The sequence below is a fragment of the Nicotiana sylvestris genome, chromosome 4 (assembly GCF_000393655.2).
Source record: "Nicotiana sylvestris chromosome 4, ASM39365v2, whole genome shotgun sequence".
Taxonomy (NCBI): Eukaryota; Viridiplantae; Streptophyta; class Magnoliopsida; order Solanales; family Solanaceae; genus Nicotiana; species Nicotiana sylvestris.
The window spans coordinates 31839895-31900991 of NC_091060.1; the positions used below are offsets into that span (position 1 = coordinate 31839895).

The 61097-nt window shown below is 36.8% G+C and overlaps 3 protein-coding genes across 3 annotated transcripts; 2 read left to right on the forward strand and 1 right to left on the reverse strand.

Moving 5' to 3' along the window:
* Nucleotides 1–7184: 7184 nt before the first annotated feature.
* Nucleotides 7185–22262, forward strand: LOC104243788 (protein VAC14 homolog). Its single transcript, XM_009799041.2, has 20 exons — nucleotides 7185–7464; nucleotides 7791–7904; nucleotides 8763–8828; nucleotides 13389–13478; nucleotides 13559–13678; nucleotides 14074–14102; nucleotides 14233–14375; nucleotides 14474–14568; nucleotides 14940–15026; nucleotides 15138–15245; nucleotides 15383–15474; nucleotides 16331–16412; nucleotides 17071–17136; nucleotides 17956–18071; nucleotides 18181–18301; nucleotides 18503–18664; nucleotides 18776–18904; nucleotides 20161–20229; nucleotides 20834–21118; nucleotides 21767–22262. The coding sequence occupies exons 1-20, from the start codon at nucleotides 7369–7371 to the stop codon at nucleotides 21773–21775; spliced, it is 2079 nt and encodes a 692-aa protein (XP_009797343.1). The 5' UTR covers nucleotides 7185–7368; the 3' UTR covers nucleotides 21776–22262.
* Nucleotides 22263–28490: 6228 nt separating this feature from the next.
* LOC104243789 (probable calcium-binding protein CML25) lies at nucleotides 28491–30352 on the forward strand. The gene is made up of 2 exons (XM_009799043.2): nucleotides 28491–28994; nucleotides 29928–30352. Exons 1-2 carry the CDS (start codon nucleotides 28665–28667, stop codon nucleotides 30165–30167), a joined length of 570 nt encoding a protein of 189 aa, XP_009797345.1. The 5' UTR covers nucleotides 28491–28664; the 3' UTR covers nucleotides 30168–30352.
* Nucleotides 30353–36398: 6046 nt separating this feature from the next.
* On the reverse strand, nucleotides 36399–36858 carry LOC104243790 (uncharacterized). Its single transcript, XM_009799044.2, has one exon. The coding sequence runs from the start codon at nucleotides 36745–36747 to the stop codon at nucleotides 36517–36519; it is 231 nt and encodes a 76-aa protein (XP_009797346.1). The 5' UTR covers nucleotides 36748–36858; the 3' UTR covers nucleotides 36399–36516.
* Between the last annotated feature and the right edge of the window lie 24239 nt (nucleotides 36859–61097).

The following is a 61097-nucleotide window of genomic DNA, read 5'->3' on the forward strand; positions in this document are numbered from 1 at the left end:
CTTTGGCATCGGCCAATTTCTTTTTCAAGTTTTGAAATATGGTCTTGTTCGTTAATTCTGCCTATCCGTTCCCACTAGGGTGGTAAGGTGTTGATAGTATCTTCTTAATCTTGTGATCTTCGAAGAACTTACTTACCTTACTGCCGATGAATGGTCTCCCATTATCGCAAATGACTTCGGTCGGTATCCCGAATTGACAAACTATTCCCAAATGAAAACAATGACTTCTTTTTTCCCGGATCTTTTCGAATGCTTGAGCTTTGACCCATTTGGAAAAATAATTGGTCATGAAAAGTATGAATTGATCCTTATCGGGTGCCCATGGTAGGGGCCAACGATATCCATCCCCTACTTTATAAATGGCCACGGGGACAAGACCGAGTGGAGTAGCTCTCCCGGTTGATGGATCATGGGTTGTCTCTGGTAGTTGTCGCATTTTCGTACGAAAGTCCTTTGTATCCTTTTCCATTTTGGTCCAGTAATAGTCGGCCCTAATTAATTTCCGAACCAAAGATACTGCACCCAAATGGTTCCCGCAAGTAAATTCGTGAACTTCTCTCAAGGTATATTCTGTATCCCCGACCCCCAAGCATACGACCAGCGGGCCGTCGAATGTTCTTCTGAATAAAGTCCCTTCAACCAAGCTAAATCTGGTAGCCTTTGTGCGCAGGGCCATCAATTCTTTGGGATCCGAAGGAAATTTCCCAGTCTTCAAGTAATCTATGTACTTGTTCCTCCAATCCCAAGTTAAACTCGTTGAGTTTACTTCGGCGTGGCCTTCTTCTATCACCAATTTCATGATCTGTATTACTGTTCCCGAGCTGAATTCATCGATGTCGACCGACAACTGTAAATTAGCTGGAGCATCGGCCTTACTGTTTTGATCTCAGGGTACGTGCTTCAGGGTCCATTCCCTGAATTGATGCAATATTACCTAGAATTTGTCTGAGTACCTTCACATCCGTCCTCTTTCACTTCGAACGTTCCATTAACTTGATTTACCATGAGGAAGGTGTCTCATTTGGCTTTAATTACCTCGGACCCAAGACTTTTAGCTAATTTGAGACTTGCAATCATGCCCTTGTACTAGGTCTCATTGTTAGTCAATTTCACAATTTTAATAGATTGCCTAATTACACTCCTCGTAGGTGGTTTCAACACAATTCCGAGTCCGAACCCCCTTGCGTTCGAGGCTCCATCCGTAAAAAGGGTCCAGATACCCGAGGTAGTCCCCGAGGCTAACAATAATTTCCTTTCAATTTCGGGTATTAAGGCCGGCGTAAAGTCAGCCACGAAGTCTGCCAAAATTTGAGACTTGATGGCGGTTCGGGGTCGATACTCAATATCGTACCCGCTGATTTCAATGGTCCATTTGGACAAACGGCCTGAGAGCTCGGATATATGCATGATGTTCCTTAATGGGGTAAGATGTTACGACACATATGAGGTGACATTGTAAGTACAGTTTTAACTTTCTAGAGGCGCTTAGCAAAACGAGCGCCAATTTTTTCAGGTGAGGATACCTTGTTTCGGTCTCGCCTAGTCTACTGACATAGTAAATCGGAAATTGCGTATATTCCTCTTCTCGGACTAAGAATCCACTTACCGCCACCTTGGAAATCGCCAAGTAAAGGTACAGTTGTTCATCTGCCTTCGGGGTGTGGAGTAAGGGCAGATTTGAAAGGTGCCATTTGAGTTCTTCCAAAGCTTGTTGACCTTACAGAGTCCAGGAGAAGTTATTCTTTTTCTTCAACAGTGAGAAAAACTGATGGCTTTTATCCGAGGATCTCGATATGAATTGGCCTAGAGAGGCTATGTGCCCGGTCAGCCTCTGAACGACCTTAACATTGTCCACCACGGTGATGTCTTCTATGGTTTTGATTTGTCGGGATTGATCTCGATTCCCCAATTGGATATCATGAACCCAAGGAATTTTCCCAATCTGACCCCCGAATGCGCACTTCTCTTGGTTTAGCTTCATATTGTATTTCTTTAATATGTTGAAGGTTTCCTACAAATGTTTCAAATGGTCCTCTGCTCACAGGGACTTGACTAACATATCGTCAATATAAACTTTAATTAACCTTCCTATATGTTCTTCGAACATTTAGTTTACTAGGAGTTGATAGGCGACACTAGCGTTCTTTAATCTAGCATTACATTATAACAATAGGTGCCAAATTTAGTGATAAAAGAAGTTTTTTCCTGATCGTCCAGGTCCATTTGAATTTGGTTGTACCCGGAATAGGAATTGAGAAAGCTTAGTATCTCGTGCCCGACCGTTGCATCTATCATGCGATCGATATTAAGCAAAGGAAAAGAGTCCTTAGGACATGCCTTGTTCAAGTCCTTGTAATCGACACATATTTTTAGCTTATTTCCTCTTTTTAGGAAGTACTACTACGTTATCTAACCAATCTGGGTACTTTATTTCCCGAATGGACCCTATTTTAAAGAGTTTAGATACCTCATCCTTGATGAATGCATACTTAACCTTGGACTGAGGTCTTCTCTTCTATTTAACCGGGTAAAACATCGGGTCCAAACTCCGCTTATGAGTTGTTACCTCCGGTGGGATCCCTGTCATGTCAAGATGGGACCAAGAGAAACAATCTATGTTAGATTTAAGAAAATTAATGAGTTTTCTCCTGAGCTCGGGGGCTAACCCCATGCCAACGTATACCTTTCGATCCAGCAGGTGCTCGATCAATGTGATTTTCTCCAACTTTTTGACCTTCGATTTGGTAGCGTCGATATCATCAGAAGCTATGAATGATCTTGGAACTCTGTAATCATCCTCCTTATCGCCTTCTCGTTCCCACGATTCGACCTAGACTGACATTGGTGATTGTTATTTGACTTCGGCTTTTCTAGTCGACTCTGTGCTCTTTAATGTCGAAACGGTGGGTACCAAGAGTACTTCATCGACTGCAAATTTCTCTTTTGCAGCCGGTTGTTCTCCGTATACCAATTTGATTCCTCCTGGTATAGGGAACTTCAACGCCTGGTGCAAGGTCGAAGGAACCGCCCTTATGTTGTGAACCCATTGTCTTCTGAATAGAGCGTTATATCTCATATCCCCTTCGATCACATAGAACCCTTTTTTCCTGGATGGTCTCGGCGTGTTCATCGGTAGGGTTATCTCCCCTTTAGTGGTTTCACATGCCATGTTAAATCCGTTCAACACCCAGACTACTGGCACTATTTGGTCTTGTAGTCTGAACTACTCTACCACCCTTGATCTGATAATGTTGGTCGGGCTACCTGTATCAATACGTACTCGAGATTTATTGATAAGTATGGATATTACCAATGCATCATTACGAGATTGTGCGATTCCATCGGCATCCTCGTCGCTGAATGAAATGCTTCCCTCCGAAACATAATCTCAAGTGCATTTTCCCCGTCGTGATAAACACTTTAATGCATTTTATCATCGGCCCTTGAGGGACATCGACCTCTCCGATGATCATGTTGATGATATGTTGAGGTTCCTCTTGTTCAGTCTGTTTGTTGGCGTCCCTGCTTCTGAGGTGGTTTTTGGCTCGATCACTTAGAAATTCTCGTAGGTGTCCGTTATTAAACAACCGGGCAACTTTTTCTCTCAATTGCCGACAATCTTCGGTCTTGTGCCCATGAGTGTCATGATACTTACACATCAAGTTAGGATCTCTCTAAGTAGGGTTAGACTGCAATAGCTGAGGCCACTTGGTGTCCTTGATGTGCCTGATGGATGACATGATGCTGGCAGCATCGACGTTGAAGTTATATTTCAACAATCTTGGTGTCTCCCTTGCCCCGAGCGGCCTGTCAAAACCATTTCTGCTCATCAGACCTCAACTATTAGGCCCTCGATCATTTCTCTTTTCGTTCCCCGTAGGGTGACACCCGAACTCGTTTCCCCTATGATCTCCGCTATATGGTTTATAGCGGTCTCGAATCGATCTTGATTCATGATTAGTGACTCTCTTTGATCTGTCTTCGGTTCTAACGATATAAACGGACCTAGAAAGGGCTCTGAGTTAGTCGTCCTCGACTCTGATTTTCGACTGGTACCTATTGTGGACGTCATCTCAGGTCAACGCCGGGTATTTAACTAAATTTTGTTTTAGTTGTTGCAAAGTCAAGGAACTTCAGGGTTGAGTCCTTGAGTGAATGCCTGACTGACCCAATCATCCGTGATTGGAGGCAGATCCATCCATTTCATTTAAAACCTTGACACAAACTCCCTGAGCGTATCTTTGTCTCTTTACTTCACCTTGAAAAGACCCAATTTCCTGGTCTCGACCTTGACGGGCCCCGAATGTGCCTTCATAGAAGCATCTGCAAGCATATCAAATGAATCAATATAATTTGGGGGTAAGTTGTGATACTATATCATTGCTCCCTTCGACAGGGTTTCCCCGAACTTGTTTAGCAAAACCGACTCGATTTCTTCATCTTTCAAGTCGTTTCCTTTGATGGCGCATGTGTATAATAGGTTACATGCTCATTGGATTTATGGTTCTATTGTACTTTGGAATATCGGGCATACGAAATCTCTTTGGGATCGGCTTCGGTGTAGCGCTCGGAGGGAAAAGCTTTTGGATCAACTTTTTAGAATCCGATCCTTTTAATATCGGGGGTGCTACCGAGATTTGATCAACCCCGTAGTGATATGTTTCCACCTTTTTGTCGTTGGCCTTAATTTTCTTCTCGTCTGATTCCACCCGCTTCATCAGTGCTTCAAGCATTTTTATTATCTCGGGGCCAGTCCCAGGCTCAGCTTCACCCGACCTCTCGGTGGTTTGCTCATTTCTTTGGTTGTTCTCCCGGGATCGTTCGGGCTCGACTCTACCAGGGGGTGGCCTTGATTCTGTAGTTGTGCTATTGCCGCCTGTTGAGTCTCCAACATCTCGAAGATTTGCCGTATGCTTATCTCATCATCTTCGCATTCGGGCATTTCTCGAACTATTGGTCGAGGGCCTCCATGAGAGCTATTTTCGGGGTCAGTAGGCAGGTGGGCGTCTATAGCAATATGTGAATTGGCGTCGATTAGATCGACAACTGGGACTCTATTGGGATCAGCAGGGGGCACCTCATTGCTAGACACCTGGTTGTTGTTTTCTCCATGATGGCCAGATTTAACCTCAATGTTCAAGTGAGCAGACTGCGAATTTGACATCTTTAAGCTGACCTGAAATTGAAACCTTAAAGAATAAGCGTAAACAGAGTGCGTTATGAAAATTTGTATCAAATTACCACTATTATCCTTAGCCTCAAGGTGAACGCCAAACTGTTTACCCTTAAATTGGATAACAATTGAATTTATACACGGTTTTAAAAATATGTGGATTGATTCAATACAAATAATCAAAAACGTTAAACAAATGAGTTAAAGGTACTATGAATAGTCAAAGTAGTCGTAACATTATGGCCCAGCTTGAACCTGAATTGGGCGATAGTTTCTGCCCTCGGTTGAGTCTTGGGTTCGAGGCCAATCAAGAATAACGAACAAGAATAAAGTAGAGACTTTACAATAGCTAGGAAGCAGAGAAATAATTTTGTATTACTTTGGTATGTGTGTTACAATGTAAATTGAATGAAAAAGTTTCCCCTTTATATAGTAGGAGAATGTCATTCCTAGTACAACTCTAAAAAGGCAAAAAAATCACTCTTTCTCGTCAATTACTGATATACTACTAACGTCAGGTGAGATTCACACCATGATATCCATTGGGTGCGGATATCACAACCTTCTGTTAGTCGTGTGCAACCATTTGTAGTGCTTTCCGACGTTTTGGAGTTCGTTCTGGGTTCAGGGAGTGTTGTCTTATCAGGCCCGGTGGCAAACACTTTGTTCGGGCCTTAGTACGAGAAGTCCCTGGCTTCGATTCTGATCCATACAGTCTTGTCTTCGCTTCGTTTGACCCACCAGGAAATAAAGGTATATGTTACTCCGGTTTCACCCATATACAATATTCATATTATATGATATTTTATATACTTTCTGATTAGTAAATGCAATAAGTTTCGTCCGACGACCACTTTTGTATTTTGCCCAAACTAGTTAGAGTCGCTTCTTTAGCTGCCCATGCATTAAATTCGCTCAATTGGACTAATTTCATTCCAAAACTCAATAATTTGAGATTCTCTAACAGTATACGCATGTTAGATATTTTTTATCTGCTTTGTGACATATAAACTATAAAGCAAAGAAATTAAGAAGACATAACAAACAGACACAATATAAACACCCCAAAATGGCAAAGCTTTAGGTTATTATCTATATGGGTTTTTGCTTATATTGTGTTCTACTAATTGTTAAGTTAACATGCAAATTTTTTCGATAGCTTCCCAAACGATTTTAGATCTACCACATCCTTCCTAATGCCATTAATCTTTTCGAGATCTATTCTTGGGAATTTTATAGAGATTAGTCGATACTTATTTTGTCCGAAATTTTACACTTAAAAATTTAATTTCAAAAAAATTTCGTACATTTTTATCTTGAAAAATTGAACTGAAAAACTGAATTTAGAACGCACCAGCTAATTCCTTAGCAATCCTTTTAATATGCTGAGACTTAGACCCAACATTTACTCGCATATATTGTTGTTTTACAATCATTCCATAAAATATACTTTTCACTTTGTAGATATCTTTATGTTGCATAACACTCTCGTAGCGACAATCTATATGTAATATCTTAGTTCAATTTTATATGTTGTATCTTCAAGTATTTACCATTTACCTAGAATATCGAGTCTAAATATCTTAGTCCTTTACGTTTAAGTAAAACGGTTCAGTTTGATCTCACCTCAACATAATTTATTTTTTGCTGAATAAGAAAAATAATAAATAGCAAAACATAAAACATACAACATTCATCATTGAGTTTAACATATTAACATTTGACAATATTTAATCTTAGAGATTTATAAATATTTATAAAATAGTTTAAAAGTTAATTTGATAAAAAAAACAAGCATCTAATTCAAATTAAGATATTATAATGAATCATTTTTAAAAAAATAGTCAAAGTCGTACAAATTTGAGGATAAACGTTGGTATTCATTTTTCTTGGTCAAAACTCAAAACTAACCATATTATATTTGTCAAAATTATTTATCTGTGGAGTATGAATAAGTTTAATTTAAAATAGAAAAAGAGAAAAAGGATATTCTAGTCTATTACAATTTTCAAAAGAAGACTTTTTTCCCTATAATCTTTCCCCGTAGATTTTCAAAAACCTTTCTTCAATCTTTCCCCTTGTCTCAATTTTGGATTTCATCAATCTTTCCCTCTTTTTTAAGATCTATTTTACTCACAACTTATCAGTCACCACAGTCATATACCTGTGTTTTTTTTTCCTCTTGAATTCTTGAAATGACTATCGCAGAAGCGTTATCTGTGATTCCAGCAGCTGTTTTGCGTAATCTGTCGGATAAGCTGTACGAGAAGCGCAAGAATGCTGCTTTAGAGGTATTTTTATCTGGGGTTTCTTGAATTTCTGCTTTCTTTTTTGTTTTTGTAATTTGGGTATTGTTCTATTCAATGTTTGGATTTTCCCCCCTTGATTTTTGGGATTTGGGTTTTTACTATTAAGAATTATTTACACAATCAGGTCACTTAAAAAGTAATAGCAGTTAACTGTATTAACACATTGATTTGTGACATAGAATAAATGATAACTAACCTTGTATTACAGTGATGTGTAAAAGTTCATTTCAATGTCATATAACTTAAATCCTTGTTTCCTTAGTTCAGGATTTTTCTGATATATTGATGTTTATTGGGTTTTTGTGTAGTTGGAAGGGATTATTAAGCAATTGACAGGTGCAGGTGATCATGACAAGATCACTTCTGTGATCAATTTGTTGACTCAGGAGTATACTTACTCACCTCAGGCTCATAACCGGAAAGTGCGTTTGAATTCTACTCTTACAGCTTGTTTTGTATCGTTTTGTACTGTATTCTATTGTAATAAATGTAGTGTGTTTGGTGTGACAGAAATTGTTATCCTTGATGAAATTTATTTTGTAAGTGTGGTTGCTTTTGTTTTTTGTGTAAAATGCTTTCTCCAAGAAAAATAATTTGCACCTAGAGGGAGGAGATGACTTCGTGTCCGCTGTAGCCTGTAGGAGTGGAAGCAGTGGTGGGAAACCAGAAATTTATATAAAGGGATTCAGAAAATATTAGAATATCATAATTGAGATTTTGAACTTGTGACTTTTAAACAACTATTTGAACCCCTTTACCACTACACTAAAATCTTTTCCTATGCGGGGATCCAACAATGTATAACCAAAACACGTCATTTTTATCCTATTTTCACATTATAATTTTTGACGACGGGGATCCAATTGAACCCCTTTCCCTCCTACTAGCTACACCTCTAGGCGGAAGTAATATTTCTTTACAAATATCACTATTTTTACTTATATCACTTGATCTAGTGACAGTTGTAAACATCCTCTTTACCTTCACAAGGTAGCAGTAAGGCTGCATACACACTACCCTCCCCAGATCCCACTTGTGGGATTACACCGGGTCTGTTATTGTCGTTGTTATTTAGTGACGGTTTTGTCAACCTTTAATAATACAAAACTTCACCAAACACTATTCACATACTCTATTTTCCATTATTTGATTATCATATGGTACCTACTTTATACCCAACCAAACACCGGGAAAAAAGTTTTCTTTGTAATATGAATTGACTATATTTTCTTTGTAATATGAATTGGTTATTTACTTTTTTTTGTTCAAATTATGTTCAGGGAGGATTGATAGGACTGGCTGCAGTAACTGTTGGTTTGACTTCAGAAGCAGCGCAGCACCTTGAGGTAGGGCGTTTACCTTGTGATCAACTTTGAAAGTTCCTATCAGTTTTCAGTTGTGGAAATGTGAGAATGTGCTCGAAACTTTTGGTATAGCAATGAGAAATGGTGAGGTTATTCCCCAAGGCTTTGGTCTAGTGAGAAGAGTGCAACGCGTGATGTGTGGATTAGACACACGTCGCGGATTCAAACCCTAAAGTAGACAAAAACCCGGTATTTAAGTGGAGAAGGTTAGATGGGCGGAGAGCTACCGAGTTCTGAACCGTGCGCCATTGTATCTCTGGAATTTCTCGACCCCACACAAAAAAAAAAAATTAAGAGAGGATGTACTGAGGTTATTGGTGCCTAAGTCTGAATTATAGGTTGGTATTTTTAGAGAAAGTCATCTGCTATAAAACTGAGTATGTTGATGTTATGTCGTATTAAGGTGAATTTAAGGTCATGTATTTTAGTCCAGCATCATCAAATGGTATTCCCTCGTCATCAACCACCCCCTCCCCGCAGCCAAAAAGAAAAAAGAGGATAATAGAGACAAATTAAAACGCAGAAGAAAGGAAAAAGAAAAGTATAAAGTTAGAAGATAAGATAAGGAAAAAGATGGCTGAAAGGATACCACTAATCATGACTGTGCTTTTTGACAAGATGAAGAATTGTTGATTTTGCATTTTCATTCAAATTAGGTGTAGGTGCTTTAACCGTCATTATTTTGTGCTCTAAAATGTCTGAAACTACTAGACCTGTAAAAGCTAGAATAACAGATGGTAAAAGAATGTTGCATCCGTTCATATAGTTTTTAGGAGAACATTGTCTCAAGAGTCCGTATCAGCCTTATATGATTGTCTTCATAAAAAAAAAGATTTACATGATTGTTTGTGAGCTCAAAAGCTTTGAGCTGAGTCAAAGCTCAAAGCTAATATATCAGCTACTATTATTGTTTAGTGCAACCCTCTTCTCAATTAACCCATGGGCGATGAGCCTTATTGCCATGTTGGCCTAATACTGAAATGTGACCTATTCCTACTTATGTTGCACCTAGTTTGAAATGTGACCTATTCCTACTTATGTTGCACCTAGTTTGAATGCTTAAGCTCGCTTCAACCGAGCCTTTAAAAATGCTGCTTAGATGCATAAATGTTATGAATTTGATGCCTTTGAGTTTGTCATCCATATCTTATTTATTATATGGAACTCTTATTGCCTTTTCTTATTTTCGATGGCCCTAGCTAATTCTTCCAAAGTTAATGTCAAAAGAGAGGAGAAAAAAATATAACAACATGCAAAAGGGCTCCTTATAAGAGTTTTTATACACGAAATAAAGAATGATATAACCATCAGGAATATATTTTTTATGATTCTCTTGGTTTTCAATGACGACATAATTATTAAGAATAACACAATCTTCTTTACACAATGTTCTTGCCACTAATGAGGTTTCTTGAAAAAACACCCAACACGGGTGTGTTAGTCATGAACTTGATTAAAGAACACGAGTTTAAAACACACCCGCTATGTGTGCATTGGACATTAGATCAAAGCACACATGATGATTAACTCACAAGAATACTACATAAGAATATCGTGTAAAATATTCTCGATGATTTTCTTGACTTTTTGTTATTTGCCTTGGTGACGGATGCTTTGACATACCATATTCAAGGGGAGGTGCCATGATGTATGTTATTTGCTGATGACATAGTTCTAATTGACGAGACGAGGGCCGATGTTAACGAGAGATTGGAAGTTTGGAGACAGACTCTCGAGTCTAAGGGTTTCAAATTGAGCAGGTCTAAGACAGAGTACCTGGAGTGCAAGTTTAGCGCTGAGTCGAGGGAAGTAGACGGGGACGTGAGGCTTGGGTCACAAGTCATCCCCAAGAGAGATAGCTTCAAGTACCTTGGGTCGATGATTCAGGGGGACGGAGAGATCGACGAGGACGTCACTCACCGCATAGGGGCGGGCTGGATGAAATGGAGGCTTGCATCTGGAGTCTTGTGTGACAAGAAAGTACCACCGATACTCAAAGGTAAGTTTTATAGAGTTGTGGTTAGACCGACCATGTTGTATGGGGCAGAGTGTTGGCCGGTTAAGAACTCCCATATCCAGAGGATGAAAGTAGCAGAGATGCGGATGTTGAGGTGGATGTGCGGGCACACTAGGACAGACAAGATTAGGAATGAAGATATTCGGAAGAAGGTGGGCGTCGCCCCTGTGGATGACAAGATGCGGGAAGCGAGACTCAGATGGTTCGGGCACGTGCAGAGGAGAAGCCTTGATGCACCGGTGAGGAGGTGTGAGCGGTTGGCCGTGGTGGGTACGAGAAGAGGTAGAGGGAGACCTAAGAAGTATTTGGGAGAGGTGATCAGGCAGGACATGGTACGACTGCAGATTTCCGAGGACATGACCCTTGATAGGAAGGCCTGGAGGTCAAGCATTAGGGTTGTAGAATAGGGGTAGTTGAGCTCTCCTTACTTCATATCGGGGGTGAAGCGGGGTTGGATTAGGGTTGATCTTAGATGGCTTGCAGTTTATGTTGAACACACTATTCTTGTTGTTTATCTTAGCCCCGGGCCTTAGACTCTGGTTACTGTTATTGCATGTCATTCATCTTTTGGTTTTTATGCTTCTGTTACTATTATTGTTTCTACTGGAGTTACTAATGAATTCTCTTTTCTTGTTTTTTATTTTCGTCTTTGTGAGCCGAGGGTCTATCGGAAACAGCCTCTCTGCCCTATCGGGGCAGGGCTAAGGGTCTGCGTACACATTACCCTTCCCAGACCCCACTATGTGGGATTTACTGGGTAGTTGTTGTTGTTGTTGATTTTCTTGACTTTTTGCTCGTAAAATACTTAAAATACCTGTTATGACTTATGAGAACATTAAAGGGTTAATTCTTAGCAGCTTGGAACTTTTCTGGATGTGCGATATGCACCGTCTTTCCAATTTATTGTGCATCAAAAAGTAGCTTCTGTGGCACCAATAGAAGTTTCTTCATTACGTTTTTTCTTGCTGCTTTTCTGATTTTGTAACTTCTACAAAAATTTGTCCTGCTTCTTTGAAATTCTTTTGTAAATTACTTCTGGATTAAAGTAAATTTACATACCAACTGTAATACAGCTGAATTAGGTTTCCCAAAATGTGCAGTCATTGGATGTCTATTAAAGGCAAGAATTGATGCAGGAATAAGATAACAAGACGTAGCTGCTTATGCCTATTGACAAGCCCTCTTTTACTCTTGTCGAAGTGTGTGACCCTCATCTAAAAGTTTAAGTTGTTAGAGAGAACACACTTTTACTTACTTATATATGTCTTCAACACGCCCCCTCTTGTGCGGGCTTGGTTCTTTTTGATGAGCCAAGCACGTGAAAATTCTTTTTGATACTGGGTGGCGGTGAGACTCGAACCCAGGACTTCTGCCTGCTTTGATACCATGATAAATGGACTTAGAACCAAACTCAACCCCAAAAGTTAGCTCGTGAGGATTGCCAATGACCATATAAGGAGCCCAGGAACTCCACATCCCACTGATGTGGAACTCAACAACTCTTGCATTCTTTTGAAGTGGAATCCTTTTTCCAAAAATGGAGAAGCTCCTTTACACTTACATTTTCCTTCATATGAAAGACAAATTAATGCCCTATACCAAACTTTAGGTGCTAAAGTTCAACTACCTTTTAATGTTTGGTGGAAAGTTGATTTTGGAAGATATTCAGCCTCTAGGGGGATAGGTAAAGTTCCTAGGATATACTTTGGTGAGAAGTAGTGTTTCTGTTTCAAGCATAGATTGTTGAAATTCTTGAAAGAAGAGCTTCCCTTGGTCTGTTACTATAGCTGAACACAGATAATCGTGGTCACAGTTATAAAACAAAGAAGTTTCACAGGTTCCGGCTTTTGAAGTTTAGCTTCAATCATTTTCCCTTGATCTAAGTCAAAGTTTTGAGTAGGCCGCAGTTGGGAGAAGGATTTAGATGTGAGCTAGTGTGTATTACTCAGTTTGTCAATATGGGTAAACGACTGAATATCAATGGTTGCATTATCGTAGACTTTCTCCTCGAAGAAAAAGTAATGTGCATAAAGATGTGGGTTTGTCCACTATCTTGTTATTCATGTCTTTCTTTCCACAGGAGTAATCCTGTTTATTTGTTTTGTTCCAGAACTCCTTATCTCTTTGCAATTGTGATGCGTCTATGCTGTGACTAGAAAACTAAAATTGCGTGCCTTCTATTGTTCTGTATGCGACTTCAGTGCCTGGAATTGGAAAGGCTTTCAGTTCAGGTCTTTTAAGGATAATAAAGTTCCAGCTGGGCTCCCGAAAAAATGATGAAGAGAATAGAAACTTGTAAACTGTATTCATTTTACTTTTTGTTTCTCATATCTTCTTCCTTAACATCATATGTAGCTTTTACCTTTCTACTTATTCAGAGAACAAGTTATTTTATATATGGTTGCCCTGAAAAGGTTACTGATGTTGTCTCTGGGGCTGATATTATTTCGGGATGTTGCATTGCGGATTGTGCTATTTCCTTCTTTTTTTGTGTAACTTACCTCTCCTCTGAATTTGATGTCCAGCAAATTGTCCCACCAGTCTTGCACTCTTTTTCGCACCAAGACAGCAGAGTTCGTTATTATGCATGTGAAGCTTTGTACAACATAGCGAAGGTGAGAAAGATAAAGGAACCTGTACTACGCATGTTCTTTTGGGTCTTGCTGTTTGGACTTCATTTTTGCTATTTTTACAGGTTGTAAGGGGAGATTTTATCATATTCTTCAACCAGATCTTTGATGCTTTGTGTAAGCTTTCGGCTGACTCAGATCCCAATGTGCAAAGTGCTGCTCATCTTCTAGATAGACTTGTGAAGGTAATGCATCACTTCATTTGAATATTGTTAGAGAGGGAGGAGTATGTAAACGTCTAGAAACAAATGTGATTTTTAGATGATAAGGAAATCCAGTTGTTCGATATATCACAACAAGGAGGAGGATAGAAGGTGTTGCAGAGGGAAGGAGAGTCTAAAGATGATGATTGAGCGTTTGTTAGTTTCATAGGGAAGTTTAAATGGTGTAAATTTACTAATTTATGGTAGAAAAGGTGGGTGTCCTTCTCTTTCATTTCCTTATTCCCGATTCTTTTTACTTCCAGTACTTTATGGGAGAGCGAACGAGTTGCTTTAATCAAAAGATATGCACAGTTTTTGTATTTTGACTTATCAATTTTGAGTGATAACATTGTGCTACAACTTTTGTGGGGATGCAGGATATTGTCACAGAGAGTGAGCAATTCAGGTGAGTTTGGGTTGTTGGAACAAGTATCTTCATACTGGAATCAAATTTTAATGGAATCAAATTTTAATTCTTTCTTGTTGCTGAGGTATTATTTGACAGCTTTGAATTGTGCATTTTATTTCTTATACAGCATTGAAGAATTTATTCCATTGTTGAGAGAACGAATGAATGTCCTCAATCCTCATGTCCGCCAATTTCTTGTTGGGTGGATCACAGTCTTAGACAGTGTTCCGGATATTGATATGCTCGGTTTTCTTCCTGATTTTCTTGATGGTAATTGCTTGTATTTCAATGTCAAACATTCTAGCTGTGCAACTCAATGTTATAAAATTGTAAACTCATGTGGTCTCTCTTGACTTGATGAAGTGCAGGATTATTTAATATGCTGAGTGATTCTAGCCATGAAATACGGCAACAGGCTGATTCTGCACTTTCAGAGTTTTTAGAAGAAATTAAGAATTCTCCAGTAAGATCTCTGTCATGTGTGTCATGTTAAACTTTATAATGACCTTGTGCTGAGCTCCCGTAGGAAAAAGTATTGTAAAACTTGTGCAACCCTTGCCTGCCTACTGGTATTGATGAGACGTCAGATAAAAGATATCTGAAAATATGTTTGTCTCTCAACTTGCTACTTGAATTTACCAATTTTTATTTAGTAACCGTGTTTAGCTTTCCATCTGTATAGAAGATGGTTGTCTTTAGCTCTGTTTTTGTATTTGCATCCTTTTGGAATAATAAGAATTCCTTATTGACAAAAATCTGGGAAAAAAAAATCTCAAAAGCTGATTTTGTTTGTCCTTTGTAAATTTTCTAACTCGAGGAATGCCACTCTTTAAGTCTGTAGATTATGGCCGCATGGCTGAAATACTAGTGCAAAGGGCAGGCTCGCAGGATGAATTTACTAGGCTGACTGCTATCACTTGGGTAAGTATGTTGATATGTATGTTGCTCGTGAACTATGTTATCCTGGTGTAAAGAATATGCTAGTATTTAACCTGTCAAATCTGTTTGAATAGACTATTTTGTGTTGTGCAGATAAATGAGTTTGTGAAACTTGGTGGAGATCAACTTGTCCCTTATTATGCTGACATTCTGGGAGCAATATTGCCTTGTATATCTGATAAAGAAGAAAAAATAAGAGTTGTAAGTGGAAATATTCCCATTTTTTTATTGTGCTCGTGTTTCTTTTCCTTGTTGTGCTGCCTTTTTCTTCACTGTTCTTACTTCTTTGTGTTCCTTCTTTGTCCATCGTTCTTACTTTTCTATTCTTCTGTGTTTAGGTTTCTCGTGAAACAAATGAAGAACTTCGTGGAAATGAGGCTGATCCAGCTGAAGGATTTGATGTAGGAGCAATCCTCTCCGTTGCTAGGAGGTATGATGTTACTTATTGAGGGATATTTTGCTGTTGAAGATTTTAAGAAGTTGCACTGTCTTGATACTACATTAAGGTCCCATCTCATTTGGATTCTGTAGCAACCGTAGACTTTTAGAAATGGTCATTAGGGTTTGGATGCTGGAGCCTCCAACTTCCAGCAATGCCTTGTAAAATGATTTATGGAACTAATGCTCCTTATGAGGGTGCTCATTTTTCTGGGTGTAGCTCATGATGCATGAATCTGCAAAAAGCAAATGCACTGCTTTAAAAAAAGAAGCAAATGCACTGCAGCAGATGTTTTTTGTTTGAATTTTTTTGCTTTGTACTGTAATTGGATAATTTGGGACCTGCTTTCAAATAAATTTGCGGTGTGACTGGTGATGCCAAAGACTATGAAAGAACTCTTGTGCTGCAGGATGAGTTACAATTGTAGAAACCCCGCTTGTGTGTGCTGGGTGATTCTGAAGGAGAGGAAGCTGAGATACTTGAGGGAATATACAGTTGTATATGTTTTGAAATATATATGCCTAACTCTATTAGCTCTGTGATGTAATTTTCACAATGAATATGAGGAAAATGGTATAATTCATTAGTTATATACAACAGTGAATGCTTCATAAATGGTTACTATCCTTCTTTACTGTCCAGACTATCTTGCTTATATTAATAAATTTTTTAATATATACAAATAAGCTTTTTCCCACTATAAAACTAATTTAATTAAAAATGAGATTGAATTATTTAAGAAAACCAAAACCTAACAGAGTTCGTGATAAGAATAATTATATTCAAGTTGCTATGTGTTACATGTAATTTGATTCTAGTTAACTTTGTGTCTCAATTTGTTTATCAGGCAGTTGTCTAGTGAATGGGAAGCAACACGTATTGAAGCATTACATTGGATGTGGACCCTGCTGAATAGACATCGGTCAGAGGTGAAGACCTAAAATTTAATGATGGCCACCTTCTTTATTCTTTTGCACAATGAGAATGCTCTCTCATTAGTTCATATGAGTAGATATCTAAAAACTACACTGGTTTACCAGTGGGGATAGGATACAGTAGTTTTATCTATTAATGTTGTGTGATGGAGCCAGAGTTGCTAAAAGTACTAGCTCATGTGTTGGTGGGATGCTTCCTCAATAACAAGGACATAAGGTATTGAAAAATGTTTTCTACAAGAGAGGTCACTAGTCATTTGAAACGTACAACTCTTTTATTTTTCACAATTTTGTATTTTTCACTTAGAAAGTAATTGAATCTGCATAGAATGAGTCATGAGCTTTACAATGAGAGAAGTATCGATTCCTTGCTCTTTGTGGTTGTCCCTTCACTCTCTCTCTCTCTCTCTCTCTCTGGGATGAGACAGAGGAGCTTTGCTTTATCAATTAAGTGTATACATTGCAAATTTGATTCAACTTCTAGAAGTAATTTTTTTATATTTGGTTTAGGAATAAGTTCATCGATAACACTCAGATTATGCAACATATCTTATTATCAGTCAATCAATATATGTTTTGTTGTTAACATTCTTATGGTTTCAGAACTATGATCTGATAAGTGAATGTTTATCTTTCTAATATTTTGAAACAGGTCTTGGTTTTTCTGAATGATGTCTTTGACACTCTCCTAAGGGCGCTGTCAGATTCCTCCGACGAGGTATCTCTTACTGTGTCACTTCTTTTTCATTGAGTTTGTCATGCTGGTTTGCTTTGATAGTTCTAGTAATTGTTCTAGCTTCTAGTCAACAAAGGTATATTCCAGAATATTTTATCTTGACGGAAAAATGTTGATGGGCAAGTGGTAATAGCCCATGTGTTTTTGTGGTAACATTGCGGTTGTGTTTTCCGGGCATTTGCTGACTTTCAAAGTTTCACTTAGATTTGTGTATGAGCTGCGGCCTTTGTGCGGTTCCCCCAGTGTTGTTTCTTGTCGAACTTTGGCTGTACTTCTTTCCTCTCCTGCCCTTTTCCCACCCTTTATGCCCTGCGATTTTCTTTCTCACCCTTTTCTGGAAACTTTCACAACTGTACATGACTCCCTCATTCTAATTTCTGGATCGTTCTTAACTTAAAGTTTAGTACTGTTGTAATGCTGGTAAATATTTGCTGCTTGCATGATACCTAAAAGTTGTCTAAACTGCATTTGTGCTATTTGGTGTTTGCTGATTCATTGCCACGAATATTCTCTTGTTTTGGAGGATGAGTGGTACGTGCAACTTATGCTTGACCCATAATAATCTGTCTTGAAATGGAAATGAACTTAAAGGTGGTATAAGATAATGGAGTAGAATTTTGATAGACACATTGTATCTCAGATTTCTTCTTGGCCCAAATTTTGTTTGAAATTGCTAAAATTATCTTTCTACCTTCAAGTTTAACTACTTGTCTCAACACATTCATTAATTGGGAAGGTGATCTTAGAGGGTGCTTCCTGTTATTTGTTTGTTCAGAGAGTCTTCTTTAAATTCTCTTCCAGGTAGTGCTCTTGGTGCTTGAGGTGCACGCATGCATAGCCGAAGATCCGCAACACTTCCGCCAGCTAGTTGTTTTCCTAGTTCACAGCTTTCAGCATGATCACTCACTTCTGGAGAAGTAAATGTTATGCTATATTCTTTTTTGGTTCTTGGGGGCAATTTATGGTGTCCTTTTGTTGTTTGATTTATTGAATAATTGGTATCTCAGTTTTCCAAATCCCTTTCAGACGTGGAGCTCTGATAATTCGACGGCTATGTGTCCTCCTAAATGCTGAAAGAGTTTACCGTGAACTGTCCACAATACTTGAAGGGGAATCAGATTTGGACTTTGCATCTGTGATGGTTCAGGTTGTACTTCTTGCCCATTTATCAGGAGAATATCCCTGTTTCCAATATATAGAATGAAAGTGGAACGACACAGAGCTCACACTTTGTTTTATTCGATTATATTGTATTGATATCACAGAACTGTCAACTGCGGCTCATGTTTAAAGTACGGTGCTTAATGTTGTCATTGCTGTAAGCTGAGTGTGCTGGTGTCTGTTTCAGGCCTTAAACTTGATTTTGCTTACTTCAACTGAGTTGTCCGACCTTCGGGATCATCTTAAAGGATCACTTATCAATGATGCCGGGAGAGACTTGTTTCTTTCTTTGTACGCATCGTGGTGCCATTCGCCAATGGCAATGATAAGTCTCTGCCTATTAGCTCAGGTAAGCTTGTATAGCCTGCAAGTTTTCCGGCATTTACTCATAGCTATATCAAGCATTTTGTTCCCTTTGTTTCACAGTGAATATGAATAATCAGCTCTTTCTCTGTTACAGGCATATCAGCATGCAAGTTCTGTTATTCAGTCTTTGGTTGAAGAAGACATCAATGTGAAGTTCTTAGTGCAGCTACACAAGTTGATCCACCTTCTGGAGACTCCAACCTTTGCTTACCTTAGGCTGCAGGTGTTTTGAATTTCTCCTTTGTTGAAGTTTCAAACCTAGAATTTTGAATTCCTTTATCATTTGTGGTTCTTTATGATCTAGATATAAATAATATGTATGTTTTAATTCCTTTTGGCCGGGGGTTGTCCTGGAAGATGAAATCTAGCACCAGAGGATATATGCTTATCTCTTAAGCTGCAGATTGAAGGAAAAGGAAATACATTTTCTTTTCTTTTCATAGTACATCGTTCTAACATTTTGGCTCGTATAAAGCTCTTCTTTTTGTGTAACCGACCCCAACTTATTTGGAATTGGGATTGAAGTGTAGTTGTTTATTTGTAAAAGTGCTCTTCTTTGCATTTAGCGTATTCTTTGGAGTGCGCAACAAAGTCTTGCGAAAAGGCCAATCTCCATCTCGCATACATCTTAAGAAGGGAAACCAGATTGGAATTGATAAGCATTGTGTTATTGCCAAACTACCTAGATTATTCTGCTCGCTGCATCAATAGGAATCCTGTACTATATTCTGACATTGGTTTTAACAGACTTCAAATTAATTACCTCTCAATGGAGGGAAATAAAAATTGGAACAGAGGACGTGGGGGTGGGTGGGTGGGTGGGGGGGTAGTGTTAGCTGAAACTTATATTTCATGATTTTATCCATACTTCCATAGTTGGACTTTTTCATTGTGCCTTTGTAAATTTCCAGCTTTTCCATGTCTTTTGGAGAGGCTGCAAACTTCTCATTGCTTGTTCTGAATACCCAATACTGATCTCTTTCAGTTAAAGTACGTTAAGTCCCTTTACTCTAGTGGTTTGTTGGTGCTCGAATCAAACCTTGTTATGAACTGCAAATACTAGGGTGCCATATTTGAAGGTTAACTCTTTCTCTAATATCTATTTCTGTTCTTGTGTTTCTACATGGAAGTAACCTTTGATTTCTTCAACTACTTGAAAAAAAAAGCAATTTATCGTCTTCCACTTTACCTTTTTTATGAAGTCCGTGGTATTTATATCCGTCCAAGACTGAATACGCCTATACGTTATAAGAGATTTAATGTAATTTAACTCCTAAAATTGGAATGTACTGCTAGCTATTTTACTTTCATTCAACAACTCCAAAATCTGAATATCTCCTAGGTGGCAGTATGAATCTTGTGTTGGTTTTCTAATAGTTCTTTTGTTCTCAATGTGATGTACAAGCAAGTTTATTGGGATTTTCTCTTTTTCACAAATAAGTTTCGTTAGGAGTATCTTAGTTGCTCTTCTTCTTGCAGCTTCTTGAACCTGGAAGATACATATGGTTGTTAAAAGCATTATATGGTCTACTGATGCTGTTACCGCAGGTATCTTATGAATTATTTTCTCCATTAATAAGCTGAGTTAAAGATTATTGCGACTGTTGTTATTGCGTCAACGGTCAACCACATCTCATTTGTGATGCATGCCTGGATAAGTTTGCAGTTGTTGGATTTGCTTCTGCAAGTTGAGTTTCTGTTGAATCATATGTTTAAGACTGTGGCAGAAGTCAATCACTGGGTCATGTTAGTAGTTCAATCCACTTATTAGTCTATTACTATATTCTGAAAGATAGTATGTCATGGCTATTTTCCAGCTTATACTTGAAATAATCACTCATGAGTTGTTTTTTAAATTTATCTTGAAAATAACGGTGGTGTTGGGGCACCTCGATTATTCCACCGGATATCTGCTAGCTCCTACCAACTTATGTACCACGTAACTCTTCCTTCCAAGATTTAGTGGAAGGGAAAATATCACCTAGTGTTTTTTGTGTTCTCTGGAATTTGTTCATAAGCTGGTTTTTATGTTAGTAATACAGTGAACTCTTTACAAAAGTTTATCCATTTGAGTTTTCCTGATTGTCACTCTTATATTAAGCTGCACATAAAGTTGTTTGCTAATATGGATATTCGTTATCAATTGATGTAGCAAAGTGCAGCCTTTAAGATTCTCCGTACTCGGTTGAAAACTGTTCCTTCGTACTCCTTCAAGGAAGAGCGACCTGTACGAACATCATCTGGGATTTCTTTTTTCAATGGGGGAGGTGGATCACAAATTTCAGAGGATGGCAACCCGAATGAGAATTCACATGATATGCATAATGGAATAAACTTTGGTTCGAGGCTGAAGCATTTTAAGCAAATTCAGCAGCAGCATCGTTTGCATTCAAAGTCAGAGACTCACTCACGTTTTAATTCTGCTTCCTCAATGAAGGTTCGTGTGCTACTTATTGTCTACTTATTTTTCTGATAATATTTTGGTTGCATATTAAACTCTGATGCTTGTTCAAAAGTTAACAAAAATACCTGAGGCTAGGCATGTCCTAGATGTAAAGGTATTTAGTTATTTTCGCCGCAATGCACTGCTTATCTGTCTATCTGGGTTGAGTATGGAGAAAAGAGTTCTTAGATATTTTGGGTACCAAATGCGGCAATGACGAAAGATGGGCATATTTGGCGTGGGTTGTGTAACTTGCGACAAACAAATGCTTTTAGTGGGGGTTGTATGTGCTTCATTTTTGTGAAGTTCCATATCTCAAATATATGTGTGTATATCTATTTTGATATTCGAGAAATGCCCGGCTAGCTTCTAGCCCAAGTCCAGTTGGCGCACAAGTTCAAAACTCTGGGGAGTATGGGTCAGCCCCTCTACCCTCCCTTCAACTTAAATTCCAGGCTGTCCATGGCAGGGTTCAAACCTGTGACATGCGTCTAACTCATACATCACATGCTCGTGATCCTCACCATTGAACCAAAGCCCTTGGATCCATATACCCTATTATATTGAATAGACCTTTATTTCTTTTCTAAAATCTGCTCTTTTTTCGCATTGGAATCTTAGCTTGAACCTATCTTAATTCAGGAGGTATAAAGACCAGAAGAATCAAAGCAATCTTGACGATCATCGCGTAGAGATGCAGAGCATGCGCAACTATGATTGTTTTCCCTGGCTCCTAAGAGAGGTTTCTTATACAGCAATCTTGATTTGCTTGCTTTTGATTTTTTGGAAGCACATCCAAGCTTTGTTAAGTTGTAAATTGTTATATACTTTTAGTTTGTTTTGTCAAAATTCACAAGGGTTGGGATGTACAAGGGGGGGGGGGTATATTTTTAGCTTGGATATTCCCGAGCTACTTTATATTTAAATCTTTTAGAGAATACTTAAAGGTAAAATTTGTCCATGTGGTTATGTTATTTTTGTTGAATACCATATGGGCAATGAGGTAGATATGTAGGATATAAAAAGGTTCATAATTCTTCTGTAACAAATAAAGATTCATTTTGTGTGTTATGCTTTACTCTATTGAGGGCTGTATTCCTTGGACATGAATAATTCTCAAAGCTTGAGATTTGTGATATTTCCCATGTTTTCGTTGAAGTAGTAATAAATTAGCGTGGATATGTTGATCCTAAAGAGTGTCTTATTTGTACCTCAAGAATTCTTTTCTTGCAAGGAAATAAATTCTGATATTATCTCCAAAAAGAAATTTAAAACAAGGGAAATTGGCTCGTGGAAAGCGTTTCCGACGAGCCAATTCCGATGGTACGTTCATCAGAAATTCAATGTAAGTATTTATATATATATATAAAGGAGGGAATGGAGGAGTGATGTGGCACCTCTCATCAGCTAGCAATGCTATTTATCTTTTTTGTCCTTTTTTTGCTTTTTTTTTTTCTTATTTAAAAAATCCAACAGTCTCTTAATAAACAATAAGATATGCATTGATTTTTTACAGCGGTTTCTAAACAGACACTAACCGTTCCTTTCTATTACAAGTCTAATTATTCAAATATTTTCCTCTTCTCCTATTTATTATTATACACCCTATTTAATTTAAAGTCTTTATTGTAAGTGATCCTGTAGAAGTTTTAATTTAATTTAGGGTCACAACCGGTTAAGCTATAAAATGGCAAAGTCCCTATCTGTATCCACAATAATCTATTCCAGAAGTCCCTAACGCAACACTTTGTTTTTCTTCTGCAAATTTTACTGTTCCTTTTTATCGGCAACACTCTTGGTTTAACAGGTTACAATATTTGCAGCCTGGTTCTTAGATACGCAATACGCATGCATAACTTGATTTACAACTCTTGAGAATTAAGAACATAACCAGATTGAGGAGTCAAATCTGATGCCAATATTGGTAAATCAACCTTCTTATAATTATGTTATTTCTATTGCTTTAATCTTACAAATGGGAGCCTCTGTAGACTCTTATATTTTTCTTAATTTATCATATATTATAGACAATTCATATTATGATAAAGCCACATATACTTTATATCATATTAATTATTTTATGCACTTTCTTGGCTAAATATGCCCATAGCAGTTGTCTTTAAACTGAAAAATACTACTTATCATAATTTGTGAAACTTTTAACATGAAAAAGAGTATCCAAAACTGCACTTATGTATCACAACAATTACAAAGAAATATATCGCTAAATTGACATTATTTGGTCATCGATCGGACACTGTGGGCTGTGGCAATTGACCTAAACCTGTTATGGATTTTTGTTGAACAAATATGAAGTTACTTCACATGTTTGCGATGTCATGAATGCAGGTATTACCTTTGGAAATTTTATTGTCAACTCCAATACTGAAATCAAGATTACAGGAGCTCTCAAATCGGTCATAGTATGCTCATTCAAGACTTTGGAGTATTATTTCGTTCAATTGAATTGTTAAATTGTGATAACATCATTTTGTTGGTATTATATAATAGCAAATAGCACATCAAGGGTACATTAATAATTTGTTCTTCTTTAGTTGTTCATTTATACTTCTTTTATCTTAATTGATTATCTAATTCAGACCTCATTTCGACTAATGAAGTTCTTGAGAACAAGTATACTGTAGTTGGAAGGTCTAAATTGTTCATCGACAGAAAAATAAAATAAAAGATGCTCAAATACCCAAAAAAACGGAAGTCAACCTTGAGAAGGTAATTATATTAGTGACCAATTGATAGCGTTATTACTAGAAGATAGATAGATAGAGTATTAATCAAACACTACTACTACTTCTGCTATAATTCATGCAAGGGCACATATTTTCTATATTCTATTTTATGCGACGTTCTGGTCATTTCAATTCTTTAGTGTTTGGATTATTAATATCTTAATTTATTTTGCAAAAAGCCTAATTTTTGTAGATGTTTAAATAAGTTTTGAGCTCTAAATTTGATAAGATCTTTAAGATCGGGCGAAGCGCGGATAAATTAACTAGTTAGTGTATATAATTTAAACTCGTGGTAAAATATTGTCTATGGCCAAACGGGCTCCCGAAAATGGATGTGAGAAAGTGAAGTGAACAAGCTAACATACCCTTTGAACATAGGATGATGGCATCAAATATGGAAGAACAGTAAGATATTCAATCATCTGCTTCCTAATTGAAAAATAGTCATCGTTTGCGAAGTTATTGAAAAATAGCCACTATTTTGCTAAAATACGGAAAGTTCCAGCATAATATACTGGATTGTGGAGCTTCTGCGTATAAATTTCTAGCATATTATGTTGGAACTTCAGCACACGGAAAGTTCCTCATGCGTATAAACGTCCGGAAAATACTTACCCACACCGGGTATTTACACCAAACTATATTAACTCATCATGGTTAGTTAATTTAATTAGATGAGAATGTATATAACTTACCATGGTTAAATAATTGAAGTCCATATACAAAACAAATGCCATGTATTTATTGGTTTGGTGTACACACCCGGTGCGGGTAAGTTTTTACCCGTCCGGCATATTATGTTGGAACTTCAACACATTATGAACTTCTAGCACATTATGCTGGAATCTCATATCTAAAAAAATTCGAACTCCGGCATATTCTGCTGGAATTTTTCCTAATTTTTAAGGGTGTTTTTGTTCAGATTTTATCTTTACATGAAAAAGTGACTAAATTTCGATTACTTTTGAAACTGTAAAATTTTTTAATTACCAATTATAAATCTGGTTATTTCTAATTTCTCCTTTTTTTTTAGTCAAAATACTACTGAAAGATAATTTTTTATTAATTCATCAAAGTTTTGTCATAGAGTAGAAAGGAAATTAGCAAGTCCATTAGCAGTAGCAAAGACTATAATTGCAATATACTTTGCTCTGATATTGTTATGAGTTATGACTTTGCTTGTGTATTTCTTGGATCTATTCCTGAAGAAAACATTAACGAAATTGTAAATCCCACGTATTATAGAACTCGCCATTTTTTCATAAAAATTATAGACTTTTAGGGGGTAAAGATTAACAATTATATTAATTTTCATAAATTTACTCCAATCTATCTGCGTGGGAACTTTTTCTTAAGTTAGAAAGTTTCCACTGATATCTCGCGTTTGGCTAGTTAGTAAAAGATAATTGAAGGGAGGTAACATGAATCTGGTTCCCAGGGAAGGTGTCTGATTTGTAGGGGGAACATGCTCGGAATCTGGGGGCGAATATCAATTTTGAGTTTGTCATCGTCAAAAAAGGGGATTGATAAGTTATGCGATAATGGTTTTGATGATTTGTCAAACTTTATTGAGGAACCAGATAGAAACTTGATACAATCGGTTCCTTTGCGCCTGCTGTGATATGCTTCCTTGTCTGGCCAAATGTCCTCGAGCAACCAGATAGGGAAATAGATAAGGGAACAGATAGGACCAGTTCCCCAACTGTCGTACAATCAACTCTACAGTTATAAAAGTTGTTTCACTGTACCAATTGACAGCAATGCAAAGGCCAAACCAAAAGGTGTAATGTCCCTATCTCTTCACACATTCTCATTTATAAACAACATATACAAAGGTTGGCCTAACACTAGATAATCTAAAATACCTATCATCTCAAGTGCCAACCACCACTATTTCCTCCTCCAGGTGCCCTCAAGAATAAAGATGCTACAAACCAAGGACCAGATTCCAACACTGAAGATGTCTTAAGTCCTCAAATTTGTTGTGTCTTTGTCTTTTGTTCTTTACTTGTATTTCTACACGGCTTTCTAGAAGTATTTTGTAGGACATCATTTAACCATTATTGTTTTGGTTGTTTGGCTAGAGTTAGTCAAGAGTGTTGCTTTGTAATAGAGTTATTACAAATGGCTTGCAATAGAATTATTGTAAATCACAGTCAAATTACTTACCAGATCCTTTTCAATGAGATATCTCAGAGTGGATATAGCTAAATTCTGTAGTGTTGGCTATTGTAAATGAAATTCAGATGCTTCAGTACTTGCAAGATTATGCAAGAAAAGAGTCACTCCGTCCCCTAACCACCACCCTCTATTTCATGGGAGGATAGTAACATCTTGTGGTGCAAAAAGAGTTGGTCATTCAGACATTCCTTTAAATTAACAAGAAAAATAAAATAAAATCCAAACACTTAAAGATATTCAACATGAATATTACAAAGCTAGAAGAAGCAGGCATAAGTTAAGTGGTGTGCATGCTTTGAAAGCATCTTATCAGATTAGTATTTTCCATCTCCTGAATTGCTATTTCAAATTCAAATATTTCATTACAGAGTTGACCGACCACATGACTTCAATTTTTAAAAAAAGGAAACTTCAATTTATTCACGATGCTGATAGTACACACAAACAAATACTTTTTGAAGTATGGAAGGTAGTTGAACATTTTTTGCTCCTCCATGGCATATCCAAGTAGTAGCACACTTCACTATGATCCAGTTGTGCCATATGCCCTCTTCTAATGTCAATAATCTCAACATCTGCACTCGTATAAGCCCAATACATTGGAGCCACTGTGCTATTGATAAAGCTGCCAAAAAAACGAACAAAAATTATAAATTAAAAACAATAAAAAATACAGCCAAAAATAGCAAGGAAAAAGTAAAACATCTTATGTTCAACCAAATTCCTCCGATGGTGACTAGACGTAAAAATTTAAGAATAAATAAAGCAATCAATAAAAAGTTGAAATTATGTATTCGATTCCATTCTCTAAATTGATATTCTTTAGTTTTGGTGTAGTCGCGCAACTTTACAGTACAGTTGCACTGACGCTAAAATTCTTTGTTATTTTGCAGCGCACAACTACATTAATATTTCAACAGAAATTAACTTACATCATGTTGTATTATACACACTCTTCAACAATTAGTTACTAACAAAGAGGTTAGGGAAGGAAAGGCTTAAGTGCCAAGAAATGATCAACATAGCATATTTAACCAAAACGCAATCACGCTAATCAACGAGTTGTACACAATGTATTCGCAATACTCCTAAGTTAAATATTTAGAATTTATTTATATTGCTACCATTATTTTAAGTTAACAAAATATTAGTTATGTGTTTGCAATAAATTAATTTGGATCTTGTAATTAAATTTTTTATTTATTAATAAAAAGATTTGAATAGTTTAATTCAAAGTCCTAAAATATTCGACAAAGTTCTACTAATAACCTAGGATACGAGTTTCACACATTACTTTATATTCTTTATCTTAACGAAAAATTAGTACTAGTAGTTATTTAATAATCATGTCAATAAGGATAAAATAAAAAGACTAAGATAAAATAATTTTCAAAAATGTGCTATCCGTCGTTTTGACATAAATCAAAAGAAAATGGCACAAAAAATGGAACAGCTGTGGATGCTATTTTTTTTGTGTATGAAGAAGAGATACTCAATTTATAGAAGTTTAAATTTTTTTCTCCAAAAAAGGATCTGCTAAATATGGAAGAAATTTATATTTTCCTTTTCGAAAAAGTAAAATTATGGTAAACTATTTTTTTTCTTCATAAAAGTAAAATTCAAATATGAAAAGAAAATCAAGATAAAATCTTAACAAATGCAACAAGTATGTCTCCTAACTTCTTCTACATGTATTTCGAATAGTAATAAAATCTACCACCCAGTGTTCCAAATTGGATAGGTGGGCTAGATATGATAAGTTTGGAGGCAAATTTAGAAATTATTTAATGATATTGATTTCTTTCATTTTTATAATTCTAAACTATGAAAACTTCCCCAATTGTCTTCAGGTTATTGGATATACAGATGTTTTTTTTCTAAAAAAATCATAAATGAAACCAAGGCATAAATGGTTAAGGATTTAAGGGTATGGTTCAGAAAGTAAAACTACAAAAAGGTTAATTTGTCAAAATATCGAAATAAGTGAAACAGATCTCATCCTTTCTCTTGTTTTTTTCTTTCTAGAAATAGATCTCATCCTCTAATCCGTATTTTAAGGAATCAGTTAAAATAATATTCATGTATCTTTACAGATAAATTTTTAACAAAACATTATCAATTTGATTTACCATAATGAATTTAAACGTTATAAAAGCTCAATCAAAATTACTTCTTTAAACAATATATTAAAGTCTAGACAAATAAATCGCTATAAAATCATTGGGTAACAAATAAGAAATAAAAAATTAATATTTCCTTTAAATAGTTGAAAAAAATGGGATTATGTTCCACTTGTAGCCTTTAAATTACAGTCAATCCATATTTTTTGTCCGCATTGTACGGACAACGTAGTCCTTGTCGTGCATGCACGTAACATTCCTAATATACCAAAAACATTCACCAAAATCTCAACTTCTAATTCTAAAAGGTCTCTAAAACAAACATAAATTTGAAATATTCTTTTAAGATCCCTAATTATCTCTCTCTCTCAATTCTCTATCTAATCTTCTTGAAAAAAAACATTCCCACAAACTCATTCTTCCTCATTCTCATCGTACCCTTTTCTTGTTTCATTCATTCAATTCATTGATTTGTTCAAATTCAATCTTGATATGGAATTGAAATCTCTGTTCAAAATCAAGAAAAAGCGCGTAGCGAAGGCGAATAACAACGATCCAACGCCAGTGATTTCTAGTTCATCGTCGATTAATGCACGTGCTAGAATCGAAGAGGAATTAGAACAGGTGTTCAAGAAATTCGACGTGAATGGCGACGGGAAAATCTGCTCGTCGGAGTTAGGGTCGATAATGGCCAGCCTCGGCAACGCCGCGACGGAGGAGGAGCTGCTCAACATGATCCGTGAAGTTGACGCCGACGGCGATGGATTCATCGATTTGCAGGAATTCATTGAGCTTAATACAAAGGATGTCGATTCCGATGAGGTACCCCGATTCATTGATTTGTTTGGCATTTTTTTGTACGTTACAAAAAAAAAAAAAAGACACATTTTTATAATTTGGAACTATTTGATCTTTATATATTTTTAATTTGTTCTTGTTACGATCTTCACCTGATAAACAGAGTACTGTATTTAATTTTACGTGGCATTCTTAACTTGTTAAGAAAATAAGATACATTCCGAAAACTTTTAACTTTAAAGTCTTATTTTATAATTAACGACATGTTCTTTTTGCCACATAAAACAAGTTTAAGACTAAAAAAATACTAAGAAGCTCTTAGTATAATGCAAAAATCTTTTTTTTTATATCTTGAATTCCGTGCATAATCGAACACCACCATATAAAATAAAATAGAGAATTCATATAATTTACTAGTCGCACAACCAGGTTCTATTCCACTCCTTCTAAGTAATGGCGATGTAAAAGGCTTATCATGTAAATAAAAAAAAAATCTTATGTATCTACACTAAGAGCGAGAACTCAAGGCTAGTGGCGGAGCTTTTAATGTATATATATTATTCGTTGATTCTCTTAATTTTCTTTGTGGCTTTATTTTATTATATATTTTGATCCCTTTAGTAAAAATTCTGTCTCCACCGTCGCTTAAGGAGGTTAAAAAGGTGTTATGTTATTTAACATATCTGTCAAAATGTCTTTAAATTTTAAGTACCGGGCATCAACATAACTTCACTAAGAGACAAACAAGAATCCTCTAATTGCAAATATACAACAAAAAAATTCAACTTAATCCCATAAGTGGAGTCTGAAAAGGATAATGTGTACGCAAATCTTACCCCTACTTTATGAAGATAGAGAGGTTGTTTCCGATAATTACAAATATACAAATATACGAAATAGAAAATTAGTCTAAATGAAAAAATATTGTAATAACTCTCACTGTTCTTTGTTTTTAAGGTACTGGAAAACCTTAAGGACGCATTCTCGGTGTTTGACATGGACAAGAACGGCTCCATCTCGGCCGAGGAGCTGCAAACCGTCCTCCGCAGCCTCGGGGAGGATTGCTCGTTGGCGGAATGCCGGAAAATGATTAGCGGCGTGGATTGCGACGGCGATGGAATGATTAACTTCGAGGAGTTTAAGGTTATGATGATTAAAGGTTCTCGCTTTGACGTAACGGATGCCAGGATTATGTAAATTTAGGTTCTTTTCTGAATGTTCTAATTTCATTTCTTTAATTCAAGAAATATGGTTTCAAACTCTATTTAGAACCCAAAAAAAAGGATGATTTTAGGTGTTTTTTTACCCTTTATTTTTAATATCTTTTGGATAAATCTTTTTATAATTTCAAGTAATGAATTATGATCAAATGGATCAGCGGATTTAGAGGATTCTTAGCATATTAATGAAATTCCATTTTATGAATATTATTGTGTTTGTTGAGAATTGGAAAGGTAATTATTTGTATTTGTATTGTTAGTTAATTCTTAGCATATTGGCATATATGTTAAGATTTCTTAGCATATTCGAATTGGATTTAGAGAATTCTTAGCGTATTGAATTGGAGTTAGAGAATTCCTAGCATATTTGAATTGGATTTAGAGAATTCTTAGCATATTGGAATTGGATTTAGAGAATTCTTAGCGTATCGAATTATTAGCAAATCAGTGAAATTCTTACATGCACTTTTTGTAACTTTTGGTATGTATTTCGACCGTGAGGTTTGCATATGATGATCATGAACAACAACAATCCAGTATAATTTTACGTGTGGGGTCTAGGGAGGGTAGTGTATACGCAGACCTTACCCCTACTCTGGAGGATAGAGAAGCTATTTCCGAAAGACCCTCGGCACAAGGAGAAGAAAAAGAGGCAATGAAACAGTAACAACAACATACGCCAGGAAGACAATGCCAACAACCTAAGAATCAAAAAATAAATGGAAAAGGCAATATGAATAATCAGAACAACGGAAAGGTATTAGGCAACCAGAGCACATAAAAAATACGAACACAATAAGTACCACTATCAAACTAAAGCAAAACACAAACAACTATCCTAACACCCTCAACGGGGAAGAAAAGCGCTCCACTACTTACTAACCTACGACCTTAATACTCGCCCTCCAAACCTTATGCTTCCCTGATCACCTCTCCCCAATATTTCTTATGCTTCCCTCTACCTCTTCTCATACCTGGCAAGACCAACCGCTCGGACCTCCTAGCCGGGGCGTCAAGGCTTCTCCTCCGCATATGCCCGAACCAACTAAGCCGCACTTCCCGCATTTTGTCATCCATGGGCGCCACCTCCACCTTTGCCCAAATATCTTCATTCCTAATCTTATCCAACCTACGTATGTCCGCACATCCACCTCAACATCATCATTTCTGCTACTTTCATCTTTAGGATATGAGAATTCTTGACTGGCCAACACTCTGCCAAATACAATATGGCCGGTCTAACCACCGCTCTATAAACTTATATTTAAGTTCCGGTGGTACCTTTTTGTCACACAAGACGCCAAATGCTAACCTCCATTTCATCCATCCCGCCCCTATATGGTGTGTGACATCCTCGTCGATCTCCCTGTTCCCTTGGATAATTGACACAAGATACTCAAAACTCCCTTTCTTGGAGATGACTCGTGAATCAAGCCTCACATCACTGTTTGCTTCCTCCGTCACGTTACTAAACTTGCATTCCAAATATTCTGTCTTAGTTCTGCTCAACTTGAAACTTTTAGACTCCAGGGTGTCTCCAAACCTCCAGCCTCTCTCGACACCCCTCGCGTCTCATCAATCAAGACTATATCATCAGCAAATAACATACATCATGACACCTCTCCTTGAATATGATGTGTTAGAGCATGCATCATCAAGGAAATAGGAAAAAGGTGAGCGCAGATCTTGGTGTTACCCCATAACTACCGAAAAATACTCTGAGTCACCTTTCATTATCCTAACCCGAGTCTTAGCTTCATCTATAATAGCCCCATATAAGGATCACAATTAAGAGTTCATTATAAATCTAAATGGTAATATTCGACGAACTGCAATACTTGGTTTTTGTGCCAAAAATAGTTTAAAGAACTAACCATGCTTCTTTATTAAAATTTCGGTTATTACAATTTGTTGTCATTTTCTCTTTGAAGTAAGAAATATAATTTGTTAATGTGCTACAATTTTTACCCTTAAGAAAACAACTGCGCATGTTTTAGTTTCCTTTCCTTATTTTGTTTTATGTTTTGGCTTTCTGCGCTTCAGAATATATTGCCATGTTTCATGAGTCGCGAACCATAGTTAGACTTAGGCATACTACAATTTTTAGTTATTGAGAGAGCCCAAGTATTTTCGGAATAACTCCCAGAAATCTTTTTTCCTTTGAGAAGATATAAGAGCGAAACAATCAACCTATTGATAAGATCCAACAGATTCTTCCAATGATCTTTTACCCAACAAGAAAATAATTGTGCTTCATTGAGCTTCTTCTTTTTTTCCAACGTGTTTGCCTTTAAAATCGGATAACAATTAAATTTGTAAGTGATTTTAAGGATACGCGAATTAATTTGATACAAATAATAAATTGAGCTAGATTAAATAAATACAGATATAGCAAATTCAAACCACGCGAGAAGGAGGATTCCAACCTTAGTGAAATATTCACCCTCGATCCGAGCTTACAATGGCCTGTACTGATGAACAAGAAAAAGAGCTTTCCATAACAGCGAAAATAGTAGTATATTGCTTTGGAATGTGTGTTACAATGTGTCTAATGAATTATCGGACCCCCCCTTTATATAGTAGGGAAATCCTACTTTAGGTACAATTCTATAAAAGGTAAAACATCTTGTGTTCAGCTGATTGCCGGTTCCTTATCGATATGTGCCGAGATCCACGCCTTGATATCTGGCCGGTCGCAGATATTACGGCCTTTTGTTGGTCGTGCTTGATTGCTTGACAATGTTCTTCGAAGTCTTTCGGGGTTTGGATTGATTCCGGATTCTGACTCGATGAGACCCTTCCCTTGATTCCGGTTCCGGTATCCTATCAGAGACCAGAGTGTACCATGTGCTTGGTTTTACCCGTATACACAACGATTCAAAAATATTGGCATTTTTCATTAGCTCTAATAATTTAGTTTTTTCTTAGTTAAATGTTTTATAGCCTTGTCTGCAAATAGAGTGTATTCGGATCATGAATCCCATATTTAAAGAGAAGTTATGAGCATGTGAAACATTCTGTTCTGTATATTTCACAGTTGAGATGGCGCTGTGATTCGAAGTAAATCAAGAAAATTTTATTTATTTTTTAAAAAGAGAAACCAGGAATACTGTAGTAGATTTTATTTTCTTAAAAAAAAAAAATTGTGTAGTGGTTCTGCCAATTTTTAAAATAATGTCGAAGTAGTCCAGAAGCAGGGAAATTTATTTTTAATTTTTAATTTTATAAAAATATAGGGGAGGAGGAGCGAGAACAGGGAAGGGAATTACAAGAGACCAAACAAAGTAAAAATTTATCTAATCAACTAATTGCACTACTAAAATATTCATACTAATTTACAACAACAAAAAGAGATGGTTTTTTGCTACTATTAAATTTCATATTTGGAGTCTATAGCCGTTCAATCATGATTAATTGATTATAATCTATTGATTGATTAAGCAGGAAACCTTTAATCTGTAGAAAAGGAAAGAAATTTAAAAAAGAATAAGGGAAAGATAGTGGAATTTAACTTGGAAAGAACTTCATCCATTAGATTTCTCGAATTCATCCCACTAATTTTCAAATTTGAAAATAACGATTTTTCCATTTGACATATTTCTTATGAATTTGTTGAAATATTTCGTCTCTAGTATTCAAATTTGAAAGGTGATTCCTCTTCTTGTTAAACGACGTCATATTCATTCCTAGCAGTGTAATCATAGGTAAGGCATATTCTCACGTTTATTCTTATTTATATTTAAGTAGCATCTTTCAGAATATCTTACAAGCCAATAATTACAAGAAATATCTATCAGATTTCGTGTGAAAAAACAAATATGTAGGACGCGTGTAATATACAATGAAAACAATTATTTATTTATTTATTTTGATAGTGTTGAAGCTCTAGCTAGTTTGAGGGCACATGGTATGCATCTCCCACCAAAACTCTACTCATCAAAATTTAGATAGATTGAAAATATAGCCTAACTCTTTTTTTATTTTTTTTTGTGGGCTGGAAGTAAAAATAAATATATATAGAAAAAATGAAACAAAGAAAGAAAAGAAAATACCTATAGGATTTTGAATTACCAAATTATATGTTCTATTTCTGCAAAATTGCAGATATGAAACAGAGAGGCAGGATCATTTACATCAAACACAAAAGACAGGAAGGATGAGACTTCTCATCACATCCTACATCTTTAAAAAAAGCCCCAAAAAGAAGTGAAGAAACCCAAAAAGATGTATGTATTTTTTGTTTTCCCCAAACCATCCGGTATCATAATAGAGGGGAAAGTCATTATTTCGAGCCTGATTATCTCTAAGTCCAATGTGAAATTTTCAAGTTGGATTTAGAAGTCTTCTTTCCTTTCTCGCGGTGAAGTAAGACTAAGCTCATGAGCTTTGTATACGGTCAAAATCGGATTTGCCCTTCGAGACTGGAACATGGTAGGCCAAGGTTCAATCTCATGTAGTCGTGTTATATCAAACCATGGTGCAAAGTCAGATCGCCGAGCTCGTGACCCAGAGATCGATCAAGATCGAGATTGGCCAAGACCGAGACCGAGCAAGATAGAAATCGAGTGAGGTCGAGGGGAGCTTACCGAGCCAAATAATGGAAAGCCGAAATATCGGCAATCAGGCGAGGATCACGGCAAAAATCCCGGCACGTATCAAGAAGAGGCTGATTAATTAGCTAATCATGAGATTTCTTACCCCATATAGAATTGTATCAAGAGTAGGATTTCCCTACTATATAAAGGGGGGTCTGATCATTTGTAAAAGACATCATATTCACGCAATACAAAGCAAGATAGTATCATTTCCTAGCTTTTATTACCTTGTTATTCTGTTTTTAAGCCAGTTGAAATATTTTTTGATTCAAGGGTGACTGAATTCGAGGGCGAAGGCTATTCAATTTGTGTATTTGCATGTATTCTTTTATCGTCAATTTTAATACTAATTCATTCTTCTTTACGTGAGCAGATCCAGTACAACGTCTCTTATTCATAGATCTGAGACGAGAGTGCAATTAGAAAAGAATTTACATACTTTAGATTTGTTGAACTCATCTGACCAATTTTCAAAATTTCAAAAGTTGCATTTTAATTGAATATGTGAAAATAACGATTCTCTCATTCAACATACTTTTCACCAACGCATATGTTAATTAGTTTGTCTCTAGTATTCAAAATTGAAAGGTGATCTGTTAAACAATGTCATATTCATAAGATTACTAGAAGTGTATGGCAAGATATTTTTACGTTTATTCTGATTATTTACTAAAAACAGCATGGTTTAGAACTTCTTACAAGCCAACGCCCAACATGAGTTAATTTGCATAAAAGGAAAAAAAAAACATGTGATGAACCAGATATCGTAAAACACTTGAAAAATAAAATGAATATATGCATAAAAAAAAGATAAAGAAAAGAAAGAAACACATATTATATACTGAGCTCCTAATTTTAGAAGTATAGTAAATTAATACTAAAAATATCGAAGAATCCATTTGGATCCGTCTTTTCTAATATACCGCAAAATTTGAAATATGAAACAGAGAGATAAGGGCAATGAAATGATAAAAAAAATTCTACTGGTTACGGGTTTGGCTAAATAAAGAGCCCTTTGGCCATAAATTTTTTATCTTTTTTGAAAAATTTCACTTTTTTTCAGATTAATGTTTGATCAGGAAATTTTTAATTTTCACTTAAAGATAAATTTTAAAATTTAGAAAACTTTTAAAAAATACTTTTTAAATTTTTACTCACAAAAATATAAAAACAAGTCATAAATTATATTTATGTCCAAATAAAACTTTAATTTTCAATAATTTTTTCACTTAAAAAAAAGAGAATCTTTTGAAAACATCCACCCACCACAAGGCCCATAAAATTTTCTCTCTACCCAATTTTTTTTAGCCAAGCTAAATCAAGCCTAGCCAAATCTAAGTTATGCTAGGTTAGGTAATTAGTTTTAAATACGTGAGTATATATTATAAAAAAAAAATTCAAATAGATAGAGAAGAATAATTATTTTAAGTTCAATAAATATTTTGCATAAATTACTCTTTCGGAATTTTATAATTGTTATGTCCAAACGTCCACAAAGTGGACCTTGAGAGGGAGCATTTTGCATAATTCCCTAGCGCAAATTTTAGATTAGCCGCATCAATACACACGACGATTTCACCGGAAAAAAAAAACAGAGACAAGAGACAAAAATATCAAATACAACCACAAGAGATGAGATCGACTACTCAAAACATCGTTTATCTGTATATATACATACTAAAGAGAAAATTAAAAAGATGAAGAAACTAACAAAAGGAAGAACACAACGTATTAGCTTCCAACAGAAATAGGCCTTTGAGCTAATCCCAACGGCGATCTTGATCTTTGTTGCTGTTGTTTTCCTGTAATCTCACGAACAGCTGGTCTCATCTCCGTCTGCTGCAAAGATGGATGCTTGATTTTCTCCATTTCTTGCCTTATTTTTCTTACTTGGCTATGGACTATAACTCCCATATCTCCTTCTTCTTCAACTTTGTTGTTGTTTCCCTTTTTCTGCTCCATCTCTTTTACTTCAAAAAGCTTTAAACAGAAAATCAGAATTTTGGATACTAAAACTCCTAATCTTTCTCTCTTTGTTTCTTCTCTGTTTTTGTTAGTTGGGAAGTTGTAAACGTATGAGGTTATATTTATATCTAGAAAAGGATTGATGAAAAGGACATGGTTAATGGTTTGTTCACTAGTCAGTGTTTTTCCCAGATTTTTATATACTTGTTTTAAAGATATTATTGCTTCCTTTATTTTTTTATTTAATAATGTGAAAACGAAATACTAGACGGTTGTTGTGTTTTTGAATTATTGCAAAATGGCTCCTTTTGGTGAACCAAATCTATGAAGAGATTTACATCAGGTTTGATTGCCGAAAATGCCCTTGTTTATTTCATTAAAATTGCTAAATTTTCCCACTCGAAAAAGGACAAAGTTTCCTTTTTTTTTGTTTGGTTAACCGGATGCATTGCGTTAAAGGAAAACTACCCGTTAGGACGTAAAAACAGTAACATTGTTTGTGGAGGTATACTAGTTCCCCCTCAGAATGGCCATGATTGTCAATATTACATTCCAAAATTTATCTTGGGAAAACAATTCCTGCAATGTCTGCTCAAAATACATGTGTGACAAACACCGGAGGAACTGCTGTTATAATAATATTGTCAAAAAAGTCCTTCTTAGAGCTCTCTTTTGCCATTAGATCAACTACTTTGTTGGTCTCCCTGGAGTTGTGCTTCACCACCACGGCGCTTAACCTTTGGACGATTGACCTGCATTCAGAAAGAATTGAGTCAAAAATAAAAAAATTATTGATTAGCATTCTAATTACCTCAGTAGAGTCAGTTTTTATTTTCAGTGGTATTAGCTGCCTTTCTTCTGCAATTTGCAGCCCTCTCAGAAGTGCTGGCAGCTTTGCCTGAGTGTTAGTGGTGTGCTGGATAGATCCCATGTAGCGAGGACCCAATTTCCACTTGCATTTATGAAGACTCCTCCCAATCCTCCCCTTCGAGGATTTCCCATTGCAGCTCCATCAGTATTGAGCTTGTATGTGTTGATTTGTGGGGGTGTCCATTTAACCCAGATATATTTTTTGTTTGTGGGGGCTTTGCTGATCAGTATGGTTACATATTCAGTTGCTTTTGCTAAAGCAACTTTGGTGTTAACCATATCCTTTCTATTGTTGAATAGATTGTTATTTCTTGATAGTCAAATTTGCCAAAAGCAGAAAGGTAGAAGCTCTTCTCAGGTGATGATGCTGTTGAAAGGTTCTTTCTTAAGTGAGGTCCATGTCTTTGGCCAGTCCCTAAGGGTGAAGGATGTGACATGGCTTGGAAGAGTAGTGGCGCTCTTTGAGACAATAGATGCCCATAATAGCTTTGAATTTGGGCAGTCAAAAAAATGTGTGCAGATGTTTCAAGTTCCTGATTGCAAAAGCAGCATGTGGGGTCTAAATGGATCCTAATATGGTGGAGGAAGGTTCCAGTGGGGAGCCTGTCATGGAAGAGTAACCAGAAGAAGGATTGAATCTTTTTTGGGACTTTTAATTTCCAGATCCACAAGTGATTGTTACTCATGTTTTCAGTTTTTTGTTGTTGAAGATTATCCATAAGGGAATATGCTGATTTTGTGGTGTAGGTTCCATTTATGGTGATTCCCCAGATCATCTTGTCTTCCTTAATGGGATTGATTGGGATGAAGGTGTTATGGATGGAGTTTATGATGTTTTGAGGGATGCTTAGGGAGAGAGTGGAGAGATCCCAATTTCCATGATTATGAATTGATGCCACAGTTTTGGCCATGTCTTCTTTGGTCAGTGGTCCTTCGATTATGGACCTGATTGCAGGGAGATTGGGGAGCCACGACTCATTAAAGAAGCTGACTCTATTCCCTGAATGAACTACCCATCTTTTTGCTTTCATGCATGTTTCCCACCCTGTTAGGATGCATTGTCAGGTACCTGACTTAGATTTCTTGGGGGGGGGGGGTTCCTCCAATTGCAGTGTTTTGCAATGAGGGTTTTGCCCAGAGAGATTATGGATTCTAGTATAGCCTACATGTCAGCTCTAAGTGGATGGCTCTATTTTTCAATTCAGCCTTTTGACTTCCTAGCCCGCCTTAGTCTTTGTGACTGTGTCCCAGGAGACAAGGTGCATATTTCTGTTAACTGTTGTGGTACCCCAAATGAAATTCCTTTTGGATTTTATCAATCTCTTTGATTGTTTTAGCAGGGAGTTTGATGTATTGCATTATATGATTGGGGATAGTGTTGAGTGAGGCTTTTGCTAAGGTAGTCCTGCCAGTCATATTGAGCATGTTTGTTTTTCACCCTGCTATTTTTGTATAGAGATTGTCTATGATGAATTGGAAGTCAATGTGAGTGGGCCTTTTGTAGAAAATTGGGAAGCCAAGGTATTTTTCCAAGCTAGTTGATGCTTATATGGAAAGAGTGCTGGAGATGGATTCCATTTGGTGTGGTTGGCAATTGGCACTGAAGCTAACTTTGGACTTGTTAAAATTAATCTTTTGCCCTGATGCCAAGTTGAAAGTGTTGAGAGTTCTAAGGATTGTGTTGTAGTTGGCCTGATTAGCTGTGGCAAACAGAGTTAGATCATCAGCAAAGAACAGATGAGCTATCTTAGGACCATTTCTACTAATGCTAATGGAGGACCACTCTCCTTGATGGACATTCCTGCCAATGTTCCTGAAGAGTCTTTCCATACACAAGATGAAGAGGTATGGAGATAGAGGGTCCCCCTGCCTGATGCCTCTGGTGGGCATGAATGGGATTGTTTGCTCACCATTAACAAGGACAGAGATAATGAAAGAGCTGACACATGACATAATGAGGTTGGTGATTGCATTTGGAAAATTGAAGCCATGGAGGGTCTCTTTAATGAAAGATCATTCCAATCTGTCAAAAGCCTTTTTCCAAATCAATCTTGAGAATCATGTTTGAAGATTTGCCTTTCATCTTTTCAAAATGTGTGATGTATTCTTAAAATATGATGGCAGCTGGCCTGGCTAAGGCCAATAATGTGGGACAGATAAGGCTTGATTCTATTAACAAGAATTCTGGTTACTATTTTGTACACTGTATTGCATAAACCTATGGGCATGTAGTTCTTAATCATGGATGCTTTGGGGCATTTGAGGATTAGGCAAAGGAGTGTTTCATTTATGAAAGGGTGCATTGTTGAAGTGGAGAAACATTTTTTGCAGAATTGGATGACATCCTTCCCCACTATGTCTAAGTATTTTTGATAGAAAAAAGGGTGAAGGTCATCAGAGCCTGGGGCTTTGAAGGGGTTGAAAGAGAACATGACACATTTTATTTCACTGTCCCTTAAGAGCATCTCAATGATGCTTTATTGGGTGTCAGAGAAACATTGACCCTAGATGCCAAAAGTAGATATGCACCTCTGTGACTGGAAATGGGATGTGGAGTAGAGCTCTTGAAAAAATTTAGAAATTGAATCTTTGATTTCCTTGGGCTCATACTGCAATTGCCCTGAATCATCCTTGAGGGATATGATTCTATTCCTCCTCCTTCTTAAGGGTAGAAGTATGGAAGAATTTGATGTTGGTATCACCATCTGAGAGTCAGCTTATTCTAGCTTTCAGTTTTCAGAAGTCCTCTTCATTCCTTAGGATTGAGTCAAGCTCCTCAATAAGAGTGTTTTCAAGGGTGTGGAGAAAGAGGCTAGAAGGATAGTGTAGGGATTTTTGAATCCCTGCTATCTTGGCAAGCAGCTCCTTCTTTTTATGAAAGATATTTCCAAAAATATTTCTGTTCCATTTTAGAGCATTTTCCTTGAACACTATGGTGAAGGAAATTAGGGAAGATTATTGTGGGAATGAGTCCCTAATTAGGTTTTGGAACAGTGGGTGGTTGCACTACATTGATTCAAACCTAAAGTGCTTATTGGAGAGAATGAGATTGCTATTGTTTAGGTTTACTAGCATGAGGCTGTGGTAAGAGTGGGTCCTAGGGAGATACGTAATGTTTGCCTCCGGGTATTTATTTACTCAGAGGTTATTAGCAAAGCACCTATCAATCCTTTCAAGGATGAGGCAGGACCTATTCTTATAACACTTATTAGACCAAGTGTATTTGCTTCCTTTAAATCCTAGATCTACAAGCTGACATCTATTAATGCAGTTCCAAAATAAATTACTCATTTGGGTGTTGATGGGATTTCCCCGAAGTTGTCTCTAGCTTTCAAGACTTCATTGAGGTCCCCACCCACATACCAACTCCCCTTGAAGTTTTTTGAGATATCAATTAAGTTATCCCATGGAGTTTTCCTGTCCTCAATGTAATTGCTAGCATAAACTGCAGAAATTAACCAGGGAAGGTTTGAGGGGAGTATCTTAACAATTGCATGAATGCCCTGAGAAGTTATTTCCGTTATTTCATACAAGGAATTTGATATATATAATTATGAGATTACTTAAAATTAATTATGTATAACTATTACAATGATGATTGGTAACATGAAAAAAATAATAATACACCTTCCGTCTCATTTTAATTGTCAATTTAGCTCAAGAACATTATTGCAAAATAATTGTCACTTTAGGAATTTAAGACTAAATTTGTTAATTGCTTCCCACTATATTCCCTTAGTATTATATAAACAATATTTTTTTAACTATTACTCAAAACATATTTAATAGGGGTAACTTAATAAACTATATCATGTATTTATTATGTTCTCTTAATATGTATGAAAAGAGCTAAAGTGAAAGTGGGACTGAAGAAGTAATTTATTAACACTCAATTAAATTTAATTATAATACGAGTGGAGCGTAAATCTTTTAAGATCCTCATGATTTGCTAATTGACCATATGATGAGGAAGTGCGCGGTATTAATAAGGTTTAAAGTGTTGATATTCAATTGGATTAGTGGAGAAGTCAAATGCCCAAGAGACACTTGATATCTTCCAAAGGATGTTTCAAAAATTTGGGCATTAGAAGAGAAACATCGATCTCGCTCTTTTCAAATTTCAATATTAGATGATTCCTTAATTTGACTCATCTACTAGAGATCGAATTTAATTTTTATTCATGTGTACAATTTACATAAACTGTTCAATATGTCTAAGCCAAATTAACAACTAGTCAAGGTTGAATTATTGTAACATTTTAATATGGAGCTCTGTGGCAAAATTAGCTACGTGGCATGGTTAGCAACGGGTCCATAAATTTAGCTAGCGTTTGACCATAAATTTTAAATTTATTTTGAAAAATCTGATTTGGGTGAAGTTTGGTTTGAAGATGAAAATGTGTTTGGACATATATTGTCAAAACATATTTCCCAACTTTATTTTAGAAAAATATGTATATAATTCCCAAGTTTTAGGATTTTGGCCCAAAATCAGCAATTGAGGTGATTTTAATATAGGGTTTGGGATTTGGAATTTTGCCAAAATGTGGGCAAAATTTATGGCCAAACATAAGTTTTGAAAATAAATCCCAAATTTATTTTGGCAAAACTCATGGCCAAACGGGGCCTTAATTTGTGTCAAAAATTTGAAATGTTTTTTAAAAATCTCTCTCAGAAAAATTCATTTCCCCCCCCCCCCCCCATGTCTTCAACTTCAAATATTCCATTTCCATATTTGAGTATGCAAAATTCCAAGCTCAAGTTGAACATTTGATATATTTTCTGTTGAATTAACTTTTTAATGGATACAAATCCAAATTTTCTGGAATACGTAAGTGATATATTACAAATTAACTTAAAATCAAAAACTCCCCCCGCTGCCCCCCACCAACACCACCACCAACTCCCCCCCCCCCCCCGACCCCTCCCCTGGCACCCGCCAAACCTCACTTTCTTTATCAGATAAATTAGAATGTTTTAGCTCTTTCCCCTTCTCTCCGCCCTCTTTTTTCGTCGGTACAGGAGATATTTTGGTAATAGGAATTTAATAATTTGCACATAAACATCATGTCATCACCATCATTACCATTTAAAAAAAAAACAAATCTTTCAAGGCGTGAGGGATTAGAACCATCCATGTGTAAAATCATTTCAATCAAGAATAAACGTGTGAAACACTACCTTTAAAATATGTTTTTAAAGACGGATTCATGATTTGAACATATGAGTTCAAAATTAATCAAAATTCTACAATAATATATTTAACTTATTAAATTTAAAATTAATTATTTCTACTTAATTAGTGGATCTCGAAAAATATACATAGGATTTGAGGCGAAGCTATTAAATGTATCTGAACTCATAAGTAATGAACTAGATCTACCCCGTCCAATTTACAGGACTAGGATTATTGTATTCTTACTACTACTGCTTTATGACTTGGCTAGCATATGATAATTATGTTTCATTATACTAAGTTTAATTAGTGGATTTTACTCGTTGTACACGCCGTCCAATATTTTATTTTAAAAAAAATAAAAATTGGCATGTAGGCTTACATAGTTACTTTTAGATGTTTTATTATGTGTAGTTGGATGATTAATGTATCGGAAATAACAAGTATTAGGTAAGTCGTGCTTCTTGCTTTGATGAATATTATCTTAAGACTGCTCCATTTCAACTTCTTTTGACTATTTCAACTGTTTTAATTTCTTACGTATTTTATTTCTATAATTGTCGGCTTGGGAAACAATGATAGAAAATGGGAGGAAATTAACCATGAGATCATTTAATTTTTGTAACAAGCTAAAGCTCCAACACCCTCACCCAACCTCACCCCAGATAAGATAAAAAATATTGGGAAGTTCTAAGGCTGCTCGAATTCAAATTCAATGGATACCAATTTCCTATATTTTTATGTTTCAAACTTTTTAGAGAAAATATCTCGAGCCAATATTTGAATACTAGGCATTATGGTGCTGAAGTAATTCATGTCATACTTCCAAAAAAAAAACTTAGAACGCATTTGAGCAAGAAGATATATGTTAGGGATATAGTAGATATGCCCTAGATCCAATATCATATTTGATGATTTGAACATATTTTTGTGAACGTCATTTGATATAATACATATGACATTTGATATTCTTTTATCATTATTATTAATTGCTTGATTAATTTGACAAGGTCCTCGATTAAATTTTGAGACTTGACATTGTGATGAAGATCATGATAATGAGAGTGAAGTTTCTTATAATTTAATCTAAATTTGTTCTTGATCGTAGGATTATTAATTTGGACATTAGTAATCCGGTTAGATCAATATTTATGAGATTGTCTTTATGGGATAAAGAATAGTTGATCTCATTAACTAAATCACATAGATAGATGATGCATATAGAGATATGATCATTGAACCGACTCATTGGATAACTCCTAATGGTTAGAATTACCATAAATTGTCAATAGGATATTCTCTTGAAGAATGTGATGTAAGAATTTCCTTTGACCTGAGATCGTCATAGTAATTGACAAGTTATTTATTGTGCTTTGATACTAGACACCTATGGCCCTAGGGCGATAGTTGAAAGGATATTGGGTACGATTAAATACTTGTAGAATTAGTGATTGATCAAGATGGAATCTGTCAACTCTTGGTAATGAGTTAAGCTCCATGTTGTCATGAATTATAAACGACCAAACTAAGACCTTGGCCAGGGGAATTGAATGAAAGAATAAATGAGTTTCTTAGGTCATTCAATGGTCGATTATATTTGATATGAGCACGTAGTTGGTCGCCTATTAGGATTTGACAGTTGAACCATATCCTAGGGTGATCCAGAGCTATAAGGACAGAAGGAATTACTATATTATTCTTCTACTGGTTCTTGAGAGTAAATTGTATACTTCATTCTATCCGGTCGTTAAGGAGTGTTGCTAGACGCCACCCTTGATTAGTATATTGATGTGATCAATTTACTACCGGCTTAGTATTGAACCTATGGGGTCTCACACTAACGAGTGTTCTGATCTTTGTTAAAGGATTAATAAACTTATTATTTGATAATTAAATTAAGGAATTTAATTAGTCAAATAGATTCAGTTATTAGTCCAAATAAAATATTATTATATTCTTTTCTAGCACAGAGGGTATAATTAATATTGTGAACAAATTAAAGTTTTCTATTTGGAATAGAAAATTAAATTATCTCTTGGTTAAAATATATATGTGATATATATAATTAATACTTATTTTATATAAGATATGTTATATAAAATAGTAATAAAATATTGATGGAAACTTACTTGCGAAATCCAATGTTGAATTGGATTCACGTTAAAGTTCATCAAAGGGCTAGCTGCCAACGTGCACATATAATCCCATTTGGAATGAGATATATTTTTCCAATGGAAAACTTTTACAAAGTCTATTTTTGGAACTAGACTTGTATCCAAAGCAATTCACCACCTTAACCAATAAGAAATAGGTTTAGGTGATATTATAAAAGGGGCCATGGGAAAGTGCCGTATGTATTCTTTTTGAAACAAAACACTTTGCGAAAGTGTATGACCAAAAACTAAGAGATATACTCTTGACAAGAAAATCAATTTTCTTGTTGCGTTATTTGCTGGAGTTTTGAGAAAAATTCAGCACAAGTTTTACATTGAATTTGTTCGCGGTTTCATTAATCAAAGAGTTGATAGCAAGGATCGGTCTCGGTGTGGATACACATAGAGTCTTCGCACTCTCGAAGAATTTGAAACGAGACTTTCTTTACCAGGTACGTCTTAGATTCGATCTTTGACATATAAATAAATTTTAAACACGAAAAGACCTGCCTAGGATTGTTATTGTCTTCCGCTGCGTGTTACGAACACCTATATGCAATCCTTCAGTGGTATCAGAGCCGTGGTTTATTCTGTCTAAAATTTATTTACGAAATATTTTAAGATTATATTTGAAGAGTTCAAACCATAATACATGTGTCTTGTGCAATAGTCAAATTGTTTGAATGCATATGGATTGATATAATTTTATTGTGAATAAAATATATATACATATAAGTTAAACTATTGAGATAGTTCGTAACTTGAATTTGAAATTTATGTATTAGATACGACGGAAATCTACAATAGGTTACATGATTCTATTGTTATTAGTTCATGAAATGTTAATTAATAATAATGTTCTGGCATGAATTATTTTTATTTGATATATGTGGTATATAAGATAAACATGTTAGAAGAATGTTGAATTTCGTTTTTATGTCACGTGCTTGTTCATTACATAATTTTGAATTATTTATTACATGTGATGTAAATTAATTTAGGACTAAGCATGTAGACAACTTGAACTAAATTCACATGCTATAAAAGATTTGATCTTCATGTTATTAAAAATTATTTTAGTAACAACTCCCTCTTACTAAAATTTGAGTTCTTAAATAATAAAATATAAGATATTTTATTATAGAACTATCCATCAAGGTAAATAATTTTACTTATTTCTTGTTTATAAGGAGCGGCCTAACTACCAGGAGACTTATAGTTCGAGAATATGTTAAAATTATTTATTGCATTAGATGTATGGATTGAAAGAATTATTCAATTTCACACTAGACGCCTGGACCACCCGGGGGAGTATAAAATTTAATAAGTTCTTTGCTATCATGATTGTTGAACTCAACTATGCCAATAGGATCGACCTGACTACCAGGGGACTATTTGACATAGAGCTATTTAAGAAAATTGTATGGGGATACAATTGGTAAGAGTATCTACTTTTAAAATATATGTGAGAAACGACTTGACTTTCAAGGGGCTCATACATATTGTTAAAGGATTCCTTTACTCCACTAACAAAAACAAAGATTTCGTAAACTATAATGAGGGTAAATAGTTTAACATAATTAGTGGAAATATCATTTAGATAAAAGTCTATGTCTTTATGATATATGCAAATATGTTCTTATATCATTGCCTTTTCTTTTCTATATTTTAGATGTGTCAATATGTCTGTTATATCACTGCGTGAAATACTTGAGACCAACAAGTTGGTAGGACCAAACTTTGATGACTGGTATAGAAATTTGAGAATTGTTCTCATGCATGAAAAGCTCATTGATGTGATCGATAAGCCTGCAAAGATAATCCCACCAGAGAATGTTCAAGGCACCAAGGTTTATCAGAAATACTTGGAAGAATGCCTTTCTATTAAACACATCGTTCTCGCTTCTATGAGTTTTGAACTCTAGAGGAAACATCAGAATATGGATCCAATTGTAATCATTGAATATCTTAAAAAGATGGTTGATATACAGTTGGACATTGAAAACTCTCTAGTTGGACCCCTTGAACATGAGAAGTTGGGGTACAAGCTTGGTAAAGAGCTTTCTGAAGATTTAATCTTGTAGTCAGTATATGATGTTGAATGTTTTCACTGTAAGAAGAAAGGGCATTTGAAGAGAAACTGCAAGGAGTATCTTGCAACTCTAAAGGACAAGAAACAAGGTGAGACATTTAACAAGGTGAGACATTAATGAAACATGTTTTCAAGGTTTCTTTAGCTACTACTAATTCTTCACTGTAGGTATTAGATACTGGCAGTGGTTATATCATCTGTAATATGTTGCAAGGGTTTAAGATAAGTAGGAGGCTAAAGAAAGGAGAAGTTAATCTACAAGTTGGACATGGTGCAAAAGTTGTGGCCGTAGCTGTAGGATCAATTTCTTTAATAATGCCTACGGGCAAAGTACTTATGTTGGATGATGTTATTACATTCCTAAATTTGTTTCGAACATAATTTCAGCTTCTATGTTAGACAAACGTGGTTTTCGCATTAATATAGGCAATGATATTTGCTCTATTTATTATAGTGATAATTTATATGTGAATGGATATCTCCAACATGACATTTATGTCTTACCTAATGTAAATGCTAATTCGATTATGCATGTTTCAAGTCTTAAGAGGAAAGAGATGATCAAGTAAATCATGCATACCTTTGGCATTGTAGGCTTGGTCATATTGGAGAGAAAAGAATTAACAAGTTGTACAAGGAAGGGTACCTTGACAAATATGATTTTGAATCATATCCAACTTGTGAATCTTGTCTCAAAGGAAAAATGACCAAATCTCCATTTACTGGAAGTGGAGAAAGAGCTTCTGAATTATTGGGACTAATTCATACAGATGTTTGTGGGCCCATGAAAATTCAAGCTAGAGGTGGATATTCTTACTTCATCACCTTCACTGATGATATGTCAAGATATGGATTTGTGTATATTATGAAACACAAGTCTGAATCTTTTGAAATATTCAAAAGGTTCCGTAGAGAAGTTGAGAAGCAGACTGGTAAACGTATCAAAGTACTAAGGTCTCATAGAGGTGGAGAATATCTTAGTGACGATTTTACCAGATATCTCAAAGAGAATGGGATTCTCTCACAGTGGACACCTCCAGGAACACCACAACACAATGGTGTGTCTGAAAGGAGAAATTGAACCTTATTAGATATGGTGAGATCTATGATGGGGTTCACTGATCATTCAATAAATTTATGGGGATATGCTTTGGAAGCAGCAACATACTTACTTAATAAAGCCCACTAAGTCAGTATCTACAACACCATATGAGATATGGAAAGGATGTAAGCCTAAACTTAAACATATTAAAGTTTGGGGTTGTCCAGCTTATGTTAAGAGACTACAGTCTAATAAACTTGACTCAAGATCTGATAAGTGTAGGTTCATTGGGTATCCCAAGCAAATAATGGGATATTATTTCTATCACCCTTCTGACCATATAGTGTTTGTGTCCAGAGGAGCAACCTTTTTGGAAAGGGAATTTCTTTTAGAAGGAAATTATAATGGAGAAATAGAACTTGATGAAGTTCAAGAAACTAATGAATCAACACAATATAAAGATCATGAGACCCAAGTTGAAGAACCTTTATTGGATGCTTTGAAGTTGCCAAGGAAGTTGCCATCTTCAACGGTTGAAGTTCAAGAACTAAATGAAGTTCAAGAACAGGTTAATGAACCAGTTCCAAACCAAATTGAACAACAACCAAATCCAGCACAAGGTGAACTGGTTGTACAAGTACCTCTTCGAAGGTCTACATGAGTACGTCATGTACCAACTAGATTAAATTTAATGGTACATGATGATGTATCAAATGAGGTTGATCATAATGATGATGACCCTAAGACCTATGAAGAGGCTATACAAAGCTCTGATTATGAGAAGTGGCAAAAGGCTATGGAATCCGAAATGGAATCCATGAAGGAAAATAAAGTATGGACTTTAGTTGAACCTTCAAAGGATATAAAACCTATAAGTTGTAAATGATTTTTTAAGAAAAAGATTGGAGCAGACGAAAAGGTGGAGACCTACAAAGCCCGTCTTGTTGCCAAGGGATATCGTCAGAAATAAGGAGTCGACTACGACGAGACGTTCTCTCCCATGGCAATGCTCAAATCTATTCAGATGTTGCTTGCTATAACAACATACTATGATTATGAAATATGACAAATGGATGTGAAAACAACTTTTCTGAATGGTGAGCTAAAAGAGGATGTGTACATGACACAGCCTGAAGGTTTCACATCTTCGTCTGATCATAATAAAATTTGCAAGCTACAAACCATTTATGGACTAAAACAAGCTTCTCGAAGTTGGAATATTCGCTTTAACAAAACAATTGAAAAGTTCAATTTTGTTAGATGCGAAGAAGAATCTTGTGTGTACAAAAAGGTTAGTGGGAGCACAATTATATTTTTAGTGTTGTATGTTGATGATATATTGCTCATAGGGAATGACATACAGGCATTGCAAAGTACCAAGATTTGGCTATCTGAACAGTTCTCCATGAAAGACTTGGGAGAAGCAGCTTATATATTAGGAATAAAGATCTATAGAGATAGATCTAGGAAGCTGCTTCAACTTTCCCAGTCTTTGTGCATTGATACCATCATAAAGAGGTATAACATGGATAATTCCAAAATAGGCTATCTACCGATAGGCACTAGAATTACTCTCAGTAGGGAGGATTGTCCTAAAACACCTGAAGAGAGAGAACACATGAGTAGGATCCCATACGCTAGTGCAGTGGGAGCTATCATGTATACCATGACATGTACACGTCCTGATGTGGCTTATGCACTTGGAGTGACTAGCCGATATCAGGCAAATCCTGGTGAGGAACATTGGAAGGTGGTAAAGACCATTCTTAAGTACTTAAGAAGGACTAAATACCAATTCCTCATCTATAGGGATTCTGAGTTGAAACTTGAAGGTTATACTGATGCAAGTTTCTCTTCAGATAGTGATGATAGCAAATCTATTCAGATAGAGATGATAGCAAATCTATCTCTGGTTATGTATTCACCTTAAATGGTGGTGCGGTGAGTTGGAAAAGTTCCAAACAAGCTACAGTAGCTGATTCAGTAACTGAAGCAGAATATATAGTAGCTAGTGAAGCTACTAAGAAAGCTGTATGGATGAAAAAGTTCTTAACTGAACTTGGTGTGGTTCCTTCAATAGAAGGTACAATTCCATTGTTGTGTGAAAACACTGGAGCCATTGCTTAAGCAAAAGAACCAAAATTACACCAAAATCCAAACACGTTCTGCCAAGGGATCACTTGATAAGAGAAATTATTGGACATGGAGACGTCTAGATTCAAAAGGTTGATGGAAAGGAAAATGCTCCATACCCATTCACTAAAGCTCTTGGTGCAACGGAGTTTGACAAGCACAAGTGAAAATTGGGAATGAAGTACAAGAGCGATTGGCTCTAGTGCAAGTGGGAGATTGTTAGGGATATAGTTGATATGCCCTAGATTCAATATCATATTTGATGATTTGAACATATTTTTGTGAACGTCATTTGATATAATATATATGACATTTGATATTCTTTTATCATTATTATTAATTGCTTGATTAATTTGACAAGGTCCTTGATTAAATTTTGAGACTTGACATTGTGATGGAGATCATGATAATGAAAGTGAAGTTTCTTATAATTTAATCTAAATTTGTTCTTGATCGTAGGATTATTAATTTGGACATTAGTAATCCGGTTATATCAATATTTATGTGATTGTCTTTATGGGATAAAGATTAGTTGATCTCATTAACTAAATCACATAGATAGATGATGCATATAGAGATATGATCATTGAACCGACTCATTGGATAATTCCTAATGGTTAGAATTACCATAAATTGTCAATAGGATATTCTCTTGAAGAATGTGATGTAAGAGTTTCCTTTGACCTGAGATCGTCATAGTAATTGACAAGTTATTTATTGTGCTTTGATACTAGACACCTATGGCCCTAGGGCGATAGTTGAAAGGATATTGGGTACGATTAAATACTTGTAGAATTAGTGATTGATCAAAACACTTTGCGAAAGTGTATGACCAAAAACTAAAAGATATATTCTTGACAAGAAAATCTGAAAATCAATTTTCTTGTTGCATTATTTGCTGGAGTTTTGAGAAAATTTCAGCACAAGTTTTACATTGAATTTGTTCGCGATTTCATTAATCAAAGAGTTGATAGCAAGGATCGGTCTCGGTGTGGATACGCATAGAGTCTTCGCACTATCGAAGAATTTGAAACGAGACTTTCTTCAACAAGTACGTATTAGATTCGATCTTTGACATGTAAATAAATTTTAAACACGAAAAGACTTGCCTAGGATTGTTATTGTCTTCCGCTGCGTGTTACGAACACCTATATGCAATCCTTCAATATCCCCACTGAAACTGACATAGGTAGATAGATAAGAATACCTTAGGGTGTGAGACAACTCTTTCTAAGGAACTCGGTAAAATAACCCTGTAACTTCATAAGGGGTGCCTCCTCACTAAAGGGGTTGCAAAATTGCAATGACCAAGGTCGAGAGATTTATTTATCAAAAATACAAGTTTTCGCAAAGTCGTAAGATCATGTATAAGGGCTAACGTCTGCCTAGTGCCGAAAAATCAAGGAAGTTAATGACCTGATGATATTGGAATATGTAATCAAAGCCCGGATTAACGGTGATCATAACTATAACGGTGCTAATGTAGCGAAAATTAAAAGAAAATGCAAAACAAAACTTTTTAGATTCTTAAACCCCAACCTCCAGATGAATAGGGTTGATCACAAAAATAATGTGGATAACGACTGAACAAAAATATCGGCAAAAGCCCATCAGATATTTCTAATACACAAATACGTACAGCACGAGAATATTCTAAGAACTTAGCGTTGAATTATTGAGATGGAATTAGATCACTTATATTTAGAATTTTCTTTTTCTTTTTGTTGGACCGATTTAGAATTTTTTATTTTTCAAATATTTAAACATGAAAAGGACAATTCTGCGGAAAAAGATGACGTGGCTCAGAGGGCATTTGAGGCGGTTAAGTTTGATGGTCGGCAGTCGGCGGCGGCAGCTTTCAAATTAAGCATCTGGGTGCTCTCCACGTGGCACTGTTGTTCAGCAGATGTGTATGGTTTTAATTTGGTAGTTGACCTATTTGGCAAATCTACTTTGGGATTTCTTTACATCATTATATGCCAACAGAAAGAAAATGTCATCTTCAATTTGAGGAGAAAATCTTTGTCAGATTTGTTATATAAATCAATTGCACCAAAGTTAGAGATCTCATTATTACGTCGAGCATATCTTAAGATTCACACAATCTATGGGGTGTTGCAAGATGATAAGAATCGCACGTCTTGAATTCCAATATGGAAAATACAAAAATTCTTTTAGTAAAAAATACAAAAAATAATTTCATTAAAACATACTACTCCTACTATTTTGTGGTTTTCCAGCAAGTCCCGACCAATTCGAATTTACAATCGCGTAAGAGTTTAGAAAGAATTACAAGAAAATGCACATCACTTTACACCATAATAAAAAATGATCTATATTTTTAAGTTTTATCTCATCTAGCTCACATTTTACATATTTTGAAAGCATTAACAAATTTAAATTCTGTGTTCTTACAGTCATTACTTCTAAAAGTTATGGAGTTAAATCTATGTTCTCACAACCATTGCTTTCACTCTCTCTTCTTCTCACATCTTCTACATATGCTTCAAGGGGCCATGTATTTTCTGCTTTTACTCTTGTATCACCTGCTTGCAATGTAAGAAAATTGAAGAGTAGAAGTCCACCATTGAAGATCATTCAAAGCTTTGCTTTTGAAAATGTTTTTTTTTTGGATTTGTTAGTTGTTTGGATTGGGTATTGTTCCAATTAATTGAAACTATCAAAAGGAGTTCAAAATTTAAATTTGAAGTGATTTGGAGTATATTTGAGCAATATTTGAGTTAAATTTCAGAAAAGACGCAAGGACGAAGACGAAATCAGTTTTTTGTATAACTATGTATAATCTTGTATAATAGTGTATATGAGTGTAGAAACACACCTTATACACTATTATACACTTTTATACACCTTTATAAAAGCGTTTGTAGCCGAACTTCTTCCACGATTTTCAGTTGCAATTCTTATTCAAAACCAGTTCAAATCTCCATTAAATGACTTCAAATTTTATATACAACCTCCTTATACTATTTTTAACAAGTATAAATAACATTCACTCCAAATTTCTCACAAAATCAAATTCGAAATTTAAAACCACATATTTAAGCTTGTTATAAATCTAATTTACACAATCCAAATGAATTTGATTTGTTGAACAAATATTTGAGTCACAGTTACTGTCGAAAATTAATTTAAAAGCTTGAGGAATCTTTTTTAAAAATTAAATAGTAATTTTGAGAACCTATTGGAGTTGGATGTTGAATCTTAGTCTATTATTTTTGGGCTAGTTGATTGTAAATTGAAATATGAGCTATAAAATTGAAAAGTATGAAGCCCGATTGTTCTAATGTGAATTTTTCCCATTATTAATAGAGAAAACGCTTCCTACAAGATATTTTTCCACTCTAATGACGTCAAATTAGTTAGCCTTCTTGGTCCAAATTCATATTAGTTAAGTCAATGACTTTAAATACCAAATATATTGTATCCGGCTAAAATCAGAGAGTCCGATTTTATGATCAATTTGGCATTTTGTAGCCCATTTTCAGAAGCCTCAAAGCATAGCTCGAGGTTTGACCCTGAGGGTTCCCAACGTTCGATCTCGGGGTAGCGCAAATCGGTGGCCATCTTGGACATGCGGGAAATTCTCAAAAGACATGTGGTTAAAGCTGACCAGGTCTACAAGAATAGTACAAGTCCGTACCGTGACATTAGATAGTTGTACTAACTATTTTCTTTGTAATAAATGCATATGTACTATGTTGGGATTCTCCCTCCCATATAAAGGGGACCCTTGTCATTTTGTAAAGACGCATGATATTCAATACAAGAACAAGAACATCCTCTGCTCTTTAACCTAAACATTCTCCATTATCTTTCCTTTGATTTATTGCTTACATTTATTGTGTTTCATTTATTGTTCTTCATTTATTACTCATTATTGATCATAAAGAGCCGTCATTGAGGCCCTTAGGATTATTAGTAGTCAAGCTCATTAGCTCGACCTCGAGGCCCAGCTTAGGCCAGCTCGAGGCCCCGTTCCACGGCCATTCGGTTTGCATAGCACACTATCCTCTTACTCTTACCTTACTTTCCTAGCTCACACTTAGCATCTACTGCCTAACAACTAACATAAAAATAAATCACGTATTTTTAGAACCATAAAATCAAATCTAATTGTAATTACCATTTTCAAGGTAAACAGATTGGCGCCTACCGTGGGGCTAAAAATAATAGTGATTGTTTTAGTGATGTTTACTTAAAAAAACAAGTTATTCTTCACACTTTTTCTTGTCCAAGAATCTTTTATTTCGGGTCAAAATGTCTAACTCAGTGAATGCACCTGAAAACAACGGTCCTGAGGACCATGGAGAGACTGGTATAGTTGTTCCAGGCGTCGGTATACTACTACGAAACCCTGAGGACGCACCATAGCCAATTCCCGTGGATGTGGTCTCACGCAACGCCCAACATGTTGATATAATCTTCCACACTAACGGGAATATACGCCAAGAAAACTAGCAAGAAGCTCAGAAAAGCCCAGTTCGGGAGGAACGAGAGGTTAGACTTCACATCATTTTTGAAATGTTGTAGCCACAACAGCTGGCGATTGCTCAACTGCAAAGCCACCAAAAAACTCCAAGGACAGCAGCACCGGAAACGGCTCTTCAAGCCGAACAGGTGCCGGAAAGATCGAGCAACAACGGGTTGGCAGTCGACCCCACTATTATGAAGATGCTCAAGGATCTCACAAAGAGGATTGAATCGAGCGAAAATAAGATAGAAGCTAATGACAAAAAAATGGAGACCTACAATTCAAGGGTCGATCAGATTTCAGGCGCACCCCCGATTTTGAAGGGTGTTGATTCAAAGAAATTCGTACAAAAGCCATTCCCATCGAGTGCCGCTCCAAAACCCATCCCAAAGAAATTCAGAATGTCCGATCTCCCGAAGTACAACGAAACCTTGGATCTCAACGAGCACGTCACTTCTTACACTTGTGATGTAAGGGGAAATGACCTGAAGAACAATGAAATTGAATCCGTCCTGTTGAAAAAATTCAGGGAAACACTTTTAAAAGCGGCCATGATGTGGTATCACAACCTATCCCCGAATTCGATAGACTAATTCGCCATGTTGGCAGATTCTTTTATAAAGGCACATGTCGGTGCCATCAAGGTTGCTACAAGGAAATCCGACATCTTGAAAATCAAACAGAGAGAAAGCGAGATGCTACGAGAGTTTGTATATCGCTTTCAAATGGAGCGAATAGAATTACCATCGGTCTCCGACGACTGGGCAGTGAGCCTTCACCCAAGGGATGAACGAACAAAGCTCGGTAGTTTCGAAGCATCTAAAGCTGATCTTGGTTGAATATCCCGCCGTGACTTGGGTTGGATGTCCACAACCAGTATCAATCAAAGATTAGGGTCGAGGACGACCAACTGGGGCCCCCTTGGGCTCAGTATATCCTAGCAGGCTCCTTGCAAAGGAGCCAAAGCCAAACAAGGAAAGGTACCAACCATACACTGAAGATCGAAGAAACTCCCCAAGGCGTAACATAGCCCGAAACGACCGAAGGGTAGATCGAGGTCAAAATCCTCGGGGACTTGTGAGCAGAGCCGGATTCGACAGATATGTAGGGCCGACGAAGGCACCCCGGTTATCTGAGTACAACTTCAACGTTGATATTTCGGACATCGTATCAGCCATTTGTAAAATTAAAGACACCAGGTGGCCAAAACCCATACTATCAGACCCATCGCAAAGGAACCCTAACTGATGTGCGAATGTCACGGCACACACAGTCATAGGACTGAAGATTGTAGACAACTCCGAGAAGAAGCAGCCCGACTACTTAACAAAGGGCACCTCAGAGAGTTCCTTAGCATCCGAGCCAAAAATCAATTTCAGGAAAGAGAGGCGAACAGGAAAAATGAAATAGAAGAGCCACAACATGTTATCCACATGATCGTTAGAAGGATCGACAAACCACAGGAACCCACTATCAAAAAAACGAAAATATCCATCACTAGGGAAAAGCGAACTCGAGGTTACATACCCAAGGATGCTCTCACATTCACCGATGAGGACATCGAGGCCTTGTCTCAGCCTCATAACGATGCATTGGTAATTTCTTTCCTTGTGAATACATTTCAAATTAAACGTGTGCTGATGGATCCAGGTAGCTCGGCCAACATTATCAGGTCGAGGGTGGTGGAGCAGCTCAGACTGCTCGACTAGATTGTGCCCACCACTCAAGTCCTCAACGGATTCAACATGGTAAGCAAGACAACGAAAGGGGAGATCACCCTCCGGTCAACATGGCTAGCACAATCCAAAATGTCAAGTCTTATGTCATTGAAGTAGACATGAGATACAATGCCTTGCTCGGAAAGCCATGGATACATTGCATGAGAGCAGTACCATCAACCTTTCATCAAATGATGAAGTTTCTGATGAAGGAATAAAAACGGTATATGGGGAGCAGCATGTAACAAGAGAGATGTTCCCGGTGCATGACGTAACACCGTCATCAACACCTTCAACATCGAAGGAACCAAAAGATAAGCAAACACCCAAGTAGCAATCACAACCATCAAGCAAAACCTCTCGAGGTGCTCATTTATAATTACATAATGGCTCACAATCGAGGTTCGTATCGTACCGTCGAAGAGCTGGACGAACACAAAAATTTCAAAAGTCTTTAACGAGAGAAAAATAAAGCCTATATTAGAGGTCGTACCGACCCAACGTGTAAGAGCCTAAGTGCCAGCCTATATTAGGTCGTACCGACCCAACGCGTAAGAGCCTAAGCGCCAACCTATATTAGGTCGTACCGACCCAACGCGTAAGAGCCCAAGTGTCATCTCATATTAAAGGTCGTGCCGACCCGACGTGTAAGAGCCAGCTTAAAATTCAAAAACTCAAGGGTCGATGAGCTCGAGTTAAAAATCGACTCGAAGACTATGCCCAAAATGATTAACTAAAAAATGCCTAAGGGCAAATGCGTAAGAGCCTACGGGCCAGCCCAACAAGCCTCAGGGCTGATTTGTAAACCTAAGGGGTTTTGCCTCGAAGTCCAGTTCATCTGGCTAATCATTGACAAACGTCAAAATTCAAAACAAAAGAAAGACGTACACAAGCAAAGAAATTCATGAAAAGGGAAAACCGAAAGGTTCCCTTTTATATGTATATGTGAAATAATACAGGGCTTCATTTACAAATGTTCTCTAAGAGCATTATACATAGAATCAGAAAGGGAAAGCCTAGTCTACTTTCTCCTCGGGGACTACAACCCTATCGGCCTTTTCCTCATTATCTTAGGCATCAGAAACGAGGAACTTGGCGTCGTATTCATCCGCTTTGGCCTGCTCTATCTCTTCCGAGATATCGAACCCCCTAGCATGAATCTCCTCGAGGGTTTCTCTCCAGGGTCTGCATCGGGCATATTCATTCCTTATGCTCTCTCGATCGAAAACCCCTCTCAGCTTAGCTCGAGCATCAGCAACATCTTTTAATAGACTGCCACTTTCTTATCAGCTTTAGCTCGAATGTCTTCAGCTTCAGCCCGGACATCCATGGTCTCGACCTTCATCTTCAAAAGGTCAGACTCAACCCTTACAATACTGCTCGTCTGGATCGAGCTATTTTTGCGAGCATTCAGAAGTTGCACCTCGAGAGTAGAAGCCTTGGCCAAAGCATTCTTCTTGGCCGTAACTTGGGCATTTACCTGAGCCCTTAGCTCATCACACTCGTACTTGGCCTGGCCAACTTTTCCCCAAAGGCATTCCAGGTCCTCTGTCTTACTCTGCAACTGAAGTATCAAAACATTAACCTCCGAGGATAGAAGAAGAAACATGCATTCCCTCGAAATAATGGTTACCTATTTCTCGAGGCGTCCTTCGTAGTTCAGGCTTCGATTAATCTCATATCGAAGGTGTCTCAACCCTTTTGCCCTTTTATCACAAAGAAGCCTGAGGGATTTCTCCCCGTCCAAGGCACTCCGCAACCTGGCTTCATAGCGGAGCAGCTCAGACTTGAGCTTGTCAAAGGCCTATGAAAAAGAAGCTCAGTAAGAAAATGAGAATGCAAGACTGGAAAACCAACAAAGTAAAACCAAAACTCACCACAGAATAGAGCCGCTGAGCCTCTTCAAAAGTTGAGCGTACATCTACTGGCCTGGTCTCATCGGCCCCGGTTGAGCCGATCTCAATGGGGATATGATCGCCCGAGACCCCACTTGATTTAGGTGGCCCCTAGCCTCGAACATCCCTTGAAGTAACTTCGACGGGAGATGAAGACGGCGACAGAAAATCTTTATGCCTCGAAGTACCTTCGACCAGAAAAGAAGACAGCGTCAAAGGAGGAACCATTTTTCCGAGGCTAGAAGCCTCGGGTGCTGCAAGTTCAGCCGATACATCTTCTTTAAGCCTCCGAACAGGGCTTGCCTCGCTATGAGCACCCTCGTCCTTCGGGGATTCCTTTTGTTTGTTATCATTCCTCGGACTTGAGGATAACGATCCTTCCTCCTCTACGAGGGAGCACGGTCTCATCTCAGAAAATTCTCCAATGCCTGCGGTGACGGAGTTACTACACATAAAAGAAAATACCTTTCAAAGAAAATAAACCACATAGCACGTACCGTGGTTTTTTGCCTCCCATCTACCCTTGGACATATCTCGCCACTTACGCTCATCGTAAGTCGAGCAAGCTGCCAGTTTCCGAGTCCAATCCATCAGGTCGGGAACCTCGTATGGCAGCCACGGGATTGCTATGGAAAAGAGAAGGAAAGCGTCTTTATGGAGTCTATCTCCACCATGAGCAAAAATGATAAAAACACAAGTGTACCACTTACGTCTAAAATTCCATTTCTCAGGAAATGGAAGGAACTCTGTGGGGATATTGTCAACAACAGTCCGCACTCGGACAAATCGACTCATCCACCCTCAGTCCCCGTCTTCTTCATTACTGGCAACAAAGGTTCGGGTGGATCCACGTCGTAAAGTAATCAGGCCTCGGTAGTGCAAGGGCTTGTACAATCTAACAAGATGACTGAGGGTGAACTCGAACCCGGCATTATCTACAAAGTACCTTATCATCAATATTATCCTCCAAAACGATGGGTGAACCTATGCCAGGGTAACCTGATATCTTCTTCTCGAGCACAACCCTATCGAGAGTGTATATGTACCTCTACATGAGCCATGATGCTCTCTTCCATGGAAGGTACCCGCAGTTCCACCTTTTCTCCCCATCTGAAGTCTCTCCTAACCGCCTCGAGGTGCTCTTCTCCTAATGATGAGATAAACCTTGATGCATGCTCCCGATGGCCCTGAATATTGGACGGTCTCTCTAATGTAAAGTCCCTCCTCGAGACAAAGCATCTCGAGGTTAGCTGACCGGATGTCGGCGGTGTACCATCGACCGAGCAGGAAGCAGAGGCGGAACGCTTCTCTTCTTGGTGTAAAAATTTGGGCGTAGCAGCCATAACTACGGTAAAACAAGAAAAAGGAGATGAAAACTTAGGCGAAAGCTTTGAATTAAAATGGTGAAAGAACTGATGCAAGGAAGAAAAGCTCTACAAGAAGAATAGTTGATCAAATCAGCAAAGTCCTCAAATGAGAGGAAAACAAGATCATATATAGGGCAAGTGGCGACTATTCGCCTACTCTGAAGGCCAACTAATTCTGACTAGGCCATTATCACTTTTAGGGAAGTGTACCGACGAGACTATCTCGGTCACTTCATGGCCATGTCATACGAATGACGCTGTCATACAGCGTTCGAGCGGTCAAGATTCCCGTATCAATCCAGCCTCGAGATAGTGCCTGATCTCAAGGATCTCTGTTACTATAATTATGGTCTCTAAGGAGACATCAGTATCAATATAAAAATGGGCTCTAAAGAGCTATCAACATCAATCTAGCCTCGAGATGGTGCCCGATCTCGAGGATCTCCATTACTATAACTATGGGCTCTAAGGATCCGTCAATGGCAGTCTAGCCTCGAGATGGTTCCCGATCTCGGAGATCTCTATTACTACAAAAGGGGCTCTAAAAGGGTTATCAATCTAGCCTTGGGATGGTGCCCGAGGGCCTCTACTATACCAAGTATGGGCTCTAAAAGAGCTGACATCAAGATTCAACATATTAGCTTTACATAAGCACTGAAAATAAAATCTGAAGACTTGAAACAGAAGGGTCTCTTTACTTTCTCAAAAATACATGTACAGAATGTGTCTTTACAAAACTCCCCCGAGGATCCCATACACAAAAGAAAGAAAAGAAGAAGCAGGGAGGACGATGCGAGACTATTCCTCACCCACACTACCGTCTGAATCACTTCTAAAGTCCTCATCTGAAGTAGTTGAAGGTGTTGATTCTTCCTCCAAGGTTCTGGCTTTCTCGATCTCAACAGAGAGATCGACACCTTCGGCACTTGCTTCCTCGAAGGCCTGCCTCCTAGCTTGCAGACGAGCATAAGCAACGGCCCGAGCCAGCTTTTGCTCGGCCTTCTCGGTTATCTTTCTGGCTCGATCGTTTGCGGTGGCGGCATCTCTCTTGTATGAGGACGCATCTTCATCAGCCTCAGCCTTGGACACAGATAATGCATCGACCTCCTTTTGAGAATTTCGAAGAAAATCCTAGGTCAAGCCCAACTCTCCCCGCAAAAGGACTTTCTTCGAGGTTACGACCCCATTCTGCCTCTTCAGTTCGAGGATCTCCGCATCCTTGGCTGCAACCTCTTCCCGAAGTTGCCCTATCAGGGCATCTTTTTGCCCAATCTGCAAAGGCAGAACAATATAGTAAGCGTCAAGTATAAGAATATAAAATGAACACACGAATGTCGTGTTACCTGCTCAGCAAAGCTAGTTCGTTCCTATTGCACTCCCTCCAAACTTGCTCGAAGCTCACTCAACTC

Excerpts from the sequence above, each read along its gene's own strand:
- LOC104243790 (XM_009799044.2), bottom strand. The coding sequence starts at position 36,747 with ATGGAGCAGAAAAAGGGAAACAACAACAAAGTTGAAGAAGAAGGAGAT.
- LOC104243788 (XM_009799041.2), top strand. The coding sequence starts at position 7,369 with ATGACTATCGCAGAAGCGTTATCTGTGATTCCAGCAGCTGTTTTGCGT. Across the intron at positions 14,103-14,232 it reads ACAGAGAGTGAGCAATTCAG|CATTGAAGAATTTATTCCAT; the intron begins GTGAGTTTGGGT and ends TTTCTTATACAG. Across the intron at positions 18,905-20,160 it reads TTGCTTACCTTAGGCTGCAG|CTTCTTGAACCTGGAAGATA; the intron begins GTGTTTTGAATT and ends TTCTTCTTGCAG.
- LOC104243789 (XM_009799043.2), top strand. The coding sequence starts at position 28,665 with ATGGAATTGAAATCTCTGTTCAAAATCAAGAAAAAGCGCGTAGCGAAG. Across the intron at positions 28,995-29,927 it reads AGGATGTCGATTCCGATGAG|GTACTGGAAAACCTTAAGGA; the intron begins GTACCCCGATTC and ends TTTGTTTTTAAG.